General features: G+C 42.2%; 4 protein-coding genes across 6 annotated transcripts; 1 reads left to right on the plus strand and 3 right to left on the minus strand.

Annotated features, from left to right (window-relative positions):
* Positions 1-1,899: 1,899 nt before the first annotated feature.
* Positions 1,900-26,846, minus strand: kcp (kielin/chordin-like protein). Its single transcript, XM_022754401.1, has 46 exons — positions 26,377-26,846; positions 24,975-25,507; positions 24,609-24,681; positions 23,404-23,711; positions 23,135-23,303; positions 15,948-16,021; positions 15,760-15,853; positions 14,995-15,077; positions 14,816-14,909; positions 14,654-14,733; positions 14,475-14,560; positions 14,246-14,336; positions 13,875-13,974; positions 13,614-13,699; positions 13,254-13,347; positions 13,019-13,168; positions 12,832-12,938; positions 12,669-12,762; positions 12,374-12,547; positions 12,205-12,287; positions 12,016-12,109; positions 10,997-11,179; positions 10,689-10,859; positions 10,385-10,558; positions 10,188-10,270; positions 10,000-10,090; positions 9,839-9,921; positions 9,588-9,761; positions 8,844-9,023; positions 8,469-8,733; positions 7,711-7,793; positions 7,529-7,622; positions 7,279-7,452; positions 7,107-7,189; positions 6,727-6,847; positions 6,550-6,632; positions 6,230-6,329; positions 6,033-6,118; positions 5,530-5,632; positions 5,227-5,369; positions 4,727-4,899; positions 3,836-3,947; positions 3,645-3,746; positions 3,378-3,542; positions 2,984-3,284; positions 1,900-2,580 (listed from the first exon to the last, which is right to left on the minus strand). The coding sequence occupies exons 1-46, from the start codon at positions 26,477-26,479 to the stop codon at positions 2,360-2,362; spliced, it is 6,318 nt and encodes a 2,105-aa protein (XP_022610122.1). The 5' UTR covers positions 26,480-26,846; the 3' UTR covers positions 1,900-2,359.
* A 2,690-nt stretch (positions 26,847-29,536) lies between these two features.
* LOC111228505 (cadherin-related family member 5-like) lies at positions 29,537-39,244 on the plus strand. Its single transcript, XM_022754428.1, has 16 exons — positions 29,537-29,579; positions 30,321-30,447; positions 30,549-30,763; positions 32,949-33,005; positions 33,100-33,192; positions 33,320-33,406; positions 33,504-33,614; positions 33,810-33,980; positions 34,492-34,582; positions 34,671-34,777; positions 34,871-35,071; positions 35,178-35,309; positions 35,918-35,996; positions 36,093-36,283; positions 36,377-36,397; positions 37,449-39,244. Exons 2-16 carry the CDS (start codon positions 30,357-30,359, stop codon positions 38,469-38,471), a joined length of 2,670 nt encoding a protein of 889 aa, XP_022610149.1. The 5' UTR covers positions 29,537-29,579; positions 30,321-30,356; the 3' UTR covers positions 38,472-39,244.
* Positions 39,245-39,930: 686 nt separating this feature from the next.
* On the minus strand, positions 39,931-45,658 carry LOC111228511 (calumenin-B). 2 transcript variants are annotated; one of them, XM_022754435.1, is made up of 7 exons: positions 45,614-45,658; positions 43,966-44,208; positions 43,522-43,715; positions 43,207-43,373; positions 43,048-43,108; positions 42,572-42,771; positions 39,931-41,795 (listed from the first exon to the last, which is right to left on the minus strand). In XM_022754435.1, the coding sequence occupies exons 2-7, from the start codon at positions 44,184-44,186 to the stop codon at positions 41,691-41,693; spliced, it is 948 nt and encodes a 315-aa protein (XP_022610156.1). In that variant the 5' UTR covers positions 44,187-44,208; positions 45,614-45,658; the 3' UTR covers positions 39,931-41,690. The 2 variants fall into 2 exon arrangements, with proteins under 2 accessions (XP_022610156.1, XP_022610155.1); XM_022754434.1 differs by having other exon boundaries at positions 43,966-44,204; positions 45,614-45,651.
* A 275-nt stretch (positions 45,659-45,933) lies between these two features.
* Positions 45,934-48,523, minus strand: gtf3c6 (general transcription factor IIIC subunit 6). Of its 2 annotated transcripts, none has more exons than XM_022754441.1 (6): positions 48,371-48,523; positions 48,046-48,126; positions 47,882-47,945; positions 47,450-47,494; positions 47,246-47,353; positions 45,934-47,033 (listed from the first exon to the last, which is right to left on the minus strand). In XM_022754441.1, the coding sequence occupies exons 1-6, from the start codon at positions 48,392-48,394 to the stop codon at positions 46,906-46,908; spliced, it is 450 nt and encodes a 149-aa protein (XP_022610162.1). In that variant the 5' UTR covers positions 48,395-48,523; the 3' UTR covers positions 45,934-46,905. The 2 variants fall into 2 exon arrangements, with proteins under 2 accessions (XP_022610162.1, XP_022610161.1); XM_022754440.1 differs by having other exon boundaries at positions 45,934-47,036.
* Positions 48,524-71,234: the final 22,711 nt, after the last annotated feature.

The raw sequence follows: 71,234 nt of genomic DNA on the forward strand, positions 1-71,234 counted from the left end.
CTCAGATAAATTTAAAGTTTACTGCATCATTGCTCACGGCAGTACACTCAGGGGTTTTGGTGCTACAGCCTTACATGGTCTGGTATGACCTGTTGCTAAGTATCTGTGAGTCTAACAATTGTGTATATACTGTTTAACTCGAGTGATGCGTCATATTTTGAGCTTATCTTACTGTATGTTTTACTCACATATCCTTCGTAATAAACGTAATGTAGTGGAGTAAAAAATAAAATTGAGAGTTTCCCTATGGACTGTGGTACAGTTAAATCATTACCAAAGGGAAATATTGAAGTTTAGTCTGTGCAGCTAAGAATTTAGCAACTTTTCAGCTTAAACAAAACATGCTCACCTGATCCAGCACTGCCTGGCTGCTTTCTTAAGCCTCTTCACACCCCTCACACTCCCATGCAGCTCATTTTTCCCCGCTAGTCTTCCCGTCTGTGTGTGAAAAGTGAAAAAAAAGGGGAAATGATGATGAACAGAGCTTCTACCACCATGCAGGAGAAAATTTGCTACACTGCAAAACGCATACCTGTAAACTGTCTGCGTCAATTGTGCACGGGTGTAAGGATCCTGTATCTGAGTTGTAAGCCCTTTTGAAGGAATTTGGGTCTGTGCTTTGGTGCAGGCAATTCAGCACCTGAGGATCGATGATCACTGGCTTGTCCATCACATAGGGAGAGTTGAGATTTCCAACATTTAGCAGCTGGAGGTCCCAGTACATCTGAAGGTAACAATATATTAACTCCAAGTTGTGAAAACATAATATTCTGGTAATATTCATTCAGAAAATGAACATTTAATTGTACCTTTTCCTTCTTTTCCCTCTCCCTTTCCATTTCTAAGAGAACGTCAAAAACGTTTTCACCAACACAGGACCAGCTGTTGTCACCTCCTGCAATCTGAAACAGACACAGGTACATAAGACTGTTCCATTATGACAAATGATGATGATAGCTGCTGTAATAGTGATGTTTGTTGTCTGAGTTGTTACCTTCTTCATAGCACCGTGTGCTTCATCAGTGCTGGAGGGACTGTGAAACACTTTGCGGAAGAGGAGACTCACATCTTCAGAGGAAAACTCTGCTCCGACAGACATACCCAGAGACTGGTACAGACCAGCGACACAACCCTGAAAGGAAAACACAAGGACATTAGCTATATTTTACACGTACACATGGAAAACAAATATAGTTTTCACATGATATCAAAGCATCTTACCTGCTCCATGTTTTCACCACTGTGGGCTGATAAATTATACAGGTGATTACTATGGTTACAGCAGTCTTCTGGACAACAACTGGATCAGGTTACCAAGCAACAAAAAGTGACAGTGTATCTGTCAGAGGGAGAGTGAAATGCGATACGACCATGTGACACATTACACCTGTGTGAAATATTCTCTGTAACATTGAACTACCAGTGAAAGCTGGTGGATCCCAGCCCATCAAATTGCTTTCTGTAATCGTCTGTAATGAGTTCATAAGCAGTTATTTACTGAGATGAATTTCCCTGAAAGAACTTAACTACATTAAACCTAAAGTAAATATTCCATTCCAATATCCATTGTTTATTTATTCATGAAAACTTTACTCTCCATATAGATTCAATTATAGGCTTATTTCACTTATTGCACGTTCACCTGCTGTGCACTGCGCCCTCTTGGCGACACAAGCAGTTAATTACATATAATTAATTATAAACATACTAACTGAAGGCTGTGTCTACATTATTTAACCTATATTTAATTTGCACCAAAGCACATATTTATCACAAGGAAACTGAATTATTATAAGGAAATTGTCATGCGGTCATCTTCATGTATTGATGAATAATGACTTTGATCTCTGTCATTGAACAGAAAATGAAGCACAAGAAATATTAGTGAAAACTGTTTATTCTTAAAACGAAGAAAAAAAAAAGAATACCTGAGCTATACAGTCAATATTGCACAGTGCTGAAATAAACCTGTACAGTGAACAAAAGCTCTTTTGACTGTAAATAAGACTATAAAACTAAAACAATTTAATATTTGGTAAATGTGTAAAACTGTTAGGAAAAACACCAATTAACATGTGACATGTATAAATAACATGACAAACCCTTCTGTAGTATAAATATTCAGTGCTACATATTCATATATGAAAATGTTTATATAAACAAAGAAATGCAGTATTTCACTTTAGTCAATGTGCAGAATCCACAGGTTCACCAGCAGGTATATTTTTCCATTTCAGACTTCAGTATACAGTAACAAAAGGCTGATGCAGACCTTGTGTGGATTGCAGATCATCAGAGGTGGCAGTGCATGTGTGTGCATACAAATTAAGTGCACTTCTGAAAGCGAGCAGCTCAAGGATCATGTGTGGTTGCCATGAATGATCTTGGGGCACTTTTCGGGCTGTATGCAGTAGTTGTTGTGTAGAACCAGACCAGCAGGACACTGGCAGCCTGGGACACAGGGTTTGAAGCAGTGGCTTTCTATCACCCCCAGTGGTACGTCAACGTTAAAGCAGGTTACGGGACACGGGGGACCACACTCGTCAAACACAAAGCCCCTCTCCACTGGACAGCCCACAGCTGTGAAAGACAGCCACAGAAAAAAAAAACACAATGAGAGAGACATTGTGACCCACAATGGCTTAAAGGTTACTTCTGATGACCTTTACTGGTGAGTCAGGAGTCAGCAGGTGTTTGACAACCATAAGATGACTTTTTCAAAAGACAGAACCGTGTTTTTTATTTTCATTTGAGAATAAATTGTTGCAGATTGTGTGTAGCACAGTAAAACATCACTGAGCAGTTTACAATAGGAGCAGGTAGACCTTTGAGAAAAAGATCGCAATTACTATTATCACTGTTATTTCTTTGCAAGTACTTACAGGTATAATATGATAATTTTGCAGTGTAGTTCAGTTTGTGTTTGACAAAACTGTTCTAACTTTGGCTGATTATTTATGACCTACGAGCGTGTTTCACTCACCACACAGAGATGGGCTCCTCCACTGCAGGACGACTCCAGCCTCTCTGCACTGACTGGCGTAGGCCTCCAGTGCGTCACACAGACACTCATCACTGTTGGCCCCACAGGCACAAAGATCATATACGCATGCTCCATACCATGGGTCAGGAGGTACCACACGATGGCAGGGCTTAAAGACGGCAGACTTCAAGACCTTACAGCGAGCATTAGCCCCCTTCTTGGCCTGGTAGCCTGCGTCCTTACATGGGTCGACATCCTTACCAGGTTGACAGGATGAGAGGGAGTGGCTACTGTTTGCGACCTAAAATGACAAACAGTTGTTTGATGCACGTGCAATTAAGAATTGAACAGCCTTTATTTGAATCTCTCTGTTTCTTCAATGTGTTTGTTTTACCCTCCAGCTGTTGCCAAAGTCAGACTCTGACTGGCTGAGTCGTCCGCTGGGCATTCGGAGGTCATCCTGGTAGTAGTTGTTGAAGTTTCCACAGAGACCACAGGTGTGGCCCTTATAGGAGCCTGGCACGCTCACTTCCAGGTGTGAACGACCACTCCACAGCACCTAAAGGTAGATAAAAGGGTCTGTAAATGTGACAAATTGACAGTATATCCAATCACATATCATCCATAGAGAGAGGGAGAGATGAAAGAGAGAAGACTTTACCTTCAGGCCGATGTTAGTATTGAGTAAGATGGTGTTGCTTTGTCGTTCAATATAGATGTACGGTTCTCTGAGGAACGGCAAAGTCACAACTTCATCATTGACCTGAAGGTCAAAAAAAAAAAATTGGCTGAGTGGATGCCAAACACAAACATGACTGCACAACATCATGTGCGGTACTTGTACACACAAACCTTCACAATCCAATCCTGGAGTAGCTGCACTGTGACGTCTTCTATGAACACAGTCACCTCTTTAGTCCAGGACACTCCTTTACGTCCACGATCATCGTTAGTTGCATGAACACTATACAAACAAAGAGGAGACCTTGAGCTTCATGTTTAACATTCAATGAAAAAACTTAAATGTAAAACTTTATTGAAAGGCTTGTCATTTTCTTCACTGGATTGACATGTTTCAGTTTTTCTGCATGAAACAGGATGTTGTGGGCAGGACTTAATGTGAGGAGGGACTTGACTTAAAAAAATGTTACTCCCTGTTTGAAATTTATCTTTTTAATTTTTTTTTACAGCAGGTTACAGAAGCAGCATGAAAAGTGGATGTTCCTGCAAACTGAGACTAACGTGCAGTTTCATTCCATTTTTCTGCTGCTAAAGCTCATTAGTTTGAGGGCATAGATTGTCTAGGACAGTAGTTGTCAGTCTTTTTGGTGACCTTTTAGAGCCCCTGAAAACTTTAAAATCCAAAGTATTTCTCTCTTACTTTAAATTTGTATAACTATGTATTCAATAATCAAAGTTAAAGTTCAAAAACACAACCCTTAATTATTATTTATTCAGGTTTAAGGCTTGGAAACTTCCAATGATGATCCGATTTGATCAACATTGGCCGGGTAACATTTTGACTCAAATATTTCTAAATCTTGATTGGTGCATGTAAATATGTGAGATCACCTTTTTCCAGCAAAGTCCTGCCCACTTCAAACCAGTGAGAAGAGCTCAAACAAAAATCACAAATAAAGAAATTTCACATGTAAAATAATGAACTTCATTTTCATGTAAAACCCTTTAAAATGAAGCAACGTCTACTTCCAATTGCTCGGGTAACCATGGTGACTCTCTCACCTGAAGTCTCCCTGTTCACAGTCCTGTGCCAGGACATACGTGCATGCTCCCTGGAAGTGCAGCATGCGGCCATCGAAGGTGCGATAATGAGGGTCGCCGAAGGCAATGCAGGTGGCTGGACGAGGAAGGCAATGAGGACAACACAAGCCTGGGACAACGGCTGGCATCTCATCCTGATAACGCGTGCGCACGTGCGTGTACATGCACACGCACACACACACACACACACACACACACACACACACACACACACACACACACACACACAGGCTCAGCTACACTGTCTGAGTAACTATGATGGACCCAGGAGACTCAGTGGAAATCAAATAAATGTCTGCAGTGTCAGAATGAGCTCTGAGGAAACAGCCAGTGTAAACATTGATGATATTTAATGTCTCTCTACAGACTGAGGGGTTAGAACAGCAAGGCATCATGGGAACATTTTAAATTATGATGAAACACTGAGAAATAGTGTGTGTGTGTGTCTTTGTTACACTGACTGTTGCACAGGTGAGGGGAGGGCAGCGTTCACTACGGCAGTGTACATCTCCAGACACACACGTACAGCTGGTGCACTCATCCACCTCCCACTGTTCATTACAGTGATACACTGTCCCCTGGTGCAAACATGACACTCCTGAGTCTACAGCACACATGTACGCACACACACGCATAGACACACCCACACACACACAAGCGCGCACACACATAAGAAAGACACACACATACATGCAACGTGTTAGGCAGAAGTTTAAGCACACACAATAGTTGGGGATGGTCACTGTATTGACTGCCAATGATACCTTGGCATTCAGAGCAACATTTTCCTGGAATCTTCACTGGTTTCTGGCCAGCTGGACAAACCGCAGGTAAACACTCTTCAATGCTGCATTCAATGTGGCCCGACTACGGATGCATACAGAAAGAAGAGAGGGCTTTAGAGGTAGATGGTGTAAATAGTCATCAGACCTTTCAACAATCCCAGAATCAAGTCCTTCCTTTATGTCGGCCTTGAAAAGGTCAGATGTGCAACTATTTTACTTTTTACTCTGGTGTTGGAGGGGGGGAAAAAATCACAGCACATGATAAATTCAAACAGATACAGTAATGACAGACTTGGATAAATATGTTCTTGGTAATCACCATGCAAGTCTCTTTGTAAGGGCTTTTGCTTGTTGTTTTTCTTAGATTGATGTATTCTTTGATTCCCCAGTATTAATGTTCATTATACCATATTATCTGGTAAAGCAAATGCTGTTTCGAATGAGGAATGAATGAAGAATGTAAGTATATCTGTCCGACTCACATTACAGGCACATGTTACGCAGTCGTCATCGCTGTCTGTCCAGTTGCTGCCATTGGCAACTCGGGTCTGGCCCTCAATCACACACACTGCATAAAACACAGGAAAACCCGCACAGTAGTGGATGTTTTAATGACAATGACTTACAATTTAAAGGCCCAGGGAACAGACAAATAGGAAGAAATATAGTTTTATCTCACCTTTACACACAGGGCAGCATGAGTCTGGAGGCATGAACTGTTCATCAAGAGGACAAGAAAGTGGGAGGCACACACGGTGTAGGCAGGTCCACGTCAAGTCCTAATTCACAGACACAGACACAGTATCAACATACTGCACAGAATCCCATAATAGTATATTGATAGTAGTTTGACTGGTACCAACAACTCGACAATTAGATGTCAAAATGCTGAGATGTCAAACTAAAACTCTCTCACTCAATTCACTCTGTTTAAGAGACTTTCCTTCGCTTCTATGCAAAAGAAAGACTGTCTCAAAAGGAGGCTCGTCGCTGTGTTACCTGGCAGTGGCAGGTAAAACAGGGGTCATCTGTGGCCAACACCTCGTTGCCAATCAGTGCAGAGGTGCAGTTACTGAGAGGCTCTAAAGACACACGCACACAAAATATTGCAGAGCTCAGTAATAGTGCACAGCAAAATAATATGCAGTATATCATGAAATGCACTTTAATACCGACGTGCACAGACGGGACAGCAGGAGTCTGGTCCAGAGAACAAGATGTTGCTTTTAGGACAGTCGACCAGACTGGGACACTGCTTTCGGTAACACCTCAGGTGTTGTTCTCCATCCGGCATCACCTGAGATACAGACAGGTTTGATTATAACTACTACTATTACTTCTATTTCTATAACTGCAAAAAAAATTACCAGAAAACAATTTCAATAATCTATTTATTTTCTTAAGCATTTATTAAATAAAAAATTGTCTGGTTCACAAATGCGATGATGCAATCATATCATTGGAAACTGAATGCTTCAAACTTCCACTAAATCAACAAGTTAAACATAGAACTATTGCAATCAGGTTTCCAGGTTTCAGGTGTATATGCTTCATACCTCACAAGTGCAGATCTGACAGGGGTCATCGGCTGGATGGAAACTGTCCCCTGGGCCGTAAACTCTGCCCTCAAATACACAGTCTATTTAAAAACATCATGTAAGATTATATTTAAAAAAATCCTAATGATGAAACATGCAGCTAATATGCTTTAGATCTTTATTTTCTTACCAGCACACACAGGGCAGCACTCCCCAGGCACGCTGATGAAGCTGATACAGGGAGATAGACAGTGTACCTCAGAGCAGGTGGTCACCCCGTCCACACACATACAAGTCATACAGGGAGTGGAGTCTGCAAACCAGCTGCTGCCCTCTGTATGCTCCTCTCCTCCATACACACAACCTGAGAAGGAAAACGCAGTCACTGGCACAACTATTTCCTCCTGCGGGTAAAACTTTTAGTGATATACAGTATTTACCTCTACAGCGAGGACAGCAGGCTCCTGGATCAGTCACCACATGCATACATGGCAGCTTGGGACACTCGGGGGACGTACACCGCACCTCACCTGCCTGCAAGACTCGGACAGATCAGCACTTAAACACAAGGAAGGCTGCAAATATGGAGGGAAAACAAAGAGATTTACAGTAGAAGGCTGACCTGGCAGGTGCAGGACGAGCAGCGATTTGAACTCGGGGTCCATGTCTGCGCATCAGTGAACTCCTGTCCATCCAGCATGCACACTGAGACCAGAGACAGATGAGAGACAGAGAGACAGAGATGAGGAAAAAAGTGAAGTGATTTCCTACATTATTTTATAGCGGGAGAAAAATGGCATGCTCCAAATCAGTTTTGTCTTTGTAATTTTTGTGACCAGGTGCTTGAAATTAAAATAGCTTTTCTCATAAATGATTTGAAGGGGTTTTTTAAAGTTGAATGGCAGGATTAGAAAAAAAGAAAAAGGTACAAGACAAAGAAACACATGTATCAAGAATAAGAAAATCTTGCAGATAATCACTTCCTGTATTCTTTTGATATCTTGAATTATGGTACTTTCATTTTTTCTCTGAACAGAAGAGACGTGGACTAAAAGTTAAAACATAATATTTCTCTTCTTGAATTTAATTTCTCTTGAGGTCAGCACAATAATTAAATTCAGCAAATTTCTTTCATAATTATATAATTGTATAGTTTCATTTTAAGTACAATCTTTTGTTGTAAGTACACTTGGCATTTTTCTATTTGACAGTGTACAAATCAAAGACTGAAAGTACATGACTAATATTCTAATGCAGATCATGTGAATTTACATGAAATATTGAAACCAGGAATGTGCACATTTCTGTGTAAAATACATTAGAGGAATCAGTATAAACATGTAAGCCTTCACATAGCATTTACACAAACAGTTCAAATACCTGTGCACTCAGGACAGCACTGTCCTGGCTTGGTAATAGGTTGAGCACAGGGTGTTGGCGGGCAGACAAGTGGCACGCAGGTGACAGTGCCTCTGACACATGTGCAGCGTTGGCAGGGGTTAGAGGAAGGCGTGAAGGTGTGACTGTGGGAGTGCACGACGCCCTCGTACAGACAGGAGTCACAGACTGGGCAGCAGGTTCCTGAAGGGACTGGATGGGAGCACTGGACTGGACAAGGTCTCTTCTGACAGTTAACCACCTCATTCTGATCAGAGGAGGGGATGAAGGGACAAGGTGGATAGAGAGAATAATCAATTTGTTTTCATCATTGAAACAATCAGATGGTTTATGTTTCACTCAGTAAGACAGACTAACCAGACAGGAACATGAGGAGCAGGGATCCGAGGGTGAAGAGAAAGTAGAGCCGGACTGATACTCTTTTCCCTGATGCAGACAGATGCCCGTGCACAAAGGGCAGCACTCCCCTGGAGGGGTCACTGGGCGCACACAGGCAACGCCTGGACAAGATGCATGTGCACACACCACACCACCGTTCTATACGCAAAGACACACATTTAGACCCTGTGAATGTCACTGAGTAATCCTGGTACAACTGAGGACGAATGGATGACAGAGTGGTAGCCAGGTTTATTCATGCACAAAGTACAAAAAGGAAATCACATTTGTTGTAGTGTCTTCACAGGGTCAGGGTTGTGGGATTAAAAGAATACTACACCAAAAATATCCCATTTGAGTATCTCTACAACTCACTATGTCGTGTTTTTGTGTGTCTGAAGCTCCACTGGAAGTATCATATTTAGCAATTGATTGGCAAAGCGAGGATCTTCTGGAACACGCTGACACATTTATGTTTGCTGCAGAGCTGTAGTTAAGACTTTTATTTTAATGTCTTTAAACAGTAAACAGTCACTGCTGCCATCTAAAGAGGCAAGCTACAAACTTTTTATAGCCACCTTGACACCTGACACTTGTAGGTAATTAGACCACTCTGTTTGTTTGGGTTTCCAAACAACTTGTAATTCTGATTGTCTTTCAGAGTAGGACAGAGTATTGTGAATTTAAAAATACATATATATATATATATATTTTGTGTTGTACCAGACAGGAGCAGAGCTGACAGTGGTCTGTCGGGTGTGGGAATCGCTCTCCGTTAAAACAGTCTCGTCCATTAAAGCTGCATCCATCACACACTCCACATGCACAGCCGTCCAGAGCTGGGTGTGGGCATGACACAGCAGGGCATCTTCTCTGCGCACACACCACCGCACCTCTCTGTGGAAATAAAAGGTAGGATGTACAGTAGCTTTGATGGTGCAGTGACCAAAAAGTTAAATGACTGTCTCACTCACTGAGCAGGTGCAGTCCTGGCACCCTCTCTCTCCTCCTGGAAGGACCTGTCCGTCAACATATGTCACACCTTGGAACTGACAACCTACACATACAGTAAAGCATTCATCATTTACTTTAGTCCACCTATGCTTGCTCTTTTACATTTGCAGTGATTACGCACCATCACAGACAGGGCAGCCACATGCATTGGGGACTGGGTGAGGACAGAGAGCAGCTGCACACGGTGTCTTCGCACAACGCACTGATCCGCTCTGCAAGAGAAAAGGCATGACATGTTGTCTAAAGAAATTAACCAGCAGGAATATGTGTGTGTGTGTGTGTGTGAGAATGTGTGTGTGTTGTTACTACCTGGCAGGTACATTCAGAGCAGGGGTTCCCTGGGTCAGGGATCGACTGTCCATTGGTGAGGACTTCACTGTTATAGGAACAGCCTATCCAGTTAAGAAAGGTTGATTGAGTCGTTTTGTAATCATGAAAATAATGAACAAATAAAGGTTGATCCTAAAGTAGGAATGCGAGCAGAGTCTTGTTCTGACTTTACATACGTTCACATTCTCCACAGCATTGTCGGGGTGGTTTATATGGATGGCTGCAATCTCCATAACAGGGTTGCTTGGTGCAGACAACCTCGCCTCCGTAACAGTAACACACACCACAGGGGTCTTTGTCATCAGCAAACTCAGTGCCATCAGGATATTCTTTACCTTGAAACATGCAACCTGACAAGTAGAAAATTAGAGACTGACATATTTTTGAGATAAATGAAGGGAAAACAGTGAGGTTGTCAGTAACTATTTTAAAAAATTTTTTTTGAATGACATGTTGCTGTCAAGTGTTTCAATCGCACACCATCACAGGACATGCAGCACTGTCTCTGGACGGGGTGGTTACAGTTGGTGGGTGGACAGCGCTTCCTCTCACACTGGACAGAGCCCTCACGACACACACACATGGCACATGGGTCTGACACGTCACCCCACGTCTCCCCATTAGCTCGCTCTCGACCGTCATATAAACAGCCTGCAAGAGGGAATAAAATATAGACACATGTTGAGACTAAATGTGCAGTCTCTTACGTGGATGGAGAACTGTATCAAAAAATCAAAACTGCTTTGTCTTTAAGTTGTCCTGGCAGGACTTGTGAACTTGTGAACTACCTTCGCAGGTCCGGCAGCACTCTTGTGTGATGGGGTGAGAACACGCAGCGAAGGTGCAGGGCTTGCGCTGACAGTTAACTGTCCCGTTGGAGCAGCCACACAATCGACAGTTGTCAGTCGGGTGGTAAAAACGCTCAGTGTGTCTGTAGGGTCGTTGTTCATACACACAGTCCGATGGAGGAGCTGAAGGAACATCAGTGAAAAGAATCAACAGTATGCCTTCACTCTACAACTTCATAATCCATTTTGTGTCTGATTATGAGCCAAGACACGAAGAAAACAGCAGATCATGTTAGCCACAGAAGGGGCACCCAGCCAATGAAATTAGGAAGTATAGTATAGTATCTTTCATGGCAGGGATTTTCATTATGTTCTGTTAAGATTTCTGTTTTAAAAATAAGAATAAGATGAAGGTCATGTGAAGCCATCCATAGTGATAAAATACCAATAAAAATATAACCTGAAATAAAAAAAGGCATCTCAAGAATGATAGTAATGATAAACCCTCACCATTGCTAAATAATTTTCCACTTCTCTAAAATTCCCCATACTTGTTTTCAAAATCTAATTCAAGGATTCACTGATTTATTATGGACCAATCAGTCCATAAAAAATCATCCAAATCATTTTGTTACTTTTGAAATAGTTCACTAAAAACGTGAAACAAAGTGTAAAAAACATAATTTGGTGGACTGATTCTGGAGTTACAAGGATTTTTTAGCTAGTTTTTTAGCTATTTTTGCTGTGGTTTCTAAAGACCTAAAGTGGATTATGGACGTAAGTCACACTCGATCTATAAATATGTGTGTCTAGTCCGTGTGTTTAACTGCCTCCATGAACTGTGTTCAACAGCAACCGCTACACCTCCAGCTGCTGACCATACTGATAAGCAGGCCAAGTCAACAGGCCACACTATTCACTAACCTCCTGTGGCTTTCAGAGCAGCAATACCTGCCCAGAAACTTGCACCTGTGTCATTCACTCCTCCAAATATCTTTGCCCCTTCACTTGGGCCTTACCAGGACACTGGGGGCAGCAGTCTCCTGGCAGCACATTTGGGTTGGAGCATGGCAGTGGTGGGCACCTCTTCATCAAACACTGGACATTCCCATTCTGTAACAAACATATCACAGACTGAAATGAAAACCTGCTTCAGGACGACCACGTGTGATCAACAGTCATGATGTGATGCTCATTATTCCTCTCACTATGCAGCTGCATGTCCTGCATGTGTCAGTGGGATGGGGAAACTCTAGTCCATTGGGATACTCTTTCCCAGCATAGCTGCAGCCTGATGTAGGGGAATATAGTGAAATTGTGAGATTTTAATTTGTGAAATGTATTTATGTTCCTGATAATAAAGTCATATCGCCTCACCATTGCAGTTGTTCTGACAGCATGTTCCAGGTCGAGGTGCATTACAGCGAGGATGAGGGCATTGTGCTTGGTGGCACTCAATCCTGCCGCTCACACACTTACACTCCTCACACGCACTGACAGGATTGGGAAAAGCCTCTCCATCCACAAACACACGGTTTTCAAAGGAGCAGTCTGGAAAAAGATTGAAATACACAAAGGTTTTACTGAGTTGTCTGAGAATAATTAACATAAATAGGGTAATTAGCAGATAAATGTACAACATGAACTGCAATCATGTCATGAGTTTGTGTACCTGGACATCTAGGGCAGCACTCTCCATGTGGTGTGTATGAGTTGGTGCAGTTGAGTGGAGGACAGGGTCTTCTCTCACACTCCACGGTGCCGTGCTGAGGAGAAGGGAAGACTTGTCAGCAGGTTCGAAGTTGAACAGTGTTTGTGAATAGAGACATGCTCACCTGACAGGTGCAGATGTGGCAGGGCTGGTCAGGGGTTGTAAACCTCTGGCTGTTGCCATAGATACGATGATTATAAGTGCAGCTTTCACACGCTGCACAACAGGATCCTGAGGAAAGGAAAGAGACGGTGTACTAAGATTGCACAGTCATCTGCATATAAACAAAGCTCAGACACACACAGTCTTACCAGTGGTCTTGGTGGGATGCAGGCACTCAATGGGGGGGCAGTATGTGTGTGTACACATGGTGTCTCCATTCACACATGTGCAGCTGGAGCAGGGGTTCTCAAGGTGCCAGCTGGAGCCTTCTTCATATTCCACCCCCTCCAACACACATGCTACAATGAGGAAAAGGGGAGTTGTCATATATTCATGGATGAGATGAACCTGTGTGTGTATGTGTGTGTGTGTGTGAATTATTACTTTTGCAGATTGGACAGCAGAGATGTGGGTCTATAATAGGGTTAGAGCACTGAGCAGCACGGCACTTCTCTTCACGGCAAATCACATTCCCACCCTGAAATGAAAACACAATATGCATGTAATATAAATAGGGTATGTTTAAAAGAGAAGACAGACATGACATGAAAGAAATTATGGCCATGCCCATTTGCTGCTGTGAAAAGAAACATACTATGCTTTCATGCAAAAGAGAAAGTAAAAAAAACCAAAAAAAAAACAGACACAAATAGACACAAATAAAAGACATGAAAACAAAGTATTACTTTGCTAATTTTTTTCTAAGTTTCAATGCTTTCTTTTGAGTGTACTGTATGGACTTACCTTGCACCTGCACTGTAGACAGGGTCCACTGCCAGCAGGGTTGAACACTTTTCCATCAGTATACACCCTCCTGTCATACTCACATGCTGCAGGAACACACAACCTGAATATGTTTGCTAGAGCTTGAGCAGTAAAAGTCAAATTGGAAAAGAGCATGCAGTAGGCAAAACAATTTTGACAAATAGGACATATTATCATTATTATTATTATTTAGTTTTAGTTATTTACTTATTTATTTAACAAATTTACAGATACACTGACCATCACATGTGGAACAACACTCCCCCTTGCGTTTAGCTGGATGACTACAGCGTAGTGTGGGACATGATGCATCCATACGCTCACAAGACACTTCACCTGCCTAACAGAGAGAGACAAGTAGGGGTTAAATGTGTCACACTGATAGAACAAACACCTATTGTCAGATAATAAGCCCAAGGATTTTTCAGGACTTTAAAAACAGACTAATTTTCCCACTTAATCCCATTTTCAATTTCAATTACATTTGTTTCTGAAAGTATAAAAACTTTCTGACAGGTTTTCTTTGTACACCTGTGTCCTGAAACCTCACCAAGTCCAGTCACATGAAGTTCACATAACCACAGAACACAGCTTTGCCAGACTGTACTCACAGAGCAGCGGCAGCGGAGGCAGGGGTCTGACCTGGAGGGGAACTTCTGTCCATCCACATACACCTTGGACTCATATTCACACTGCTCACACCTACAGGTAACACACACAACGTAAACATTTTGAGTGATAAAATGCTTTCATATGCACCACCACATTCAAAGTCAAAGCTGAGAAAAGGATTGATGCAGGCTTGAAAGTGATATGGATGAGGTTAGGCAGGTTTGTTACCGTGGGCAACAGTCTCCAGCACGATGCACAGGGTTTCGACAAAACAGAGCAGGACAGGGAAGGGGTGAACACACCACATTTCCATTCTGGTAGAACAAGAGCACAGATATACTTCAAAGTAAAATGATTCATAACTGAAGTATGATAAAATGTAATTTAATCACTTTCGTCAGACGTACCACGCATGCGCAATCTTCACAACGGTCTCCAGTAGGAATCACAGCTCCATTAGGGAAGTCATGACCATTCATACCACAGCCTACAAGACACACATGAGCACACACTGTTTATCTGCAGTCCATTGAACACTCACACTGCTTCAGTAAACGAAAGACACCCACCTTGACAAACTGGACAGCAGGAATCGGGTGGTGGAGAAGCTGGGTTTTTACAAGGGGTGTGGCACTGCTCCCTCTCACAGTGAACATGACCCTCCTGGAGAGAAGACAGATAAGTATCAGTAGAAATGAAGGTGATAGAAAAGATGAAAACCTAAGCAGATAATTCGTATCAGCCCCACCAAACAGTGGCAGACATCACAGGGACTCTCCTCCGGTCTCCACATGGCTCCGTGGTTATATGGGACACCAGAATGGATGCAACCTGCAAGCACACGTTACATCAGATAAGTTTACTGTTATGGTGCAATTGACAGTTGAAACCTTAAAAGTTAATTAAACACCAGAACACATTGGAAAAAAATGCCTGTCTTTGTAGGGATCAAAGGGATCAATCAATCAGCTTAGACAAAGGTACCATTTCCTGATACAGGTATTTTAAAATGTTCAACCAATCTAATGCTGTATGATAAGATCTTATAATTTTTGACTTTTTCTTAAAACCTTTGTGAGACAGTGAGGCAAATATAACTTTGGAACAACCCTGATAAACCTTGACCTCAGTGCGGTGTTTGGATGTATTCCAAAGAAGAATTTTCAGTTTTGGTAGGTACCATATTTAGTGAAAGGGGTTTCAATTGAAGCAAATAAATTTGTTTGAAAAAAAAAACAAAAAACTTTTGTGTAATTGATAAAGACCTACTGGGGAGAGACTATCAAAGACGAGACTACATGATGAAGAAGAGAGTATACATGCACAATAGTAACATTCTGAATATCTAAGAATGTGCAGCCAGTGCAAGCATGTTTTGCTATTTTTCATGTCACTGCATCAATTAATTGAACCTAATTATATCTAAGTGATGTAGTAAGAGACATTTAATGTTTGCTTTAGAGTTATTTCTCTCATAATTATTGTTGTGAGCATATTTTTTCTGTGTCCATACTTTTGCATTGCTGGCAGCAGTCTCCAGGTACAGTCTCCTTCTGTGTGCAGTCCAGTGATGGGCAGGGCAGGGGAGAGCACTCCCTGTTACCACCCTGAGGCCGAGTCGAAGGAGAGAAACAGAGGTGAGAGAAAAGGACAAACAGAAAAAAAACAGTGTGTGTGTGTGTGTTGGTGTCAAATACTTACCTTACACGTACATGTCTGACAGCCATCTAGAGGGCTGTAGGACACATTATGAACTGTGCCATCCAGATCACACCCTGAAGATGAGACAAAATATTTAGTACATACACATTTTAAAGCTTCTGTGTGTGCATCTGCATATCCCAAGTAATAACATAGGAGTATATACTTATAGTTTAATCAATAAAAGAGTGTGGAAATAAGTTTGGATCATTACAGTTGCTCTCCACCTTCTCCGTCTGCCAATACAGATTTTCTTCACCTTTTTCTCTAGGTCACTGTGGAACATCTGGCTCTGCTGTCTCTCCAGTCATGACAGAACAGAATTGTTCTGATGCAACATACACATGCTCGCTCTTACACACTGTTTTATGGTCTGTAACCATAACCAGAAGTGCATGTAGCCTTACAGTTAGTCTATTAAAGCTGAAAAAGATATACTGTAGGAGAAACAGGGAGAAGAAAACTGGAAGAGGTAGCAGTTTTCTTGAGGCTTCCCTCTTGGGGGATGGCCCTAACAACTTCCCCCTATTATGTGGCTGTTCATGTTATTTTACTGGGAAAAAAGTTGTTTACATTACAGCATATAAGGAACACTGAAGAGCAATGTCACATCAAAGACTTTGAGGGCGCTCATCAAATAGTATTTTTGCTTAGCTTGGACATTTCGGCAGATAATTATTTTAATGATGACTCTCCAAAGGACAGAGACAATGTGTTTGTGTGTGAGAGAGGGCAATAATCACAGAGTGAGAGGGAGGCCAGTGAGGCTGCCTACTGTGCCAGCAGCCAACAGGCATTTCCTCTAGCACGCCAAGCATGCATGAGATCAAAGTGTGTGTTGAGAGTGTGAGTCTGCGACTGTATATCGACTTGGTGCCACTGGAGTTTTCTGGCCTACATGCAGGAACAATTACGGGAGAGATGGATGAAAAGACAGAGACAGTGACAGAGAGAGTAGTCTTGGGGGGGTGGAGAGAGGAGACAGTGTACTCCTGGGGCACATGTGTATTACACTGATGGTGAAAATTTGCACAATAAAAAGGAGAGAACAAAGTTGCCATGACTTTGTGGGAGTGGGGAGTGGACTTAGAAAGTTAAAGAAAGACAAATAGATCCTTAATGAGGCCAGTTCAACATCAATATTATTCCCACGTTTGTTTCAATTTACTATGACCGAAGGATGTAGAAATTCCTCAAATGCAACAACTAGAAAACTTTGGCAAATGGTGGTAATACAGTACATATAATAAAACTACCAGTAGGGTCCATTAAACAAGCATTAACTGGCTTTTGGACACTTGGGGGAAGGACAACAAACTGTGAAGACAACATTGACAAACTGTCATCTCATACAGTCGATATGGTGAACATATTTTCAAAGAGTCTCCTATTTACACATTCAGCATTTTTGAGCAGCATGGGCAATCATTTGGAGTCTTGTGTCTGACCACCAAACATTAAATCCAATAGTCATTCTTTTTAACACTGTTTTGAGCTACTCCTGCAGCTAAATGCTCCACTATGTCCACAAATAGCTGCTAACTTTGTTTGTAGTTTGGTCCCAGGCAGGTAGCGTACACAGTTTCTTTAGAAGGTTTTCTCTGAACACATCTATCTGCTGCAGATAAAAATGGAGGGTGCTAGGAAACCTTAAACAGTAAAACCAAAACAGTGAGCTGAAAGACACTAAAATCCCTCCACAGAGCTCCTAGCCTACACCCTCTACATTACATGTAGGCTATTCATTTGATCCATCATTAATACAAAACACTGATTAGTGCAGCTTTATAGTTGTATTACTTACGTCTATTGGTATCTAGTTCAGCAGAAAAGTTTGGTTTTGAGATTTATGCCTCCTCTCTATAACACATTCGCTGTTATTGGAACTTTGTGAGAGCTGGTCAGTGTCGAAAAATTGCATTTAAAATGTCAACAGCAATATCTCTTTCAAAAAAACAATACTCATTAATCTAGAACAGTTTTCATCGCTCTACTATGAGCTGAAGAAAATCTTATGACACTGTAGTGTGTGACTCAACCAGGCTAAGGTAGACATTTGTAACTGAAAATGCATGTTGCTAGATACCACTAGAGGTATGAGAGAGAGAAGATGTTTTTTTTATGTTGGGTGAACACTTTAACACCATACATATAGGAGATAAAGTAACCCATACAGAGTTAATGTCACATTGTGGTGGTATAAATGCATATTCCTGGAATGAGGTTAAGCATATCATACTACAGTATTTTCATATTGCTAATGAAGTCTTTGTCATATTTTATTCCAGTATCAGTCCCTTTCAACGGCTTTCCTTCTCATGAAGAGCCTTCTGTTTCTCCGAGCTCACAGAGACAATGTTGGTCCATCCTCATCTTAAATGCTGTGAAAAGTACTTTAATCCTTCATTTGTTTTTCTGGCTGACAGTTTAGTATTCACCAGCCATGGCATATTACATGGTTTCCAGTTGCTGGATCCCGCCACTCTGTGAAACAAGAACCACAACTGCGCATATGGCAGACAGCCTCGGGGTAACCATGGCAGCGGGCCTGATGGCAGAGGTCAGGGCAGGTGATAGGAGCAGAGCCAAGGGGACAGCCGCTGAACCAGTGGAGCTTGAAACAAAACCTACAGACAGTGTTTCGAGGGAAAGGGGATCACAACATTGGTTGAAATACCAAAAAAAAGATTTTGAAAAGATTTGCTATTTCAAATATGGTTATTTTAATATTAGCCTTGTAAAGCCAGCTGGAATATCTCACCATAATTTAGTAGTTTCAAAAACTTCAAATATGATTTGCTTGAGCACAGTAGTTGTGACTCACTGAATCTGGAAACGTTGCATCTTGAAAACAACTGTTTAACTCAGGTGTAAAGTCAGGTATTGATCTGCAACTACATGGCCTTGTTTTCATCTCAAACTGAAACTGATATAAGTGCATAGAAATTTAAAATTGATGATAACAGACCAGCAAATGCTGTGTTTGTCCAATTGGGTGTAGGGAGGGGTCATGTTGAGGACCTGCCATTAATCAATACCTACTGGGCCATGTCAAACCATAATGAGCATCAATCAACAAATTTTGGTCTGGCTTTGCATGGCTACTGTCGCTTTTTGTTTTTGTGATGCTGATACCTGTGATCAGGTGTGATTGGAAGCCATATGTTGTTCTCAATTTGTTTAGCTGCCATAACAGTGTCATCTGTTTCTGGCTTATTTTGTCCCACCCAGTCCTGCTCAGGTTGACCGTTCACAGCACTGCTGTTGTTTGGCTCAAAAATCATCCAGTCCTGTGCGGCCCAGTGTGTGGGAAGGGAGGTGATGGGAGGGCAGGTGCGAGTGATGCGGTTTAGAGCTTGGTCACTGGATGACATCAATTGTTGCTGCGTGTGGAAGTAGAAGCGCAGGTAGTGCGGTCCATTGAAGAACCAGTTGCAACTGTCCTTGTCATAACCATCTGTTCGAAAACCAAATGCATCAAACCCGCCACGATCCAAGCCGAATTGGTCAAACCCATAGATACTGTAGCCTTTGTCACTGAAGAGCTCAGACATTATCTTTTCTTTATCTTGTGTCTTTTCATCATTGTCCTCCTCTCCATAACGCTCCTTCTTCTTTTTTTTCTCAAACACCCCATCCCTGTGCATGCCAAACCAGGTGACATTGTAACGGTTGAACCCATAGCGGTTGAAACCAGATATGTCATATCCATCCCTATCAATGAAGTCTCGGTTAAAGCCATCTTTGCCATAGCCGCACCTGTCCCAACCATTTCGGTCATAGCCGTCACGGTCATATCCGTGCTGGTTGTAACCACTGTTGTCGAAAGCTCCACTAACAAAACCACTATAGCGTGACTTGCGCTTCGCGAATTTAATCTTCTGAGATTTTCGACTTCCTTGTGGGTGTTTTTGCAATATCGTCATATTACAAGGTGCGCCAATGGTTATGGGCACATATACAACACACATCTGCTGCTGAGAAGAAATCACATCATTAGGGGTGACATCTAAAGGCTCCATCTTCACATGCCTCTGTCTGGCAGGGTAGAGGATGAAGCTCTGACCATGTTCATCTCCATTATTTTGTCTTTTTGATGCATGCTGATGTTTCTCTTGCCACTGTGCCCACAGCTTGTCCATGAATGCCATGTGTGACAGGTATAAAGGGTCATAAGCAGCCAGAGGTGAAGCCATGTCACCCCCTACCCAAAGTCTAAAGAGGCCAGAAAAGGTTTGCAGAGATTGGGAGAACAACTGGAAATCTCCCTGGTTTACAGTCCTCTGCAGGCTCACTGCATTTGGCAGCAACACCTAAAGAGAGCAGCAAAAATCAATTACATACAAACCTTCTACCAGTAATAAATCTCAAAACACTGCAAAGTACAGAAAGTACAATGAGGTAGGCTGTTAAATGAATCAAAACTGTATGACAAACCGAGGAGTTGAATCTTCGTCTAAGACAAGGAGACCAGTGGAAATGTGATGTTACACCCTGGAAAGGGTGATGTGGAACGCAGCCTGAGCCAGGCTCACCATCTCCTCCAAAGAAACCAGCCTGCCAGGCAGCTGAAGACTTCATTGACCCAGAGTCCACAGTCCATTCGAAATATGGAATTGCCAATTTGCATGATGACATTGACTGCAACTCGTGCTCCACTAATCGCAGGAAATAGCGGTGCCAGGGGAGGAAGAAGGCTTGATTACCGGCCTGAGGGGAGAACTCGGCTCTCAGTAGCGCAAAACCCTTCCATGCATCTAAATCCACAAAAAGACAAATATAAACACACAAGTAAACCCATAGTAAGGTAGACATTGAATTTTAAAAAGGTAAGGAAGAATAACATTTAGATTCACAGTCTTACCTGACCTGGTGTAGAGTTTCCTGATAGCTCGCTGGTACAACCTCCTCTCTCTCAGTGTGAGGTCTCTAATCTCTTTTCGCTGGGTCAGGTGTCTGCACACACAGTCAGCCCTGTCACTCCCTGTGCATATGCACTCTTCACAGCCTTGCCTGAACCTTTCCTCGTATTTCCAGAGTGCGTGTTCAGTGAAGCACCCACAACCTCCACTACATCTCATGTCAGAGCAGTTCATTCCGGGAGAAAAGCTCACTGCTTGTGTCTCTCCAGCTTGGTCCTTCACCAGAGCTTGGCACTGTGTTAAAGTGAGGTAATCACACGTATAAGTGAAATCCAGATCTTTGCAGCAGTCAATGCCTCTACGGTTTCCTTTCAGATCTTCCAGTTCAGTATGGTTGAAGTCTTTATTGCTATACGACATTTCATCCTCCAGATTATACAGCTTGTATCCCCAGAGAGTCCTATTCACAGAGATGTTGTATCCACGTTGAGCATAATGCTGCTGGCTTGCAGGAAGACCCTGCCTTGATTTGCGGAGGCAGCAAGCTCCCAACATGCACTGGTCCCTACAGGCATTAAAGGAAGGGAAGTTGTTGCTGCTGTTTCCAGTGCAGTAGAGGAAGTCCTCACAGAGGCCAGAGGTAGGGTTAAAGGCCCAGCGGTGTTGAAATGGCCATGCTCCTTCACAGTTGTTCTCTGGCTTTGGGACCAAACATGCCTAGAAGTGGGGAGGGGGGACACAGGGCCTCTTACCCAGCCTTAAACCCCACTGCAATGCCCATAGCCAGAACTGACAAAGGACAAAAGTAAAACAAAGCACTGCTATTGGGCTCACCCAATGCAGCAGGCCAAAGCTAAACCATGAAAACAGACAATCACAAGAGTGATCTACGAACTATTTCAGTTATATTGAAGGTGTAGTTTGACATTTTGAGAAATACATGCATTCACTTTTTTGCTGAGAGGTACATGAGAAGAGTGATAATAATCTGTACGTTAAATATGGAGCTACAGCCAGGAGACATGAAATTAGTTTAGCACAAAGATCAGAATCAATTGGAAACAGCTAGCCTTGCTCAGTTCCCAAATCTAAAAATATCAGCTTACCATCATATCGATCTTTTTTATCTAACTTGCAAATAAGTGCATTTCCCAAAATGTCTGACTGTTCCTTTGTACCATGGTAGCCCGACAGAGGCTTGTAAATATAGAACAGTAATGTACAGAAGCAAAATGCAAACAAATGACTAAAAAGAAAACACTAAAACTATAAGAAACTACAAGAAAACTACAGTAACACAACACTTAACAGAAGGGGGTGTCAAACCTCAGTTTTCATTTGTGATTGTGACCCACCTCAAGCATTTGAAAAGTTCTGGAGACCTGCCGGGTAACCAAACATACAATAAGTAGATCTTCAAAACCAAAACAAATGAAACACCTAGAGTCGATGCAACTGGGAAAGTACATAAATACACACATTCAACAAGACACTACAGCCAGGCTAGCAGCTCTGTGAGGCTGTACTTGGGCACAGTGGTGCTTGTGCCAACATGCTAATGTCAGCATGCTAGCATGCTCACAATAACAATGCTAACATACTGATACATACTATTAAGCATTCTAGCATGCTAACATTTGTTGATTAGCACTAAACACAAAATACATCTAAGGCTGATGGGAGTGTCATTGGTTTACCAAGTATATAGTCATAAACCAAAATACTGGATGAATTGAAATTTTGATCTGATGATGGTGCTAGATAAAAAGTTAAATGAATGATAAAAGGTTTCATGGCAATCCATCCAATAGTTGCTGAAATATTTCAGTTTGGACCAACACCACCAGTCTGGACATCCCTTGAGCTGCTGCTAGCCTGACTGAAAAAGCCTTTCACAACACTGACCACAAAGTTTTGACGCCAACATGGACATTTTGTCATTTTGTAACACATTTTAAATCTACTCTAATCTGGCTCAAAAATACCTGTCTCAGCTGTCTGTGACACACTGGTCCCTTGGTGTCGGGGGGACAGGAGCAGTGAAACCCCTCAGGGTCAGAGGTCAAGACGAAACATACGCCTCCATTTTGACAGGGACTAGACAAACAGGGATCTGGGGGAGGGACGGCCATCTGCAAACTAGCTACTTAAGACCAGTTGAATGTCTGTTAGTGTTAGGTTGCTGAGAGAGTGCCAAAATCATGGACAGATTTCATGTGTTTTTGTATGTGTGTGTGACAAAGAAAGGGATAGAGTGAAAATAGATGAAAATGGCAACACTGAGAGAGAGACTTGACAAACAGATAGAAGCTGAGTCATCTTTACCTCTGATGTTGGGTTGGCATGAGACCTTTCCAGATGTGCAAGTACAAACAGTGCTGAGGTCAATTTGCCAGTGCTGGCCATTGTCCACTTCACGTCCCTCCCATTCACATTGTTGCCTCACGCACTCACATCCCTCCAGGTACTTTACACGTGATTGTAGGTCTACATTCTGTTAGAAAACCATAAAATCTATAAAATCCGAATATGTCATGTTGTGTTACATCATATCATTTTTCATGAAAAGTTGCATATTCTATGTGAAATACTACCTGAGCTTTGACCATGTCCAGCATATGAGCAAGCTCCTCCATCCTTTTCTCAAGCTTCTTCAGCCTGTCATCTCTCTGGGCCTGAGAAACAGACTTTACCCCTTGAGGAGATCCTGGAGGCCCCAGGACAACACCTCTCTGCAGCTGGTCACTCTGGATGTCTAGGGGATAACGGCTGTTTTTTTTCTCCACTGGCCTGTGGCTTGTTTGAAGTTTACTATGGGAAGCACCCTGCAGCGATGTTCGACTGCTGTCAGTCCAAGAATCTGAGCTCTGGGTGTCTGTGTGCTGAGATGGAGGCAGAGCATCTGTGAAGGAGATGAAGGAGCAAGAGATTCCTGAAGAATTCTTCAATGAAGAAAAGAACAAATCCTAAGCCTAAACAAACATCCTGGAAAACAAAGTCAAAATTAAGACCCACAAGGAGGAATAATAAACAAACTGTTTGGGAGACTTTCTGCCAAAAGATATAATCTAATGAACGTCAACCACGGTGGTCCTAGTGCTGAGTTGCGAGAATGAGAGGAGTGTCTCACTGTTCAGGATTCCAGACAAAATAAGTTGCAAAATAAAGTTTTATCAGTGTTTTACTAGTTCATATAACTGACAAGAGAGCTCATCTCTGACAAAAATTCTTGTCATCTCTCCCAGCAGAAGGAAATTCAGAACATAATAAATTATCAGGGTCAGTAGAGAGAACGAATGAAGCAAAAGGAAATGAGAAGGGGATGACACTAAAACCTCTGGGGCACTGTAAATTCTCGCCACATGGCAAAACCACACAACATGCTGTCAGAAATGGATACAGAGATGTACTTGTATGGACATGCTCACCAGAAAAACAGAAAACCGAGAGGGGCATTCAGAGAGTGCAAACCTCCGCCAAGGCCAATGTCAGACAACAAACAACTACACCAGACTTCAGAGACAAGTATTCAAATTCAAAGTAAATAATCCAGATCTGCCCCAGAATTTAATGGGCTCTTCTCTGGCCCATAGCCCACCTATCCCCCACGTTTGACGCAAATTTTTGAATCCTGCTGACAATGGAATAGACTTGGGTGAAAACATAACTTCCTTGTAATTACAACTCCCCAGTTAACTTTGCAATATTAACATTAAAAGTGAGATGGTGGGGAATATTCCCAAACATAGAAACTGATTTAAACCCAGGTTTGATATGATAGATAGAAATGTTTCTTTACCTGTAACATTGTCACAGTGCCATGGTCGCCTTAGATATGCTTTCATTGAAATCTCAGCCGTCTTCAAATGTCCCTGCATTCATAAAGAAACAGACATGCTCACAAGCTGTATTGTACTGTACATGCTGTGCAGAATGCACATTAAAAAGAGGAAGAAAATAAACTGTACAGATTCACTAAATGCAAATTTGACATCCTATACATTAGTGTATACAGTATATGTCATATACATTATATATTTATTTCCTAAAAGAGTGTTTCATGGACAGAGCAGTGACTGTAAATAAAAAATAAATCAGTAAAGAGAGGTCTCATGTTGTTCAAATGTCAGTATGCATAGTTAAGCAGTATGTATAAGAAACTCACATTAAATTTGCTGGCTTTCCTTCGTGGAGTGCTGGCAAGAGTGATGACAACATTTTGAGGCAATTCCAGGTAGATCCTCTCTTCACTTTTCATGGGCACAACAACAGCTTCTTGACAGTCTACAAAAAATACCAGTCTGTCAGGCTCCAGGCTAACAGCCAGTTGGACCCATTCATCCCTGGAGAAGGGGTTCCTCCAAGGGAAGTGAAAGCTGGCAAGGCCCTGAGCTCCTCCTCCAGCCTGGTAGTCCAAATGCAGAGTGTTATTGAGGGTGGAGGAGATGATTTGGAGAATGGGTGAGGACAGAGAGGAGAGAGAAAAAAGAGTGGCACTGGAGCCCGATGACTGATGACCCACGAAATACACCCCCATGCTACCCTGAAAGTTGGAGGACAGGAACTGGGAATATTCTGGAGGAAGGGTCAGGTAAGGTGCTCTGGGGCGTATTCTGTATATCACGCTGCCGGGACTTTGCATTCTGGCCACGCCACTACTGTGGTTGGACATGTTTAGAGCTGCCAGAAGGTCAATCACTGGGGAGGAGATAAAACAAGAGAGTCAGACTTGTGACAGACACATCCATACTGCATGAGGTCATGCTCTGTCTAATAGAGGATGACACTGCGGTTTCTGGGTTGTGATGTGTGGATCTGTGTGAGAGGGAATCAGAATGAAGCCATTCATCAGGCGGTCACACATGGCTGCTTCACTGACCTCGAACACAGCGCCAACAGGCCACTGTGATATAGTTAGTCTGATCTGTCTGCCTCTCAGTGGACGCAATACAGCATGTGATACAGCTCTTTAAACCTAAACATTGTTCATCACAGTTGAACCTAAACTTAAGATTAAAGTTTGATTTGGTTTGGGCCATACATTTATAGCAACCCACAGTGACAGAAAGTATAGTGACTAAGCACATTTACCCCTGAAGTACTTGAAGTTTCTTAAGTATGTTTTAGATTTATCTGGCAAGTACACTTTTTTTTGCAAATTTTACTGAAAACATATGATCACCATATAAAATGATGCACTGTGACTAATTAAAATATGGCAGTATAAGGCAGTTAAAAAATTATTTGGTTTCTAACCAATTACATTAAAATACTGCTTACAAGTGAATCTTCCAGTTATAATAATCCAATGATATGGAATAAATTACACTATAAAGCTACACAATGAGTTTTTATGCTCCTGATGTACATTTTGCTGATAATACTTCTGCACTTTCACTTAAGTATAACTTTGAATGCATGACTGACACGGCTTATTGAGTGCTTAACATTGTTGTGCTACTGCTTTTAACAAGCAACATAAACATGCTTTCCACATTACATAAAAATAAGTAGCTACATAAATAAAATTTTAATGCACAAAAAGTTGGACACTTTTGGAAACTCACCATTCTCGTGATTTGAAGCAGCGTGCCCGCGCACAGACAGCGCAAAAACCCAGAGCAAATGTATCCCCAGCAGCATGAGCGTCTTCAGTTTGTCGCTGTCCATTGTCCAGACAAAAAAAACTATACAAAAATCCAAACACCTTACACAAAAAGCATGATATTCATTGTCCTTTTAAAGCAGCCTGGTGCCATGGACGATGGAGCGTGCGTTCAAAGATTTCCCTGTTCTGAGCAGATCTCTCCACAGAGCGCGCAAAGGGAAACATGGAACATCTGGATGCGGGCAGGGCGTCACTTCTCTGCAGTCACACACTTACATTCCCCCCCTGGGGCCATATCTCCACCACACTATCACTCCATGATTAAAAAGGTGGATAGTCTTGAAAGTTTGATGATTCATTCGAAAACATTTTCGGTTTCTGATGAGTGAGAAAAAAAAAGAAGAAGAAAAAGGCTGTTCAGGTGTGCAGTGCGCGTGCGGTCACCGGCTCTTATCTCCAGTCCCAGAAGGATAGCTGTAAGTAGAGTTTTTTCTTCCCCTATTTTCCCTCTTTTTGTCAGGAAAAAAAAAAAAAACTCACCACCCAGCACTGCTCAGCGGTGTTGAGTCCCAAAGCTAAAACCTGGTCTGGACACTGGAGAGGAGCCATGCTGAAGCAGCCAAAAGTGTATGTGTTGTGTGTGTATGTATGTGCACAGGAAGAGAGAGAGCGAGAGAGAGCGGGCGGGGGTAAACACAAGTAGTCATGTTTCACAGCTTTGGACACAGTCCCAGTGTGAAACCCACTGTTCTGCCTCCCCACAACACTAGATTTTTCCCTCATGTTGTTGTCCTGCTCATCTCTGCTGTGTTTCCATAGTCCACCCTCATAAGCAATACTTCTGAGATTTGCTACACAGAAAGACAGACGTGTCTCTCTGTCTTGTTGGATTGCTTTTGGTGTGATGACACCCAGGTGTTCCTGATGGATAAAGCAGACTTGAGAGTCTTGGTTTTCTAACTGTTGAAGTAGGCTCCTGCAACACACTTAAAGTAGAATGAGACACACATTCAAATACCAGATTTCATTTTAAAGTCTTCCCACCGTCTGTCCAACCACACCACAGTGTCCAAACAAAAAAAAACCTCATCCTGTTTGGTGTGCGGCTGTAATTGTGATTATTATGTTTACATTTGAAACGTTTCTCCACAGGACTTGCTCTCTTTGCCTTGGTGGTTTTTTCAACATACACCCAGTCCCTCTGGGCGGCATCGCACTTCCAGGCTGAGACGACAGATTTATGACTTTGATAAAGTCGCAGAAACTAGATACGTGAAGCAATTCAGTTTTTGATGCAGAATTGAACTTAATGATAGCAGTCATTTACTCAAAAATCTTCAAAATCAGAAATGCCTACGGGAGGAAGACTGATGGGAACAAGCAGCTGCTTTCATTCCCACGTTGTGTGCAGTCTTTTCTCTTGTGTAGAAGCAGATTAATGGTATGCCAGGCCTGTGTTTGGTAGATGTGCAAAAGTAGTCAGCAGACTACATTTACAAAGTATCTTAATACTTCATATAACATTTCATTATTTATTGCACCATGCAAACTGCGCTCTGCCCATGAAATGTTTACATATACACACATTATTGCACTAAGGAAACAAAACACACTTCCATTTCATCTGCTTAAATATGTATGTCTAAATGTTTCATGTGTGAGTATAAAGTTTGAGTTATACTCCAAACAGCTTCTACATATATATTTGAATCAACAGTCTTAAAGAAATGTTCGCCCCAGTTTTTATTGATAGTCATGTCAAGTAACATCATTACAAGAAAAAAAAGAAATACACACATTCTGGAAAAAGTAACAGATGTTCAGATGATGTAGTTGTCAAAGCCAGCTGTTATCTATCAAACTCATCTTTTTTTAACAACCTCTCTGCTGACATCCAGTGGTCATGTCCAATCACAGCAGAAAGATACAAACAACCATGTCTGTGAGCCTGGTGGTGAGATTAATCTTGTCCAACATTGTTAACTGTAGTGTATTATGGCAAAGTAATAACAACAACAAAAAAATAAACCGAAGTACAGGACAGTGTCTGTGTCTCAGCTCAATATTGTTGGTGCATCTTGAAATACCATCTTTAAACATCTCTATACTCTGAGGAATGCTTGTCCTCTGCACTCTCTCTCTCTCTCTCTCTCTGGGACACAGACTGAACAGTGTTCTACCTTTATTTTCCTGAGGCACACTTTAGTGTTTAAAGTCTTCTGAGCCCCCCCGGCTTTTCTTTGACAATGGAACCCACTCACGTCTGCACTAACCAAAACATTTCTCATGGAGCCAGACAATTTCTTTCATCACAGGAGCCCTAAAGATATGTGGAGACACACTCCTCTAAGTGTGTCCTTGTGTGTTTGTGTGTATGTGTGTGTGTATGTGCCTGTGCATGCTGGGACAAGTGTGTAAAAGGATGTGGGTTAATCTTCAGAAGGTGAACAGCCGATGTTTGATAGCTAATCCCTTGTCAGGCCCCATTAGTTGTCACACATTGCTAATTGAGCAAATCCAACAGGCGCAAGCTGTGTAGCTAAAGTACATGCTCAGACTCTTTATGATAACCCGAAATATACATGTGCATTTAAAGTATGATACAAGCTGCCAAGACGTAATTCACTAAACAAAATGACATTTCTGTTTATGCTCTGTAACACAGAAACTGCAGCTTGAACAAGACCTGACTGGACACTCTGACTGTTGAGCTTCGCTTGCATGACAAAATGTTTATGAAGGTCAAGTGTCTTTGTACCAGACAAATCTCTTAAATTCACTTGTGACCCCAGTCTCTCACCTCACCGCCAGGTTCTTGCCATCTCTAATCTGATTGGCTCAGTCTTTGTTCCTGACCAGGTAAGCCCCACCCCCGGGCTTTAGCCTCTGAGCTGACGTTTATCCCAGGATACACACCATAAGCTGCTGTCTGCTTTTTAATGTGTATGGGGAGGGGGGTCAATGTGTGCGTTATTGTGTGTGGGTGTGTGAGGCCGGTGTTATCTGTTGTTGTTGTCACTTTGTTTATTCCTAAAAGCTTCAGCGTGGCTTTTTTTTTTTTTTCGGTGGTTTTTTGTTTGAGAATCAGAGATGCTGCTTCCATCACAAGTCAGGAGGATATGGAGACTGACAGACGTGCTGCAGAGGATTTGACAACAACAGGTCAGTCAGCTGAACAACCGGATAGATGGTCTATGCGTTCACATTGATGATAACACAGATTCAGTTGAGTCAGTAACAGAAAGAATATATGTGTTCGTTTACCTTGCATTAGCATCACAGTTATCGTTTTAGTAAGAAGTGACCCCAGATCCTGCTGTGTCTGACCACGCCACCCCCTCTACACTCAAATACACATTCCCACAAACACACACATACACACCAGTGCACCCAGAGACTCGGAAAAGCATGATAGACACGTACTCAATTTTGTGGTCAAGAAATAGTCACGTTTCTCAACAGATTCAACCTTTAGAAAGCCACGGCAACAGGAAGTGTATAAGTCGGAGGGTCTATACTAAGTATTGTCAGTCTTAACAGATTAACAAGCGAGTCTACAGTCGGGATAGCACTTGTCTGCAGAACTTGACAGGTAGAGGTAAAAAGAGCAACCAAGTCAGAGAAACATGAAGAGAGGAATGACAGTAGGCTACTAATCTACTGGTCGAGCTCTGTCAGACAGGGGAAAGCAAGGCAGAAACCCATGTAGAGGGGATTAAAAAAGAATTATGGGTGTATTTGTACATTAGGAGAGGGTCTTAACCGAATGATGATTCTTAAGACATGCTGCCATCAAGGCACAGAGTAAAGCCCACTCTAACCCACTAATTTTTTACTGTAGAAGATGAAAGGATAACCCTGTTTAGTTAATAGTATTTGCTCGTTTTCTCTCTCTTCACTCAGACAGAACTAGTTCCTGAGGCCTGACCGAGCCCAGGAATGGCCCTCACTGAACTGAAATGGACTCTGTGTCAGGCCAAGGCTCTAGTCTGCTCACTGCTGGTCCTCCTATGTCTGCACACAGCCACAGGTAGAACTATTTTACATTTGTTCCTATTAGAGTTTGTCTCTTTGCCAAAATGAATGGGTTTCCAACCCTTTGCATATGCATCTGTGTGTACTTTTACACAGGAATGTCAGGGTGGGGTGGATGTCTGGAAGGTCAGGATGTATTTGCGACAATAAGAGAAAACAGCCTTTCGGGAGAAATTGTTGCAGAGCTCATGGCTGACACCACAATGGAGGAGGTACAATGGATCCTGGATGGAAAGGATGCTGATTGGTTCTTCTTGGATGAAAGACACATCCGTCTGAACTCATCAGATGACAAGGTTCTTGACCGAGAGGTAATTTCTCAGGATATATCCCCTGAAACATGCTGATCTTTATGTTGGAGCTTTCTTATAATCAGGAAGCCAGGAACATAATTCAAGGGTTATGGATTTTGTGTGCAAAATCCCATTTCTTTGAGTCTGTAGGAACTCTTGTTATAGTGTGGGGCAGCAATGAGGAAGTTGGAGGCCTATCTAAGTTTAGAACAAACAATCAGAGATTGAACCTCATAACCTCGTCCTTGGACCGAACACAATCTCTCTTACCGTCATCCTCTTGCCAGCCAGCTGTCTTACATCATGGCAGCTGTTAAAGGGTCAACCAGATTAGCAGTCTCTCTCTCTGTCTCCCAGTCTATCTAATTCTGTCACTCCATCTTTGAAAATTTTTTAGACTAACAACATTCAGACTTGCTACAAAGTTTCAACCTTTCATCTTTATCAAGTATACTTATCAAGTGTCCAAGAAGCTCCATGCTTTGTTCAACACAATGAGAGCATCTGTTTAGTGTGTGGCTGCCTCCCTCTCAAAATCTTACTTTCTTCTCAATGCACTTGATAAAATATTGGGATGTGCATTTTCTATGTTGTAACCAAAGAGTGATAAATACATAAAGTGTGTTTTGTGCTCTAATGCCTTTTATATTGTTTGGTTTACATATAATAGTAGAGAACACTAGAAATAGTGATAGAAATTTAATATTGCATACAATTATACAGTACACTTATATGACATTAAGTTAGGTAAATGCGGGTAAACAAATTAAACAATTTGAGAGTAGGCCAATGTGAGAGTGCCCAACAAATATGAAACAAGTTCATGAAATTCATGAAACCTGAGTTTATTTTTTGAAATAGATTGAAACAATATTAATTTCATGTTCTTTTAGGATATAATTAAGCATTAGAAACGTAGCACCCCATTGCTCTTCAATATGTCTCGGATGCTGCAGGCTAACTGATGGGGTGGTTTTTGGGTCCGTTTTGTATTAAGGTAGCTACCCTGAAGGTTTACCTGTATTGAGTGCTCTAATAGTACTCTACGAAAACCAAAAAAACTGTGCAGCCCCTCTTGGGCTTATAAACTTCTGGTATTTAGATTAACTGACCCCAGACAACTTCATAAAAAGGCAAAAGGATATTTACTTAAAGTTTGGCAACATAACAAATATTTGCCCTTTAAACATTTAAATACAAAAAATAACACAAATTAAACCCCTTTAAAATAAATAAACAGTAGCCTAAATAAACAGTGCTCTAAAAATTAAACCAAAAGTATATTTACAATAATAAACAAGAAAATTACTTAGCCAAATATACCACTCTCAATTGACTTTAAAAAAAAAAAATAGTACAAAATATCTAAAAATCAAAAACCGTTGCAGGCCTGCGGTGCGGCAGATAGAATCAGGTAAAACTCACAGTTCAGCTGGAGAATCCTCTCCTCTGCGGACGGCCATGAAGAACACCAGGCAACAGCAGCGGTGAATCTCAGGTGCACCTGGTCCTTCTCGTCCGGCACGCGGTCCTCTGATATGCAGTTCACTTTTTGGCTAACGTTACCCCAAAACACACCTGCACAAACACTCGCCCCAATAAACTTTTTTAATGAGGAAACGTGCAGTCGAGTTTAGCAACGGTTTCTCCAGGTTTACAAAAACATTCACTTGACGTTGGTCTAACGACACTGGCACCCTTTTCTTTTCTTGGTTGCATGTCATGCCTTCCCCCTCTGACCTCTGCTTCCGCACCCCCTGCCAATCACCACAGGTGACATCTGTCTAACCCAATCAATCAACAGAAATCAGGAATTTGGTATCTGTACTCTCGCGACACTTTTTACCATCCATAACGGCCTTTACACTATGATATCCCATATATTACATTAAAGTCATAGTTTATAACTGAAATTACTCAATTTCTCACTCTGATTTGTCTCTTAATTAAAACATTTTTTTACTTTCACTTTCATTTCTTAGGTTTTCAGGATTCTCATCCCACCCTCAGAGAAAATAAAATATAATTTATACCTTTATTTTGTCACAGGTGCTACAGAAATTAAGAGTTTTTCTGTGTCAGTGTCTTGGCACTAGCCTGGTTTGGTTAAAGGGATTTTAATAAATCAGTATGTGAGTATGTGATTACAGTACTTGTGTTAAAATATTTTATCGTATCTTTTCATGTTTTCTGTGCCTCTCAGGCCCAGGGCCCTGTCCTAATGGCTGAGTTGTCATGTTATGAGGAGGACACACTCCAGGTACATTTCATCCCATCATTTTACTCATAATTCCTCAATGTGTAATCCCATATCCAAACCTTTATATGTTTTTTTTTTCTTGCTGTTGTTGTAGAGTGTCTACAGGATCATGGTGGAGATTATTAATGAGAATGATAACTCACCTGTGTTTGCAGAAAACACTGTCCACTCTCTTATTATCAGTGAGGTATGACACTTTCACAAACACATGTGCACAAACCTGCGCATGCATACAGAAAAAATACAAGATTGAAGTATTACTACTACTGTCTGAAGTGCTTCCTGTCTGCCTGTCTGTTTGTGTTGATTTCCAGCTGACTCCAGTGAATACTGTGGTCTTTACTGTCCAGGCTACAGATGCAGATAACGACAAGATCATTTACTCCATTGACCAGACATCAGTGAGTTTTTCTCCTATACTCTTTACACTCTTAACAGTGCACGTACTGTACACACAGTCACTGCATTACTGTTTATGTTGTTGTGTGTGTTCTGCAGCCTGATGCAGAGTACTTCAAGGTTGAGCTCCCAAACAGTGGAGAGGTGATCCTGGGCAAGCCTCTAGACTATGAGACCAAAACTCAGCTTACTGTCACTATCTATGCCTCGGTACGCTGCACACATTTCCTTTTTTGACATACATTTATCTAAGCAATTAAATTCCTCTTCTATCATCCATCCTTAAGTCATGATTTCATCATCATTTCAACTATATGTCAGTTCATGTATCCATCCATTTCTCCATCAAACATGCTTGACCAGTGTGATATCCTCTAAAGAAAACTTGACTTGTCATTATCTCAGGAAATGAGCACTGCTGAGCGCTTCAACACTAGCACCAACATCACCATCACCATCCTGGATGGAGATGACCAGTACCCACAGTTCCTGCCCTGCATGCTGCTTCTCCAAGATGAGACCAGTCGCATCTGCATCAGCCCCGTGTACACAGTCAATGTCACAGAGGGGGAAGAGGTCAGTGGTTAAACCCTCCCCCAGTCCCACCACATGCATATTACCAGTGTTATATATACTGTAGGATGTCCATATATTATCCTGAGTTCTGTTTTCCATATCAAATATGCATTTTTGTGATAATACAATTGGTTTGTAATAGGTTTTATGGGTATTTAACTTAACTGAAAATGTAAATATCCCATCAACACAGGTGTTACTTGCCAACAATACTGAACTGGAACGATTCTTAGGCACACCTGTGATGTGGCTATGTTATATCTAGACTTGTAAATTGCAGATTTACTGCCGTATTTGTGATTTGACATAATACAGCATTCATACTGACTTTGACATTGTGTAATTTCATTATAAGTTCTAACTCACATTCTGAAAACCCTCTGAGATCATCCGGAATTCAGTTTCTGTCAAAACTATAGTTCTGGCCACGGTCTTAACATTTACTGTTACAATAAGGTGCATTGCTTTGAGCATCTGATTGGTAAAGCACCAAATGTGTGTCACTTTGCAGGACATTGTGCTGGACTTCTCTCCTGGTCCCATTCATGCAGTGGATGGAGACAGAGGACTCAGCTCTCCACTCAGTTATTCCATTCTCTCAGGTACCACGCATAATGATGCAAGTTAATATTTAAAATGTGCTGTGCTTTGCCATGTATACATCTGTAACTGCATTTGTGTTCATGCTAGGAGACGACAATGGCCGTTTCCTGATGGATAAAGAGACAGGGGAGGTGAAACTGACTCGGGGGGTGAGAGACAGACTCACTACTCCAGCGCTGCATCTTCAGGTCATGGTAAGACATTTTAACAGCAGATTTAAAAGATATCAACTTTTCTTTCATACTCACAATACCATTCTCCCTGCTCTCTCTGCGTCTCTCACCCAGGCATACCAGGATGATGACCCCAGGAAGTACTCTGTTGCTACAGTGTTGGTCCGAGTCCTGGCAGTGAACCACTTTCGTCCACAGTTTGATAAGGCTCAATATCATGGCTTTGTAATTGCTGGAAAGAGCCCCGCCTCTCTGGTCAACACCTATGGCAGCAGAGCACTGATGTTACATGTACAAGACAAGGATTTTAACCATGTATGTGCTGCTACACATACAGTACAACCATGCTGCAAAATGATCAATGCAGTTTCATATCTGTTTAATTTTCTGTTACCACTTCCTTTTCTCCACAAACTGACAGGGTGTCAACCCCAAGCTCTACTTCACCTTCAGTCCTACATCCAATTACACAGACATCTACCAACTCACACATGAGGGACTTTTGATCGCCAGGACTGATCATCTCAAACCAAAACAGAAACACACTCTAGAGGTGAGCCTCATCCCTTGCATTAAAATGGGCCATATTGGTGATTTTTCATGTTTTCATGTAAACTTTACATTATGTTGGCATATATGTGGCATTCTCTTCATTCATTTAAATACTGTAAGTGTTGAGATTTATTTCCTACATTGCATGAAAGCTGACTGAGATAGTGAGTCCATCATTAGGCTGATCAGGTGATTAAGAGCAAACAATAGAACATCCTATAAGTAATAATACACAGTATTTTTGACATACAGAGCAACATAATTAACCATAGTATAATTATACAAAGGCAGTAAGAAAAACCATTAATAGCTGTTTCTGTACAACTGCAACTGGAAGGTTGAAAAGTAAATCCACATAAAAACTTGGTATCTGTTTTGGAAAATGATCAGCAGAAATGCAAAGCATGCCCAATTTAAGTTAGCAAAAAACATTTCAAGTGTCCTGTTGCAACAACAAAAATATTGTTTTACTGAATATTTATAGAGTGCTACACTTTTGGTGAAGCCACTTCACTGTATTGCACAACCTCATTGTTTTTTTCATCAAAATCTCATAATAAATAAAGACATAAAAAAGATGATGTGATAAACAGTCAAAATACTTTGCAGGTAACGGCTATAGACCAGGAGTCAGGTGATGCCACCTTTACTACTGTAGTGGTTGAGGTGTTATCTGAAGGACAATCAAGTAAGGACACACACTTAGACGCTGACATACACTATTGCTGCAGAGCCTGCAGACTCAGTATATAAAACTATGTATGTCTGTCTGTGCACACTGCAGTCCCTCATAGTCCACTGGGAGATGAACGTCTGATAAGCTGTACTGTAGGCAAAGCGTTGTTCCTGAGCGTGGTACTCATGACTATGCTTGGATGTACCTTGTCTGTGGTGATGTGGCTAAAGAAGAAACGCAAGGGAAAAAGGGACCCACTGCAGAGAGGCTGCGTGGCCCAGGGCAAACACCCCAATGTGGTGAGATCATTTATGACTAATTTCAGTTCATATTTAGCAGGATGTTAATATAAATAAGTTCAGAAATAATCTCTACTGTATATATTCCCACAGAGTTTACGGTGGTTCCAACTGGTGAGTTATTTATATTCTCTTGTAGCTCCTTTTTGCTTTTGTCTTGATTTCCTGTCCCATTCCTTTATAAACTACTATTTTATAAACCATTCATTGTATGATTACTTGGTGTAGAATAGTTATAGATTTGATCCAGTGAGCTAATAAATGTGAGCTTCCCTAATTTTTATTAAAAATAATTAATAGTCTATATTTGAAGATGCAAGGTACTTCATAAATCTGGAAAGTAACATCCAGTAATTCATTCATTCAGATACTGATTAATTTAGTAATTCAATAATGCATTGTCCCTCAAGGTTAGACAGTCTTCTTTGCAATAATGTTGTTACAGCCAGTCCACCACTTTGGTTCAAACTAAAATATCTCAACACCTATCAGATGAATTGCCATGAAATTTGGTGCCAAGAATCGATTAATCCTACTGAGTTTGACGATCCCCTGATTTTATCTCTAGCACCTCTAGCAGGTCAGAGCTTTCACTTCTTGACCTCCACTGAATGGATTGGCACAAAAAGATGATGATGTATTCTAATGACTTTGAAGATCCTTTGATGACTTTTCAGGTAGTGCCGCCATGACGTTGACATGTGGGGCTTTTGAGTAAAATGTATAGACAACTAATGGATAGATAGAGTGCCATTGCACACACATCCATGTTTCCCTCAAGATGAATTATAACTTTGGTGATCCCCTAACTTTTCCTTTAGCACGTCATAGGGGTCAAAATTGTAATCTGTCCAATACTTTGGTTTATGATGAAATGCCTGCAAGACTAATGACGTTAACTAACAATTCACAAATGTCAGCATGCTAATATGATAAAGTAAGATGGGGAACATGGTAAACATTATACCTGCTTAACATCACCATATTAGCATTGTCACAGTAAGCATATGCACATGTTGACATTAGCATTTAGCTGTGTTACATCATGCTGTAGCCACAACCCTCATTCCACTTACCCAACCATCCCCACTGATGGTTAAAAGAAAAACATGGCCTTACAGTCTGTTTTACAAATATTGACTCAATGACTGTGCTCTCTCCTCAGGTGAGTCACCGCAGTGCCATGTCACACATGGACGAAGTACCCTTTAACAATGAAGAGTATGGAACCTACAATCCGTCCTTCAGCTTCCCTGAGAAACCTGGCCTCTACACCCACCAAGACCCCCCTTCCTTCCAAGGACCCGTTCCACCTAAAACAACTGCTGCACCCGACATAAGCTTCATCCCCGCTGAAAGTGTGTGCATCCCTGTGGTCTTCAGTAACAATGTTTCTGCACCACCCAAAATCTCCTCTAGTTCACCCACCTTTCAGCCAGCCACCGTGGATGTAAGCCCGACACACATGGCTCAAGATGCTGCATCTCCCAAAGAAAACCTTGACGCAGCACCTGCTACATCCCTGGACCCTACTGAGGCACTACGCAACACCAGTCCTAACCCTGAAACCCATGATGGCACTAGCACTCCACCTTTAACCTGTCCTGATTCACAAACTTCGCAAACAGGCACCAGTGATGACCCTGCTGACCCTGCCACCAGCCCCTCCTCTCAATCCAGTGCTCCATGCAGTGACACCCAAATTGCTTCAGCAGAAATAGACAAACCCTTCTGCAAACCTCGTGTGAAGACACCCCCACATTCACCTTCACTGTCCTCCCCCCTCCCCGAGCAGACGAGCAACCCCCCACCCACCCCAGAGCATGCACCTGTAAAAGCCAAGCTGGTACATATAGATACGTCCCCCCTTGATACACCTCCAGTCACACCAGAGCGAACATCTATGACTCTAAGCACAGAGGTAGACCAACCCTCCACGTCACTGGACCAAACAGACCAATCAGAACACCCAGGTGCAGATGCAGGTAGTCCATCTCAGGACAGAAGACCCTCAATGAACTCAGGAAACACCCAGGACGGCCACAAGGTGGGGGATGAGGATGACAAGGGTTTTCTGGGCGATGAAGATGCAGACAAGAACAGTGATGATGAGTTAGAGCCAGATGAAGAAGAGCTGCTCAGAGTGATGGCTCGTTGTAATCCCATTTTTATCACATTTAGTAAGTAAGGACGGATGACAGCGCATGGAGGAGGTAAGGTGAAGATGGATGACAGACAGCGGAGCAAGAAAGAAACGCTACTGTCTGGTTCTGCTGTGCTGTAGGTACTGCTGAGACTTGGGAGAGGACAGAATACTAAGATACACAGCACAGGGGCCACATAAGGAAAGACATGCATACGTTCACACACTGTATACTGTATGAAAACACTTAACAACACACATTAATATTGATTAATTATAATACACTATGCTGTTACATTCATAGAAAACAGGGATGAGTGACCTCGAATGCACAAGGCATGGTTAAAAAAAATCAATTACTATGTATAAAGTATGATACATTTTTCAACAATACAGCATATTCAGCCACGGTAACAATTGCACAAGTTTACCAACTTGTCATGAATCAAAATATATTCTCATTGATTTTACAAATGATGAGATTGTATTCTCTTAAAGGGCAAATCCACAAGAAATCCCAGAATACTGCTCCTCTCTGGAATTAAAATTCCATAAAGGCAGAATGTCTGACCACACATTCCAATCTGTGATGTCACAGTGGCTGTCAATAGTAAAACACCTTTTATGACATCACGAGAGTATGGAATGTTTGACCATTTGAATTCACTGAGAATCGTCCAGCAGCTGTGTGGTTCTGTGTAGAATTACCCTTTCAATAGCTGCAGGGTACTGTATGTTCAAAACTTTTACATAGCGTACTGCAGCGTTAAATGTTTTATTATGCCTGTTCTACAAGCTGCCTCAGTTTTTTCTTTGAACATGAGTAAAGTTATTGTTTGACTGAAACATTGAGCCATGAGAAGTTATTCAAGTGAAACTGTGCTGCGATTGACCTGCTGATTCAGATGATTAAGATGATGATTATTAGGAATAAAATTCTAAATGGTTATAGGGTGAAGATATTTCTGCCCAAAAACTATGGCAGGATCCTCAACTACACAGACTAAGCTTTCATTTCACAAAGATAAACAGCTGGTGATGTCTGAAAAAACCCAAGTTTTTTTGCCAAGCAGTGGGCAATTTTTTTTTTTTTTAAATCTCTTATTTTATCTTTTTGAGAAACAGATGCTTAACTCTGTTACTCAAATGTAACGCTAGTATGTGACCATGTTCACCATCTTTGTTTGAGAAAGATAAGAAAGTTGAGATGATCAAAAGTTTCAATTTGCAGATGGGTTTTGGTGATGAATAAGGGTGAGTAAGGCCCTAAACTGCTTGACTACATGTGCAATTACAAACAGAAAGCTGCTTGTACATTAAACTTTATCTGGGTATATTGAAACAAAAGGTAACATAAGTGCGACACGTAGTGAGATGTGAATTGGTTAAAGAAAAAGTCCCAAGCTTCAGTTCCTTGATGCTGTATGTATCGGTGACATGCCTTAAGAATAGACCACAAGCATTATATATGTACTCAACTGTGACACTTTTGAGTGTCTGTAGATTTAGATTGTTAATGTTTGATTTATTCAGGACAGATTCGAGAAACAAAGTACTCTCCTGAGAGCAATGGTGAGGGAAAAAAAGTGACACAACAATGCAGAGATCAGTGGGTCAATGGCCTGAAGGAAACCAGGAAACAGAGCATTTCCTAAAGAGGCAGAAGCCTGGGAAAAAAAACACATTCAAAATTTTTTTTAAAATATTTGTAAGAAATGTAAAAAAGTAATTTTAGGTGACAAAAACCCAATATGTTGGCATGTCTAGCTTTCCACAGAAACAACTTCTGAGAATAATAGCTTGGCTACAAGGTATGAAGAACACCATTATATTTGTAATAGCAACTGCCATGTAAAGAATGCCTCACAACCAGCACATCAAGTTAAAAGAATACAGCAGACTAATGGCTCCTATTTTGTTGTTTTTAATGAGACATTCCTCTCAATCACAAAAACTGGACCTGCTTGTTAGAGTGCTCAGTTTGCAGACCAACAACTTATTTACAGTAAAGTCACTAGTGAAAGGCTTGTTGCTGCAGTGAGCCTGTAAAAAAACATTGTCATATACATACAGTATAGCATAAAAAATATCAACAGTGGTTATAAATGGTGGTAGTGATAATACAAGCATAACAAACATATTTATGAAGGGAAAGGATTTTTTTCCAAACTGCTTACAAAAAAGGACAGAGATTTTTTGCTTGGCACAAAAATGAGTTAGTAGTTCAGCTGAATCAAACAAAACTCAAAACGTAGCCTCAAACAACAGGATGCACCAGTCATCAGAACTACTGTGTACACACATAGATTCTCTCTCTCTCTCACACACAGACACACACACAGACAGACAAACAGACACACACACACACACACACACACACACACACACACACACACACACACACACACACACACAGGTGAGGTGATGAGAAAGAAGGAGACAGCTTCGAGGACAAAGCATCCAACAGTTCCTAAATTCATCTTGATTCCTTCAACTAACACACAGCACAACCAGTCCTTATACAGGACCCACAGCTTGTGTCAACATGGATGCTTTGGGGACCAATTTAGCAAACACAGCATGGTCCCACTGATGATACTGTATTGCACTAGTTCAAATAGTCTTCATTGTCATTGGAATTTAATATGTACTCCTCGTTCCAAACATCCTATACTACGCAGTAAATGATCAATAATGACATGAAAACAAAGTTCAAGTGAATCAGCAACTAGCATTTTCAGTTTGGGGCCCGATTACATGGAGGAGTAGCACACATTCTAATGGCTAGAAAACAGCTTTACTCTTCACAGTCCAGTGCATTGCAAAAAGAAATGCTATGGCCAACCACTCTGTATACTGTAAGCCTAAACTTGTTGTTCTGTCAAGGTTTTCGTAACAAAAACATGGCTATTTCGTAAAAAACATCCTTTCAAACAAACAAAAAAAAAAAGTGTCATCTAACACCATTTGTCCTTCGCTTGCGGGGGACAAAGAGATGGATAGTGGGGGTGAAGCAGAGCAAAGGCTGGTGATATATCCCAATCTTACACACAGCTGAGCATAAGGACACACTGGCCAAGCGTGTACATGTTCCTTGAAATGTTAGTGTGTGTACAACTGGACACATTCAAGAAATCAAATAAATTATTGTCCGTGGCGTTGGATTAGGCGAGGAGCTCATCTTGTTTGAAATACTCCCATCTACTGTCAGAGGAGTAAGCTGGGGTACACAAGATGAACAAAGTCTTTGGAAGCAGGTGGATGTTAGAACTCGTCGTGTCGAGTCAGGGCCTCTCCGAAGTCGGTCGCCTGGCTGCCCACGAACAGGTCATACTTCTCCACGATTTCTGCCTTAGTCAGACGGCCATCCTGTTGGAAGGAGAGTAACAAACATGTTAAGCCTTGTATTTGCATCAATACGCAGATTTTTTTTTAACTTACCCATATATAGATGTACTTAATGTTATGCTACTGTAGGTATTTGGTATGTCTTGTTTGATTTGCACTAGTGTCACTGAACAATAACAGTCGTTTCTCATCTTAATTTCACAATAAACATGTCCTAAAGGGCTGAAATACCAGCAAAGCTGAGATGAAAGCCTGTCTTGCAATTATTATGCTTGGTTAGAGCTGTAATTAAGTCAGATCCTGTTTTGCAGTTTCTTAAACTGACTAACAAAAGTATCAGAAAAGAGCCCAAAACTAAAGTGACTTCTGGTATTTGCTGGCTAATTTCCTGCTGCATACTCAAATTCTTCCAGCACAGGAAGACAAGAGGTGCCACTGGCTGGCCTTTACTGTGAAGCAACTGCAGATGATACGCAAACATATTGAGTGAGGTGATAAAAGCAAAATGGTTGTCTTGATCTAGATATACATAATTTTCTGTGTTTCCCTAATTCATTGCGCTTTACATTGCCATTGCAGTATCTAACAAATCTACCATTTAGTGAGTATTTTGTGGCCCTGCAGTGCACACATTCGCTCGTGTGTATGTATAAGCATGCTTCTAAATTCATGTGTGCTTTCAGAAGCGCAGTTCCACCTCCTTTAAATATTTCGTGAATTAAACAGGAAGTAAAATTCATGATAAGTGTGCATTTCTTTTGAAACTTGAAATCATTTGAAACTTTTACTGTACATACTTTGTCTGCATCTGACTCATAGACCAGATGTTTGGCCTCAGCCTCAGCATGATCGTAGTCATTGGGCAGGATCCAGTCTCTGGTCTCCTCCTTGTCCATCTTGCCATCTTTGTTTTTGTCTCTAAATTCAGTGAACTGCTCCCTCTCTGTCTTCACCCACTCTGGTTCTGTAGAGTCTCCCTCCTGGTTGTACATGTCACCTAGAGTACAAAAAAAAGATAGGGGCAGACTGAGTAAGAGAGGGTGTTGATGTTGCAATGATTCTTTGTACAAGTATTTTTAATGTTTGTAGTGGCCTAACACATTACACAACAGGCATGTTGCATCAGGGTTCCTCAAACTTTTACATATGCTCATTTGTTCTTGTATTTTCAACTTTGTATTCTCCATCTGTCTTGGTTTGCCACCAATAATAACCCAAAATCCTGTGGCACAAACTAATAATGCTCATAAGACACTAGACTATGACAACTCACCTATGTACTCATCCAGATCAATTAAACCATCTCCATTCTTGTCAATGTCTTCCATTGTTTCCTATAGAAAAGAAAGAACACTGGGCAGTGAGAAGGGACGTAAAAGATAGTGCTAGTGTCATCATTTAACACCTGTGAGTGTGTGTGTTTGTGACTCACCAGCACTACAATGTCCTTCATGTGGTCATACTCCTCGGGGTGAAGGAAAGCTGTGAACTCCTCCTTGTTGGCTTTCATGTCATTGTCTTGATCGGCCATTTTGAATCTTCTCTCATCACGAGCCATCATCTGTCTGTAGCTGAAGCCATCATCTGGGTCAGGGTCATCTGCAAGTCAGAGGCCACAGCTTTGTATAGTGTGTGTGTGTGTGCTCAAGTGTGGAAAAGCTCATTTGTGTCTTTGTCCATCGAGTATGCAGGCAATGCTATTGGGATACATTGAAATGAATAAAATAAAAATTGTCTGCACTCATACCAAGAATGTATCCATAAGTGGCGTTCTTGTACTCCTCCCAGGACACCATTTCATCCCCGTTGAGGTCATGACTCTTCCACTGTCGATCAACATCATCGTAGATCCATCTCTTCTGGGCGTGTTTGATCCACTTCTTCATCTCCTCAACTGTCACATAGCCATCCTTATCCTCATCTATACGTTCAACCAACATGCTGCAGAGAAATGACAGAAATCTCAAACATTCAGGATGTTTCCTCACAATATCTAGTGTTGTTTCACCTCAGGGAGCAGTACAGTTCCTCTGAAGTGACACAAGGTCATTACCACAGTAATGCAAAAACTATAATACATGTATTCCACTAGAAAAGTTATTACCATTATGGCTGTAAAAGAATTTGCAGACTTCAGATATCCCTAATAATTCAACAGATTCACACAGTCTGTCCTGGCATGTAAAATTACCCGAGCCTCTCCTTGCTCTCCTCTGGTGTGAGCTGGTCGAAGGTCTTGGCCTCCTCCTGTCCCAGAAATGCTTCATGGTCATAGTCAAAGTTCTCCGCATCATCGTGCTCTCGGTTACTGAGGGTTTCATCGTGGTGAACACGGTCCTTCTTCTCTGTGGGTTTGCTGGTGGCGTAAACCACACAGAGAGCAAAGCACATAACAAGTGGCCTCAACTCCATCCTTCGTATGTGCAAGCACTGTCTGGACAAGAAGTACTGTGGTTATTACTTGTACAAATACATTGCATTCTCGTATAAACCTTTGTATTGCATGCATATCGAAGTTTATCTTGCACTTCAATACTGGCATACGGACAGATTGTGTCAGCACTAATCACAGCTTTTGACTTTGGCCTACTCAACTCTGCACATGCCTGTTTAGGAGTGTATGACTCACAGTGCAAGCAAATACTCCGGCTATGAGAGGTGAATTGTTAGGCTAATCTGTTCCAGCTGATGCAATCCCTTCATTTGTTTCACTTCTGTTACTTTCTAGCAGTTGGCATCCCATATATTTTATTACAACCAGCTCAGCAATTCAAAGAACGGTAATATAATCATTCACACACAACTATTTAGAAATTTTCTGAATTCATCATACTAGATTTTAAACTACAATCAGCTGTTAGTTTATTAGGGACACAGATAAAACAAATGTAGTCTGATACAACAGCCCTGCAATAAATCCTTCCTTCATGAAGATTGCAATGTTCAGGTTAAGTTTGGGCTATTTAAGAGAGGTGATTCAGGTTTTTGGTCATTGTGGACACTGGTACTGTTGAACTATTGTATTGTGTTTTACTCAAATGTGTTTCTAATATGTAGTCTACCCTCAATAATACAAACTCCCAGCACAATACAATTCAAAGCACCACAAAGCCTCCAAAACGACCAAAGTGGAAACAAAACCTTTCTACACAAACTCAACATTGAAACATTCATGAAGACATGATTTATTGCAGGACTGTTGTATCAGACTGAATAAGTTTGCCTTTGGTCAACCTAATGAACTAGCAAATGCAAAATAAAAAAGGAAAATATTCAACTAATTATTTCAAACAAATCAGGGCTGAAACAATGACAAACTATTTACATTTACTCAAAGACAAAATACTTAGAAATCACCTGCCAGCAACCAAAGTTCTTTTAAAAAAAAGACATTGTATGTATGTGTCTATGCTTCTGTAATTGCAACAGCAATGCAGTATTCAGAGGAAAAAAATTATTATTTTGTACCATTTTACTATCTTTCTCTTGTTAAAACACGTTAACCGCTATCTTGTCTACTTTGCTGTGACATCACCCTGTCTGTGCTCTCACTTTTGCACGTCTCAACACCTTAAATCTTGCCAGTGCCTTTACATTACGAGTCAGTAGCAACGCTTTGAGAAAGTTATTCCCAAATATCAGCTTTTCCATCCAAGCCCAAGGTTAGCGACTAACAGACTGGCTAACCTTAGTTTTAACTGCTGTTTCACTCGTCCAGTAAAGATAGACAGGCAACTACCTAATTACTCATGTTGCGTCTTTCTAAAGATTAGCTATAAGACAGACATATTTGAGTCACTTTTTGTATTTTTAAACCAAAATTTTGCAGGACAACTCACCGGCGTCTTCAGGGAAGTTCGTCGTTGTAGCTTTAGACCCTCCCCTCGGAAACACACCCATACACTTCCTGTGCTAAAACATCAACAGACCAATCAAGCCCCGAGAAAGCGAGTGCGATGTCGCTCGTTGATTGGTCCACTTCAAGGGAACATCGGTGATTGGATTGGCCGAGAACCGCCACGTCCTCAAAGTCAACAAAACCCCGTTCATTCATAAAACTGACACTACATTGACTCTGAGTCAAACAAGCTGCTCTCTAACCAGTACTTTTACCACTCATTAAAATGAAAAGGGACAAACAACATGAACTACAGTTGCAATGTTATTTATTTAATCAATTTATACTTCTGAAAAACATAGAAGGAATTTGTGCCTGAGTGAGAAAAACTTTTAACTTGTAAACAAATTGTCTATCCACAAGAGTGTAGCAGAAATGCAAATCCACAAAAAACTAAACAAAACAAACAATAAAAGGACAATAAAACCCACATTCAAGAAATAAAGTATTCCAAGTATTCAGTGAGCCCATTTAATATAACAAATAAAACACTGTAAATCTGTTGCTATAATAGTTCTGATGAAATCAACTTATTACAAATCAGAAAAATAAGAAGCCCTCTTTATGTCATTAAATGTATGGCTCATTCAATGGCTCTTTGTCTATTGAGCACACTCAATTATAACCTTGCAGCTCAAGCATATTTCTGTCTAGGGCTGCAACTAAAGATGATCTATTAATCTGCACTGAACAGCCAATACAGTAAAAACTGCCCAATATAATTTCACACGGCTCAAGATGATGTCGGAAGTTTACAGATTATCAATTAACCAACTAATCGTTGCAGTTATGTTTATCTCCCTCTGCTGGTTTATTTGTTGTCAGAGTGGCACAATGACAGCATTTCCTGCCACTAAGCTGAGGATGCCCACCACAGGTCTGTAACTGCTGGTCCCAAGACCCCTACTACATGGCTCTGAAGGGAATGGATTTACATCTTGAATTGTAAAAGCATGTTTTCCATTTAGGTGTCATTTCACCATGTTTAAGTTGTATGTTAAATATTAAATGATCTTGATTCTGAGGCTCATTGAAGATGAGGCATAACATGTGTTCCTGGAAAAAGAATGTGACACAATGTGCAAGACATATAGTTATAGTAACACCTCTCCTTTATACTGATTAACTGTAAATCCAACTGTCTTTGAATAGTCTGAGTCCCCCACAACCTCACAAATGCTGGTGTCTTAGCATGTGCACAGCAAGGTCATGATGTAGCAAAGCCTCCACCTGTCAACCCACTGCTGAGTCTTCCAAATCCATGTTTTCCATCTCTTCTTCTGTCTCTCCCTGTTGGTTGTCATTTTCCTCCTGACTGGACTGACAGGTTGTGTCCTTCTGTTCATCACCATCACCACTTCCTGCTGGGACATCACAAATAACCCATATTCAAGTTTTTAACAGTGTTAAGAAAAGTTAATTCTTTGTCAAGCTGCAGATAACAAAGGGCAAGTTCTAAAAAGCAGCAATATATTAAAGTGTGTGTCACAGAACATAAGCAATATTAACTATATTAGAAGAAAGTGATCACAACAGACTTTGCATCATGTTGATTTTAGCTGTTCTGGCTGACCTGTGCTAGTTTCACCCTCTTTTTTCTCAGTGAGGAAGATTCTTTGCATCATCAGCTTCTTCATGGTGTGGCACATGTACTTGAGCTCTTGGTCGCTGTCTGCTTTTCCTGAAGACATATGTCAAAAGGAAACATTTTAAAGAGACAAACAAACTCACTGCAACCCAACAATAAACACTGAAAATGTGTGGAGCAGAGCCTCACCTTTCTGTGGTCCCTCCTCGAACAGTACACAAGTTCCCAAAGCATCTTTCAAGAGGGAAGGAGAGGAAGTACAATTTTGTTTAGGAGTTCATGGAGGCTCTTTTAGTGCTGGTGAAAAATAGTTTGTACTTTTTATTTGGAAATAACACTTCTAAAAAAACAACATGCTACTATTTCTGTACCATCTCCTGCAAAACAAGATGTTAGTAATGTTATTGGTTAAATGAATATCAGATTTCTGAAGGTGCAGTTTGCACACATTCATCTTTATTGAAACCACATTAGTTGATCACTGGCAACACTGATCAGCATTTCAGGTTAAAAAATAACTCTTTTGAGGTGGTGTAAAGTGACGTGATTCCAAATGACAACCTGCTTTAAGATGAGGAGAAGGAGAGCACACAGGTAGACTGAATGTTTTTCCATTCTTACCTTCATATTCTCCTGCAAAAACGTATTGTCCAACCTGCATCATTGGCTTTTCACTGTCAATATCCTTGAACACAAATGGAAAAACCAGGTTAATGCACAGCAGAGTCACGCAGTGGCCAGGCTTTCTCTTCCTTCCCTCAAACACGACAAAACCTGCAACTCACCAGTATCTTGCAAGTGCCCCGACATTTGGAGAGAAAGTCGTTGTTGATTATACCAGAGAGCTCCACCACAACAAGCTGCTCCTAAACACACACAAGTACAGCATTAGTTTTTATTATAGAATTATACACAACGACTGCACTCTCTACAATAAAAACTTTTAATTTTGATATTTCAACAGGCAAAATAGCAAAGAAGAGAAATTAGTGTTAACACAATATCAAATGCCGAAATTATACTAGCTGTCAATTAGTCTTTGTAAGCTAACGTGTTAGCAACATGAAGCTAATGTTGATACCGTTGTCCAGTAGTTTTATCATTTCATACCTCCTCTTCCCATTCATCTTCCATATTCAAAGTCCTGGAGTGATAAGGGAATAATAGAAAATAAAAAGTCAATTTCAGCAAATATTATCCAGAGAAAACTGCCAAAATGTGTTCCTACATAATGTTTTAGACAACTTCCGCGAATGTACGGTGCCCGAGAGGACGCCTGCAGGTTTCTCGCTGCCCGGCTGCTTTCAGTTACAGGTCCCGACCACCGAGGGGCGCTGTTGGTCAGTTTTACAGACGTGTTTAGTTGCCGAGCCATTTCATGTCTGTCTGTCTGTCTGTCTGTCTGTCTATCTATCTATCTATCTATCTATCCGTTGTACTTATGGTTGAGTATGACTGGATCTAGATATTGACTACCTGTAGGCACACTCATCTACATCTAACATTAATGTTATTAATGTTCTCCTGCAGGAGGCCATAGCTGGAATGATGAGATGAGATGAGATGAAATGAGACGATACACTTTATTGATCCCCAAGGGGAAATTCATCTGTCAAAGGCAGAGGAAACAAAAATGAAAAGAAGCACACGCACATCAAACATATCCCTAAAAAAACAAAACAAAAAAAACAAAAACACATGGGCAGAAAGATATGCCACTCAATCATAATCACAATAAGGAGAAATATTATGAACAAAAACCAAACTGTGTAGCTCAGTCATATGAACATTCATGGTACCATCCAAGTTAAAAGATGAGTTTTTCAGTTTTGCTTTCTTTGGACTGCAGTTATACTGAGGTGAATCTGTGGTCCATGCTCACTGTGGTCTGTCACATGTCATTGAGGTATAGGCCAGTGTCTCAACAAACCTATTCCTGATAGACACACATCGATTGTAAAAATCCACCTCAACGTCTGTCATTACAAAATTATTTCTATCAATGAGCACAAGTAAAATATTTAAAAACTGAATCTAGTGGGCAACTAATTTACGAGCTAAAGATGTTTTGTGATTCATAGAGGTTTCATCAGTTTTATTAAGGGCTGGGGAATATTGTTTATGCCATTGGATTTTGGCAAACCTTATATTTATTTTAAATCAAACATATTCAAATGCAGTTTCAGGTGAGCAAGGTTTAAAACTGGGGAATTCTTCACTAATACAACCATCAAGCCTCAGGAATGACGAGTGAAATGTTTTAAACTCATTTATCATTCAGTTGTCATGATTTTGTTTTTATATTTTTTGGCATTAAAATGCTTGACTGAACTTACACACCTATTTACATAATGTATTGCATACATAATATATATATATATTTGAAATATAATATGTATTTAACATTAATTTAATAATCATGCTTATTGATCCTTATAAGAAATATCTCTTTTTGTGTGCTCCCCTCCACACAGGGGTCAGAGATCAGGGTCAGCTGAGGGGCAGCACCCCCGGAGCTGGTTGGAATTCATCATTCTGAAGGGCCGCATCCTACCGGCCCATTTTGAAAAACAGGACAGTTGTAATATATAGAAGATGTAATAAATAAGTGAAATTCATGCAAATCTACTTGGTCAACTATCATCTACTATCAACTATCTCTAGTGCCTTTAACACATGTACGTCAGTTAGTAAATGTTATGGCAAATTTACATTTTTGCTTTCTGTTTGTGAAGCTGCAATGAGTCCTCTTGCACAGAAAGCTAGTTTAACAGCCTGCATTGCCGTTTAACTCGTGGTCAATTGACAAAGTTAATAAATTGGTACTGGGACAGTACAGTGTTGTTGTCATATTTAGAAAATGGAGTCTTGGGAAGGCCGGGGGTTTAATACGTAAATATCTTTTTGCTCCTGGGCATTCCTCTTAATGGATTTTGTGGCAACAGTAAATAGAAGAATCTGGATTTAGTGTCCAAAAAGGGCAACGTGTGATAACACTCAGGTTCTCTGGACTAACCATTTATATTTGCATTAGAAGAAAATAATCACTACTTTTATGGTCTGTTGTAGAAATATATGGATATAGGAAAATATAACAATATTTTATTTTCTAGTATTACAAAAAATATTCTAATTATGGAACAAGATTGAGAATATTGAGATGTCCATCCAGGTGCCATAGAGCAAGGCAGGTTACAATTTAGTGGAGTTGCTCGGACGGCGACGGGGTTTGCAGGCTGTAAATACCTGTGTAAATGTAAAGCAGGTTGATGCTGGCCGCACCTCACCCTCAGAGAGGGGGAAAAAACATAGTATTTTGAATCAGAATCAGGCAAACCAAATTAAAGGGCGTGCAAATCCCCCATGTGCCTTCTCCCTCCCCATTTCTGGCCTATCATCTATCTCTGGACCATGGTGGGGTTGTCATGTCGACCAGCCCACAAGTTACTATGACAACGGCTCAAGGGGAAGCACTTGCTAGGGAGGTTATTGCCTCCTTTGGGACGTAAGAAGGACAGGGGGAATGTGAGCGGAAACAAAGATAGAGGGACTTACAGACACCAGAAAGGCTTAAATGAAGGGAGAGGTCAAGTTGGAGTGTGTTAGCTTGAAGTGTGTTTGTGTGTGTATGTGTGTGTTTGTGTGTGTGTGTGTGTGTGTGTGTGTGTGTGTGTGTGTGTGTAAGGCCATTTCACAGTCATAACCATGCAGAATTGGACCCAGTGTGTAAAGTCAGAGTGCCCCATTGAATCTTTGGATGCACTACAAAGTTTTCTCTCCTGGGCGAGGTCTGAGACGCTCCAGTTCATGATGTATTACACTTCCTCCTCAGTGCCATACCCTGGGGCAGAAAGGGGCGGGGGCAAGGGAGGGAGTGACATTAAGGACCCTCCAAGGTGTCAGATGGGTCCCCAGCTTCCCCCACATTTTGTCATATAAATGTCATAAAGACAAGTTTGGAGTTGGGGAGCTTTTGGCTCCCCTTCTGCCTGGGGGGTATCACAGTGGTTAATTGCCCCATTAGCACTGACAGGGTAAATTGGTGGAAGGGCTAACTATATATTACAACGAAAACAACAACCCCTGGCATACACCTGAGGGCATGGATGGCATGGTGTATATTACAGTATGGCCTGTGCACGTTCAAGTGTGTATGCGAGAGAGAGAGAGAGAGTTTAAATTGTAAATGTAAATTTTCATTCACATGAGATCTTTAATATTAGTAAAATATTAAAATTTTATCACTACGGAAATGAACTCACAGTGCCAGTCTAGGAGAGCAGCTCCTCTCATGTCTGTGCTGAACTTTCTTGAGGTGAGCATTTACACTAAACAGGAAAATTATTCTATTCTACTCTGGAAAAATGTGACCTATGTGAGGATTGTCTTTCACAAGAAAGTGCATTTATATGTGTATTAACTGTGAGCCAAAAACATACAGTATATGACACATTCCCCACACACAAACGTAGACATTAAATGTGTGTGTATTCACTTGCCTTTTTTTTTTATTGTTTTAAATGGGGCCAATAAAATGTAGTTGCAAATTAAAATGCAAATGGTAATTTACATCAACAACCAGTGATGCAAATAACAGGAATGGTCATTGGAAAACATTTTATTACTGCGTCACAGCACTGTAGTGTAAACTTTAAGGCAATTTGGTTATGATGAAATTCAAATAGGCCACATACATTTGTTTAAATCAAAGCAAAATGATCAGAACCTAATCTTTTTCTTTTTTCACGTTTCCCCCCCCCTAACATCACATCTGTTTACAGGTGATTATTTTACATACATAAAAGAAACAAAAATGTGAAATGCTATAAATATATTAAGAGTTTCAAAACACGTATACATGTAGGATAAAAAAGGTAAACATCAGGTAGCAATATTGCTTAAGCTCCAATTTTTAATTTTATTTAATCCTAAAAGCACGGATGCTCCTAATATAGGCTATATTGTTATTTCTGTCACACACACACACACACACACACACACACACACACACACACACACACACACACACACACACACAAACACAATACAGTGGACTTGACGTTAAAGTATCACCCGTCACTGTCATTGTATTTTGCTCATAAAATGACATAAAATTGTCACCGTTCTTAACTGCAGCCATAACAACAACAGAAAATGTCCATGTAGACATAAAGACAACTGAGCAGTCCCTGATTTATGTTTGTGATAACCTGCAGTCTTTGCTTTGGTGGCATGTGCCAGACAGACGATCACTTAAAACGTTTTCAAATCGTAAAATAATTATTAGATGTCCTACAAACGTAGGTCACATCATTTGCACTTCATTAATTCATCAATGCATGCATTCTTAAATATTTATAGTTGCACAAATGAAAGAAAATGGTCAAACCAAAGCAGGACGAACCAAAATCAAAATGTTGGTGCACTCAGAACCAACATAACGAAATATCATTAATATTCATATTCTGATATGGCCTTGTTGTGCGGTTGTTTCACGCCATAGTGAATCTTATTGCAGTTAATGCTATAGCCTTTTTTTGCCTCCTGTGGTTATACTATAATATTCCTATATTTTTTAAAGGGAGCTTTTCATGCAACCCTGTAGCCTTTATTCCATCAATGAAATTGTATTGATACAATTTTGAAATGAGTTGGAGGTCAGCTTGGACAGTCACGGACATATTATATTTGATCTTACAAATAAAAGCAGTTTTCACCTTCTAAAACATGGACGATCGACAGATTGCACATCTAGCGTGAAATTCACAATAGTATTATCATAACAATAGGCCTAGAGCCGAGTGGCGAGGATGGGACTTTGTCGTGACAAACCCAGGAGTGGACTCGGCTTAAATATTATTTAGATTTTTCCAATCTGAAAAAATCAAAAGGCAAAACAACATCCCCAACCCTGAACATGCAGCCTTTACCTGCTCAGTTCCAAAACAAAGGTGGAATGTCTCATTTCATATACAGGCATATTTAGACGAGACTTTCTTTCTTATTGATTTAAGCATTCATTTTTATATATATATCTCTTTGTCTGACGTGAATATTTGTCTGCCCAAATCTGGGGAATACAGGTTACAACTTTTCCAAAGCAAGTTATCACAGAAATTTCAAATTTCCATGAAACATATTGCGATTCCAGTCTAAGACATAATGCATAACCCTACATTTAAGCGTCTGACCCGTGCCTAATCTCAAATAAAATATCAATATGATATTTCTAAAACAATTCTCCGGGGCCTATCAGTGTGTCTGTAGTCGTCAGTAGTGAATCACCGTAGTGTCGCATTTTGTGTCAGATTTTTTCTAGCATTGCAATATTCCTCTAAAAAAGACTGTTGGGATTAAATGTTTTTGTCAAGATGAACTTTATTTAGACGCTGTGGTGCTTCGTATTCTTCGTGGTCTTTTTGTGTAAGTACAGATTTTTCTGCGATATTGTTCCCTCTCTATATTTTATAGATTTAGCGGAGATTTGTCTTAATATCTACCTAAAATAAATTATTGTATTTTTTCCAGCCATATGATCAATTTCTGTAAATAAAATCCAACGCTTCTGCTGTAATTTATCGTACTTTTTTTATTTTTATATATTTTGCTATTCTCCTTGTTTTCTCTATGCGTCCCCGGTAGGCTCTCCCCCTCCCTCTCCCCCTCCCTCCCCCTGTACCTCTCTCTCTCCCTCTCTCTCTCTCTTTCTCTCGCGGAATCCTATTGATCCAAACGGGCTAATTAGCGGTGTCTGCGCAATTACGCACATGCGCACTGGACGTAATCTCAGCCATTTTTTGAAGGAAACTAATTAGCAGGAATAAAGAGCCAAGTGTTTTTCCCCCCACAGTGATCAGAACTCATTCTACCTCTGGAGCTCGCACAAACCCCTCCGTCCCCCATCGCCTGTTTACTACAGCCTATATGTAGCTTTAATTACACTGTTGTTTGGTAACAACTTGGACCCCGCTGCTCTCTCTCCCTCTCCCCGTTTTTTTTCTTCCTCCTGGCTCCGTTAAAACGCAGAGGATCATTCATAAGGAATGAGTGGGCTCTCTATACGATTGTTTTCTGGACTACTACACATTCAGCGTACGGAGCTTTGTACCAGAGCCGCTGCAGAAATGTAAGTGTGCCATTTGTTTACGATATTAAAAAGAGCTGGGAGGAAGCAGCCCGGCGGTGGGGAGGAGGGGGTGTTTGGTCAGTGCAGCCTGTAATTCGTACGAATCGAGCTTTTGTTGATGTGTTTTAGGGCATTGAGTCACCTGTTACTGGATTGTGAACGCGATCACTCTCGGTTTCGCTGAATCGGAGTGTGGTAGCCTACGGTGCGGTCCACTGTAAACAAAGGCCGAAGTAGTCTGGAGGCTGAATGTTGGTCAGTGGCTTGACACAACACAAGACAGAGACGGGGAGTGAACTATTCAAGTCGCTGTATTGTCAAACAGCCCCGCTACTGTGGCCCCGGAATAGTGCAAAAATACAGCTTAGTGCTATTACCTTGACACTGGAGTAGCTGCTGTATGCGGTCCACTGGGTCTTCACGCAAAGAGGTTACGTTTAAAAAATAGTATTTGTCCATGTCCAACTGTATTTGTCCAAGTCCTACAATTACAAACAAAATGCATTTTCCTAAAGTAACCTATAGCCACACAACTCTTCTCTCTGTCTCTTTCTCTCTCCCCTTCACACCCCTGTCTCTGATTTCTCTCTTCTTAACACACACACACACACACACACACACACACACACACACACACACACACACACACCAGCTTCAGATAGGGATTCAGGGAACACACTTTTTGTTGGACATTTGGACATGATTTCAGGTTGGAAAATCAATAGTATTCACACCTGACAAATAATGTCTTGTACATTCATATTTTCAAACACTTTATTTTCTAATATGCCTATTAAATCTCAGGTGCTCTGTGTGTGTGTGTGTGTGTGTGTGTGTGTGTGTGTGTGTGTGTGTGTGTGTGTGTGTGTGTGTGTGTTTTTTTAATTGACATGATGAGAATCAGTTTGTGGGTACACAACAGGATGTACACACACATTATGATGATACACATGGATGTACACACACACACAAACACACGCGTTGTTAAATGATGGTTTCCCGCACTTGTGATCAATAGAGAGCCAGGAATGCTTGTATAAATAGTTACATTGCCGATAGACCCAGGTTATTGATTGCAGTGTAAATGAAAATCTTTATCAGATTAGAGACTGTTCTCAGCTGCTGGCAGGCAGGCCCAGCCCCTCAGCGCTCTCCGGCAGGACAGTGGACAGCTGCAGTGGGCAAGGGTCTGTGGCCTGTGACATAAACACAGTACATTAAAGCACTATCAGAGTGCCGATATGAGCCATATATCTTTAAGCTGCAGAGAGGGGAGAGAGGGGGGTGGCTACAGGAGAGAGGGAGAGGAGAGAGGGTGTTGAAGGAGGCGGAGGAGGAGGGGGTTGGTTGAAGGAGAAGGTGAAAGGGTACATTAAGGTCTCTCCTTGATTAAAAAAGGTCAGTAATGAGATTGTGGGACACACACGGGGTAAGAGAGATGTATCTTTCTCATCTGGCATCCATCTGTCAGTCAGAAACAGAGGAGGAGGAGAAGCCAGTTTTTTTTTTCTTTTAGAAAGCCTCTGTAGTGTTGATTGTGTTGATCAAGAATCTCTGTCTGTGACACCTTTTTGCTCAATTTTTGGAAATTTTATTATTCACTGTAATGTTTATAATCATTTTTGTATGATAGTTTCATTAAAACTGAATGATTTCAAAAGCCAAGAAAGTGCAGACTTAACATGATGCAGATTTTTAAACTTTGCTTAAAACTGTTTTTTTTAAACGTATTTAATATACATTATTGCATTAGTGTTTATGTGTATGAGTGTGTTTATACCGTGCAAGCAATGGGCCTTGGAGCACTGACATTTTATTACACACTTACAATGAGGACAGGTCAAAATACAATACACTGCTCTGCAACATCGCCTCAAAAATGACCACAAATCTTTATCAATGCATGTCTGAAATCCAAACAAAAACTTTCACAAGTATTTGTTGTATTTTGGACTAAATGAGGTTATACAGGTGTTTATTATACTGGGTCCACCCCTTGTGTTTGCACTGTGTGTTGTAAAATGGCTTGTGCCTCACATATCTCTGTACTAATGTGCAGCAAAAGATGTAGAGGCTGATACACTGGCTTTAAAAACTGTTCTTTTATCCGCTTTTATCTAAGTGTGGCAATTTAGTGGAAGCCTTTTAGCTCACAAGCATTCAGTTCTTTATTTAATCCTATCCCCTGAGGAATATTATAGACCTCCTGCATAGCCTTTACCCGCATTCCTCTACCTAGTTTAGTGCTCATGCTATTGATTTTCCCATTAAGGGCTAACGCTAACCCCTGAGTAACCAGCCTCTGTATTGCGCGCTGTGAAGGCTGTATTGAACAGATGCTATCCAGGGACTCTAATCAATGGCCTCCACTGTTATGCAATATTATTTACATGACTCATGTATTTCATTTTCTTCTCATTTTTCCTTCCCTTTTCTTCTGTCTCTGTGTGTCCTGCTCTCTTCTTCTCTGTATCTGAAACACACAGGTGGGGTAGTAATGCCTGGCAGCTGTAGCCTCTGGTATGGACAGCGGTGAGGGAGGAGGAGGGGATGGAGGGGGAGGAGAGGAGAGAGATGCTGACCTCAGTCCCCAGGCTTTATCTCTTCCTCTCCTGACCCTGGCGGTCATTCCTGAGCAGGGGTCATCCTCTCATACCTCAGCCATGGCCCCTGCCAAAGAGCCCCTGACCCTGCCTCAGCAGCAGGAGGAGGAGGGCGCAGAGGGGTCCCAGGCTAGAGAAGAGACCCAGGGAGGTGAGCGGAAAGAAGGAGGCCGACGTTCACAGGAGAATGAAGCATGTCAAAAGCAGGGGAAGAAGGAAGACTTCGGGGAGGGATATTTGTCAGGGCAAAGGAAGGAAGAAGGGGAGGTGCATGTAGGTGTGGGAGAGGCGTCAGTTACAGGGGGCCTCCCAGCAGCCCTTAGCAGCAGAGGCGGAGAGGAGGAGAAGGAAGAGGAGGAGGCCATCTCAAACCAAAGCCAAACCAAATCCAAATGTTCTTTATTACCTCAACAGAGCCAGCACAGCTCTTCTTCCAGCACTGCAAAGGCCAGTGGCACACATGACAGCAAAATAGCCGCCTCTCCAAAGCCCTCCCCCACTCCTTCCACCTCTCCAAAGCCCTCCCCTTTTCTTTCCACCTCTCCAAAGCACTTCACTAGCCCGTCCTCCTCTTCTGCCCTGCTGAGCGAGACAGAGGTAAAAGACATTAAGGGAGATCAGGGCTGGATTTCTGGGTTTCCTCAGAGCTTTAAATCCCAGCAGTCTACTCTGGCTTTTCCACTGGCAGGGACGGAGCCTGCCAGAACACCTGCTGAGGATGATGGGCCGGCAGGGGTTTCTCGCTCTTCCATTTCCAATGGAGATGGTGCCAAAGCTCCAGAACCAAATGACAGCCAGCTAGACGCAGAGGTGGATGACGAGAGAGACAAAGAAGGGGAACAGAAAGAAGCTGTCCTTAAAAACCTCAACCAAGACCTCTCTCCAAATTCACTGACTAGTCACATGACCATAATGCACTCACGCAATTCCTGCAAGACCCTGAAATGCCCCAAGTGTAACTGGCACTATAAGTCTCAGCATACACTGCAAGTCCACATGAAAGAGAAACATCCGGAGACGGGAGGCCAGTGTGTGTGTGGCTCCTCCGGGGGAAAGTGTGTGTGTGGCGGTGCAACACGAGGTGTGTGTGGATACTGCAGTTCGGGGAAACCCCATCCTCGCTTGGCCCGTGGTGAAACCTATGCCTGTGGCTACAAGCCGTACCGCTGTGAGGTGTGTGACTATGCTACCTCATCGAAAGGCAACCTCAGCATACACATGCAGTCGGATAAACACCTTAATAATGTTCAAAATGGGGGACACTCGAATGGTCACATGCACACCTCTCAGATTAGCAACAGCAGCAGCTCCTCCAACGGTCACTCAGTGGATGAGCCAGTATACAAACTCCCGCTCTCTATTCCCACGCCTGCTACCCAGCCCGCCAAGCTCACACCACCTGCACACTCTCACTCTCACTCTCACGGTAAGCGGTGGCGGTGTGATGTGTGCGACTATGAGACCAGCATTGCCCGCAACCTGCGCATACACACCACCAGCGAGAAACACACACATAACATGCTGCGGCTCCAGAGAGGTTACTATCTGTCTCACTGCAGGAGCCTTGCGCCACAGTTTAAACACCTACAGAACGCAGGTGAGTGATGCATCACACCTTCTGCTGTCGTCCAATGTGACATTTGAAAATGCTTAAATTCTTACAGGGTTTCTCTCTTTTGTTTTAGGTGCTGAGCTCACTTTGAACATGCGACTAACCAGTCAGCAAGTTGCAGAACAGCCAGTCACCCTTGGGTCTACGCTGACTCCCTCTCCCTCCCCATCCCCCTCCCCCCCTCCAGCCCCATCTCTGTCCCCCACTGGACCGCTCTCTCAGGGCGTGTTCCAATGCCTTGTCTGCTCCTGTTTTTCGTCCGACAGCTTGGAGTCTGTTGAGCAGCACCTGAACGCCCCTCGCTCCTTACCCCAGTCTGAGTGGTGCTCCCTTGTTGCTGGTGGCTGCCACTGCAGACTGTGCGGCTACACCACCCCGCTGAGGGCTAACTTCTCCTTGCACTGCCAGACTGACCGACACCGCACCCGGTACCAGCTTACTGCTCACCTCCAGGAGGGCGGAGACAGGGGTCAGGAGGGGGCTGCCCTTATTGCTAAGGGCAACCCCGTCCAGCTGAGGTGCAACCTGTGTGACTACGTGACCAGCAGTTTGGAGAAGCTACGAGGACATTCCCTGAGTTCACATCACGAGGCCAGCGTCCGGGTTTACAGAGTCAGTACATTTTCAAAATTAACCTTTAGGACCTTTTCTTGAAATAAAAATGCATTTAGCAATTTGTGATAATCCTAGCAGATGTGAGCCACGTTATCCAATGACCATCATTTTCATGCATTTCCTCCCTTCTACCTCATGTCTCTAGTTCCTGCAGCAGTATGATGGTGAGGTTGATGGAGGTTCGTGGCTGTTCCATTGTCTCCTATGCAACCACTCCTCCTCTTCTAAACTCCAAGTACTGAAACACAGTCAAACCCCAACCCATCAGCAGAGGGAAGGGCTACTGCAGCTGCAGCCAATGGGCGGAGAGGAGCTGGCAGCCATTTTTACCATCAGGAAAAGCCCTGATGGTGTCACAGGTGAGAACACGAACTGTGTAGGCGTATCTGTTTTCATGCTGAATGTGCTTGCAGAAGTCAGAGCAGCAGCAGACAGGGGGGTTAAGATGAAAAGAGTGAGAAAATAAGTAATGACTGTTGCTGAGATATTGATTGAGTAAATTGATCAGTCAATACACATCCTTGTTATATCTCCAATCACCCCTGACAACAGCTAACTAGCACCCGCTAATCAATGAACCAATACAAATCCCCTGGACAAGAATGGGGGGAGGGGGAGGCCAGTCACCAGTCTGTGCAAAATAAAACACCGAATTTACATGTGAGTGTGTAAACAGTCGACTCCCAACATCTAAAATGAGTAGTTCAACACTTCAGCTGTAAATTAAGTCTATCCTGTGATTTGTCTCTGTGTGGATTAAGACTTATTGAGAGGAACTGATGTGTTGTAAGTCCATATTACCTCTACTCCACCTCTGAGGAGAATCTAATGGAGAATCAATACTTGATCAATAGTGTATGCAGGCAAGGAAGAGTGAGGTGTGGTCCAAAGACATTGGTCTTTTTGAAGGATGCTATCTGGAGGATAATATAAACTACAATTAGCCGTATGAAGCACTGTGTTTGCATAACGTAAGTGTTTGTGCTGCCCCCTCCCAGGAGAACTCAGTGAGGATATGGAAACTTCCAGTGAGACCACCACTGGTCCTTTGGAAACAACCAAAGACACATGCGACTTGGGAGGGAAGCAGATATCTGAGGAGACAGGTACCTCTGCTTTTACATGTCAAATAAGTCAACACATTCTACAACATATGACTGAAATGATATTGATAATACAATGTATTACATACATAGTAAATATCCATTTACATATTCATGTAAATTTTTACTTGAAGAAGAAACTAGGGGGGAGGAAAGAGAAAAGAGGGAGTCACTGCCCTCAGCCAAGCGTCCATCCTCTGGATGCGAGGAAATGGAAAACTCCATCTCAACCAAACGCCCCAGAATACACCAGCAAAATGAGAACCAGCAGGTGAGCAGCTGACACAAATTTTAACACTGTGAATATAAAATGTAACAATGGACACAATAAATGCAGTTCTGGGTTAAAAGACAAGGCAGTTCCTTGTGTAATTCCACCAACCGAAGCACACCTATGCTTGCTTGCTGCTTTCTAATTGAAACACTGATTGTTTCTCTGTCTTCTCTCTTCTCCTCTTTTCTCTTAGACTGTCCAGTGCCCTTTGTGCCAGGTTAAACTCCCATACCCACACCTTCGACAGCATCTCACACATGTGCACAGCGTAGCGCAAGACTGTGTGGACAAGCTCATCAGCACAGTAAGTGTATGCAAGTGTGTATTTGTTGTATTTGCGTTCATCAGGAAGAAAAAAAAAAAAAAAAAAAAAAAAAAAATTGAGGAGGCAAAGCGATGGGGGGATGGGGGAGAGTGAAATGTAGGGAGACAATTCCATTAAGAAGGCACCAGAGAGAAAGGCAGCGCTTTTTTTAATGCATGTTTAAGTAGCTCCTCGCTATCATCTTTGATGCAGCCGTACATTCTGTGTGTATGTGTATGCGCGTCTTTTAGAGTGGAAGAGAGAGGGTTTGACTGAGTGAGTGAGGGAAAAGCCAGTCTTTCTATAATGCATGTTTAAGTAGCCCTCTATTACCAGAAGTGCAGTCAAGCTAAAAAGGGGCCCCCATGCTTTTTACTGTGTCTCTCCAACTAACAAAGACTGGTCATCTATCCACATCACCATCCTCCATCTCCCTGGCCCGTATGCTAAGTGGCCTTTGTCTCTTGCTCTCTTCGCCTCCACTTCACTGACTGCTTTTCACCCTTTCTCCCCTCTGCTGTCCCTCCCTCCCCCTCCAGCTACTCCTATCATTCCTATTCTGCAATCTCTGTCCCTGCCCCTCCCTTTCTGCCTCTGCCAAGCTCTCTCTCAATTTCTTATGCGTTACCCCTCCCTTACTCACAGTCTCTCTCCAAAGCAGTTTTTTTTGTTCATTGCCCCATACTTCCTCCCTCCCTCTTCCTGCTCTCTCTCTTTTTCATATTCGACACCCCTTAGCCCCCCACACCACCACCACCACCATCCTCCCTCCCTCCCCTCCTACCCCTCCCTCACTCTCTCTGATAGTAATTGAGGTTCATTAATTCAGACTGAGGTGATGATGGCCATTATGTACCTTGCTTTCCAATTACGCTCTCTAGATTAAGCCTGACCTTCAGTTTTCTCTGCAGTGTGTATGTGTGTGGTGTGTGTGTGGTGTGTGTGTAGTGTGTGTGTGTGTGTGTGTGTGTGTGGTTGTTCTTCTCTTTCTCTCTTATTAAGCTGTTATGCAGAGAAAACTCTTGTCATGTAAATCTCATCTTTGGCTGTCCATCCTTTCCTTAGGGTAGCTCACTGTTCACATAGATATAGTACTTGCTCTCAGTGCTTGAAGCTGTGGAGATGGAGGTTTTCTATATGAAGAATGATTTTAAATAAATTCATTATTCACCTCAGTAAAGTTTTATTAAACCCTTGGGGCATGTTGGAGGGTATCGTAGGAGCTGAAGGGCAAACCCACATATCTCAACCATATACACTTATTGCCAAATTGATGTGCCTAGCTGCCTGTACTGCTGTGCAGGCAAGTGCAAGATGTAACGATACACTTACAGATTCACGCTTTAATGTTTTATGATATTAGGACAGGGAGTGCAGGCACTGCATGTTTATACATCTTGATATTTGCTTGCTATTATGCTGTACAATTAAACATGTTTTATTCATAATGTTAGATTAAGAAAATATGGTAATACCCCATATTTCTTTTATTCTGAATTGGTAAAACAACACTGGATGTAACTACAATAAAATTAAAATAAGAGATGAGGAAAGAAACCAAGAAAAGACCAGAATTGACAGACCGTTACATTTTCTTTCTTCCAGGTCACACCATCCATGGAACAACCGCAGCCTCAGCTGGAGACAGAACTACAGACAGAGTCGCGCACAGATGATACTCAGAAAAATAAAACCGCCAAGAATAACAATGCAAATTGTTCCCATACTGCTGATTCAATTTCCTCTGTTGATTCTCAGAAAAGCAAAGGTTAGTGTAACATGCATAATAAAACTGACCACAATTAAGGTATAAACGATGCCATATTCATTTGTTTAATACATATAGTCTTGTTGGCCTTGTGTTATTGAAGAATAATTTTAAATTCATAATCACTATTCCTGTGCATTTTGCAGGAAATTCAGTGGCAAACACTGAGGGAGATGTAGCCGCACCCAAAGATGTCACAGCTCTACTTACCCCACCCCTAGAAGACAACACCACTCACCCTTCCAATGGGAGACTGGCTCCTCAGTCCCCGACTCAGATCCCCCCCTCCTCACCACCCACCTCCCCACCTAGCGATCCCCCTTCCCTTTCTGATCGCCATGGTTACCGGTTCCGTTGCAGCAGGTGCAGCCTGGCGTTCCCCACTCAGGAGAAGCTCCAGCTGCACTGGCAGTACCATGCCATGAGGGCGGCGACAGAGTGTCCCCTCTGTTCTAGACAATGCCGCAGTCAGGAGGCCCTGCAGAGACACATGCAGAACACGCACTCACAGCTGGACAACACACAGGGGCAGAATACACTGTTACCGCCTCATACTGTTCAATACATGGAGCATCATAAGAGTTCAGTTCAACAAGAGCTTAGTTTATCACCTCAAGCGGGTCAAGAGGCAGGAGAGGGCGAGGATGACGAGATAGAGGAAGAAGCACTAGGCATGGACGCAAAGGAGGAACAAGAAGAAGAAGTTAAAAATAAAGAGAAGGATGTGGTTGCTGAAGTTGATGGAAGTGAGGAGGATTTAACTGACCCAGAGAAAGGGCCACATGAGGACATGGTGTCAGAGCCTAGTTCGAGCTCTCTCATCAAAAAGAGTTCTAACCCAACAATGGACCGCTATCTGGACCCATCCAGGCCGTATAAATGCACCATATGTTCAGAATCTTTTACTCAGAAAACCATTCTTCTGGTCCATTTTAACTCTGTGTCCCATCTTCACCGGGCCAGACGAGCCCTGCAGGACTCTGGCACAGGTGTTGCTCCCCCCGAGGCTCCCCGTGGCCCAGATCCAAGACCCTATCGCTGCAGACTTTGTGGAGTGGGCTATAGCCAGAGCTCCACACTAGACATACATCTTCGCTCTGTTCTTCATCAGACTAGAGCTCGTGCTGCCCAGAACCCAGCTCCACAGACACCATCGTCTAGTGTAACTGTTCCAGTGTCAGTCTCCACTAGTGCCACTCAGCCTGCGGCCACCAGAGAGGAGATATCCAAGAATTTGCCTTTCACCAAGAGGCCAGATGTAGTAAGCTCTTCAGCGTCTGCACTATTAGGCTCTGGCTTAGTAGTTGAGACCCAGCCAAAACTCTCTAACCAAACTGACAGCCAGCAGGCTAAAAAGAGAGTGGCAGAGCTTCTAGCGTCAAGAAACCAACTAATGCTAATACAGCAGCAGCAGTTAGCCCAGGCTCAGGCACAGGCCCAAGCGCAGTTACAGCAACACACAGCTCTGCTCCACTCCCAAGTGATGCAGCACCTTCCCTTAGGGCCAGAGAATCTCCTTAAACAACACTTCGCCCTGGCTCCAGACAGCCTGCTCTCTCTGCAACAACAACTTCTTCTGCCTTTTTACTTGTCAGGAGACATGAAACTTGACATGAGTCCAGAACTTGGTCAGTTACTCTCTGCCAACTTTATCTCAAAAGAACAGGTTAAGGTAGAGGCTAAAAGTGAGTCCCCACCTCAAAGTGATGAGAAACAAACCCAGAGACAAAATTCAAACTCAGCTGCTCAACCTAAGGATCATGTGCAGTGTGAAGCCAAGGTTGAAGCCTGCAGTGGATCCTCCATGAACCAGACAGAAAGAGAACACAGCAATTTTTGTCTTGAGGACAAAAAAGAAGAAATACATGTCAATACGGTTAAAAATGAGAGTCAAAAGGAGGGAACTGATCCCTCCTCATTTAATCTTCTTGGATTGCAGTGTCCGCCTCCCAGAGTGCCCTATGCAGCTGCAAATGGGGAGCCTCTTAGAGCCCTACTCCAGAGTTATGGCTATGAGTTGGCACTGCAATATATACAAAATAGACAAAGACACCAGCAGCAGATAGGAACTCGAGCAATGCCTGATAAACAAGAACGTTGTAATCTCAACAAGATGGAGGCGAGTTTAGAGGAGGAAAGAAATGAGTTTAGTGAACCAGAGGATGGAAAGATGGAAGGCCATAACAAGGATAACAAAGGAGTAGAAGGCAATCGAGAAAGAGATTGCTTGCCACCAGAGAAAAAGCAGAACAAAGATGAGGAATCAGCAAACAGAGAAAAAAGATGCTGTGAAGGAGGAGAAAAGTGTAAAGACTGTGGCAAGTTTTTTTCAGATGCCTTGATTTTAAAAAGCCACCAGGAGTACATTCACCGGATGCTGTTTCCCACTGCTGCACTGGAGAGGTTTTCCAGAAATTACAGGCTGCAGTATGACCAGATGTACCCCCTCACACAGCCTAAATCTGGGGAGAATTCAACTACCTGCCCCCAGGCTGCAGCCTCAGCCCCAGCCCCAGCCACATCCTCCGAGTCAGAAGCAGCACTGGAGCCAGTTAAACCTCAAGTTAAAACCCTTGCACCCTCACCTGTACCCTTAGTGACAGATCCTGTAGCCAAACCATGTGCTACAGCTACAGACCTGACACCATCTGGCCCTGCAGTTTCTTCTCCTCCATCCCCTTTGCAACCTCAAGAGTTTCCACAACAGGAGGCACCCATCCCAGGCACATCTGCTTCAGCTACTTCTCAAAACACATCCCCAGCTAAGTCCATATCTCTTTCCTTACCTAAAATACCTATGCTCTCTCTGCCCTTGCCCCAGCTTCCTATACCCCCACTGCCTCTACCTAAGCTTCCCCTACCCCCCATTCCTTTTCCCATGGAGCTACCTCTCCTCCCTCCAGTTGTGATGCAGTCTGTGGCTCTCCAGCCCCAATCTTGGTTAGACTCAAGCGTGAACCCAGAGCTGGCAAAACTCTACCAATCTCAACTTAAGCCAGCACTGCTAGGGCAGCCGCCTCAGCTTAGTCCAGCCTTGCTAGCCCAGCAACCCCAGCTCAGCCCATCTTTGTTAAGCCAGCCTCCACAGCTCAATGCTGCGATGCTGGGGCAACCATCCCAACCCAGCCCCATCCAAACAGGACAGCAATCACAAGTCAGCCCAACAATACTTGAACAGCAGCAGGGTAAGAGAACCCGAACACGAATCTCTGAGGAGCAACTGACTGTTCTAAGGAGACACTTTGATATTAACAGCCTCCCCAGTGATGAAGAGATCAACAAGATGTCTGCTCTGTCTGGTCTGCCTCACAAAGTCATCAAACACTGGTTCCGCAACACCTTATTTAAAGAGCGCCAGCGAGACAAGGATTCCCCTTACAATTTTAATAACCCCCCAACCACAGCCCTGGAGGAGTGCAGGGAGGAAGTAGCACAAAACCAAGCTCTGACACTTTCCCCATGTTCACTGTCCCCAGGCCTCCCAGCCAACATCTCCCCACAGCCCCAGACAGCAGACCTTCAGAGAGGAGAGCCCCATAGGGGTCGGCGCTCTTCCCGAACCCGCTTCACGGAGCAACAGCTGGAGACCCTGCAGGGGGTGTTTGAGGCCACTCCCTACCCCAGAGAGGAAGAATATGACAGACTGTCTGCTATGTTGACTCTCCCCAATAGAGTCATTGTGGTATGGTTCCAAAATGCTAGACAGAGAGCCCGCAAAAATCAAGACCGGGGTACAGAAGATGGAATAGAGGGGAAGAACCAGCTTGACAGCATTCACAGACAGATAAATGGCTGCTTCAAGAATGATGATGATAATGAGGATAACAGTTGTGGGGATGAAGGACAAGGTGACTCTCAAAATGAGAACTCCATGGATCTGACTTACGAGTATTACACCCAACCTGACTCACCCTTCCTTGATTCTTCCACTCACTTCACAGAAAATGAGCATCTAACAGCCAAGGGTGAACCAACACCTGTAACCAGGAAACAGGAGGATAAAACAAGCTCTCCTCAGGCTGACAAGAGCCCAGCTCTTGTTCAGAATCGAGATGGAATTTTAGATGCAGACATCCAGCGTAAAGAAATTATACCTACTATGAAAACAGGGTCCTCTTCACAACCTAACCCCAAGCTGCAGCCTGAAAGTACTCCAGAGAGATCCCAGCCTTGCTCTTCCTCCTCTTCACAAAAAACAGTGCCCACGATCCCGTCTACTTCTCATTCCAGCCAGGGGCATATGCCCAGTCCTCCCTTTGATCAAGCTCTTGAAAAGCCTGCTGAGCCATCACCCAGCCTCCCTTCTGCTCCAGAGTCTGAAATGAGCCACATTCGACTGCCTGATGCCACCTCTGGTCTATCCACTGAAACCCAGCCACAAAACCAGCTCCAACTGCAAACCCAGGCTCAGTTCCAGTGCAGCCTCTGTCCAATGTCCTTGCCATCATTCCAGCTGTGGCAGGAGCATCAGACTATGCACCTCCTGGCAGCTCAGTCCCAGGTCCAACTCCTCCACTCTGGCTTCACAGACCGGACCATGCCTTACATGATGCTCCACCCAAACCACACCCTGATGGCCAGCCAAATGCTTTCAGGTGCTATGTCCCAGATGCACCCTAATCCCACACATCCCATGATTTCACACTTAAACAGCATACAAATTAAGAACACACTCTCTGATCACTCAAGTAACACCCTTACCAGCCTCTCTCAAAGTTCCCTGACACCTATGAAGCAGAGTGCAAAGCTTATATCAGAAACCAGTTTTGAAGGTCAGAGGGGTAGTAGAGAGATTGAGGAGGAGCACAGAAGGGATAAGCGTCAGAGAACCACCATCACCCCAGAGCAGCTTGAAGTGTTGTATCAGCGCTACAGTTTGGACTCAAACCCCACAAGAGGAGTCCTGGAAAGCATTGCACGAGATGTGGGCCTAACAAGACGTGTGGTTCAGGTACTTTATGGATGTTTGGTTTGTTGAATAAATGTGAATGTTTTTGAGAGGGATGAACAGAGATTAAGATGGAGAAAATTACATAATTCTGTTGTGTATCTCAAATTCTAAAACACACTGGGTTTTCCTTCACAGGTGTGGTTTCAGAATACACGAGCCAGAGAGAGAAAAGGACAGTTCCGGTCAATGGGGCCAGGATCCAGCTTCAGTTTGGGTTTGAACCACCTGCGCTGCCCATTCTGCAGGGCTCTGTTCAAGGTAAAGAGTGCTCTGGATGCCCATATAAAGTCACGCCACTGGGCAGAGGCAGAAAGAGCAGGCTACAATTTATCACAGATTAATGGATCCAGTGGGCAGATTGGGTTTGCTATATCTTCTGGCATGGACAGACCAGGCCCATCTATCTCCTCCAACCCTATCCCAAACCCTGTCTATGTCATCAACAACAAAGAATTAACTATGAAGCCACCTGTGACCTCTTTGTCCTCAACCACTGATCTGAACAACCCTGAGGAGGATGATGACTATGAGGAAGATGATGATGAGTACCAATGTGAGGAGGGTTCCAGTATGGCTGACCAAGAGTCTCCTAGTCCTGAGGGATCTGGGGGTCCAAGCTCAGATTGGGGTGAGACACAAACTCTGCAGCAGCAGCACCACCATCAGCAGCAGCGCCAAAGGACACAGATGAGCCACTTCCAGGTACTCCAGCTCAGAGACTTCTACAGAAGCCATCGTACACCCAACCGACATGAGTGTGAGGCACTAGGCCAGGAGTTGGGACTGCCTCACCGCGTGGTGCAGGTAAATGTTACAAATACTGAAGACACAATAAAATGTGGTTTGATCTGTATTTTTCAAAGATTAAAAATGATCAAATCAGAGCAATTACATTTTTATGGGTAATAGCTCATATTTTTTCACGTTTTTACAGGTGTGGTTCCAGAATGCCAGAGCCAAGGAGAAGAGGGCCAGGAGCCTGAGCTCTGACTCTGCTGAGAGGGAACAGGCTGAGCTGTCCGCAGGGGCAGGGGAGAGAGACAGAGCTTAAAGAAGCAGACCAAGGTCCCTTTGCTTCCCTCTACAATGCTTTCCCCAAAACCCCTCCTGCACCTGCTGTCGACCTCTAAACAGATACCCTGTCCACTTTGCTGCCAAACCTGTAACCTGAACACCCCAAAGATGCAGAGCCACAGTGGCCCAAAGAGAGACTCTCTCAACTGAAAGTAGGAGAGAGCCCAAACCAAGTCCTCTCTACCACAGCTTTCCTCTTTTCATATCTTAAAACTCTTCCCTGGTCTGTCCTTTCTTGTTGAAAAGAGCTCCTCTCCCTATTCCGTCAGACACCTTACTACAACCAAACACCACCTTGATAAAAACCAACCAGATGCCACAGAGGCCAAAGAGCATTCTCCAAGTATGTGACCTCACTGCCCAGCTAGACCTGCAGTCTACCTCTCAGTCTGCATGACAGACTCACAGTGGGCCCTCCACCAGACAGTGCTAGATGACTAGCTGTGTAGCATGTAGTGCCAGTCTGCACAAGACTGGAAAAGAAATTGTCAAAGAGATTTTAGTGTAAATAGAGAGCTCCAAAAGATAAACTTGAAGAAAAACAAAGCAGTTAACAGTGGAAGAAGAAGAAGAAGAAGAAGAAGAAGAAGAAGAAGAAGAAAATGGAATAATATCCTTGAAATAGATGGAGGTATTCGCATAGAGCTTTTGTAAAGACTGACTCAGATTCCAAAGCTCGTAACCAAAATTTTACATGTCTGTGGATTTAGTTTCAACATGTTTGTTTTCAATAACAAACTGCAGAGCTGACGTCTGTATGGTGAAGGGGTGAGATCTGCAGCTGGCATAGGTAAGCCGAGTACCAAGAGACTGATAAGGTGCTAGGATGCAGCTTCACCCTCCACAAGCCAATGATGAGTCTTCTGTTGTACATGTACACCTTCTATGTTCCTTTAGTGGATAACAGCCCAAATAGCACAGAACGTAAAGGCCAGTTTGTCCTGAGAGGGGCAAACTATTTTTTATAGCACTCAACCATTATGCTGTACATGAAAACTTTAACCAAACTCAAATTTACATTGTGTGTGTTTAGTAATAGTTTCTTAATATAAATCTTATGGATTGAGATAAACTGTCTTGCTTCGATATAATAGTGTCATGATTATGAAAAGATTATGACAGCTTTGATATGTTCAGGCAAGGTGACTTACTGCCTTTCCGTTCTATTTGAATATACCAATGGCTTACCAATGTTATGTGATTAATGTAAAGCTTTCTATGCTCAGGTCAACAGCTCAACATGGCTCCGCTTCAAATGTGATCTTAATACTGTATTTTTCTGTTTTTAAAACAGAAGAAGCATGGTTTAACCTTGGACTAAGTATTAGAAGATATCTACGAAAACATCTCTGTATTTCAAAGATCTGAGCTTTTCACCTTTGAGTAATAGATTGTTACAAAAACCTTATTGAAACTAAAGTGTTTAATAGTGTGAGGGGTAAATGTACAGTATTTAGCTTTTGTATGGTTGACTCAAGACTTCATTGGATGTTTGAGACATTAGCTCCCTTTTCCACTTACAGATGGGGAGCTACTGCGCAAAGCTGAGAAAAAACTTTGGATGTTATTGATGTTATTTTTGTACACTTAATTTATTTTCCCTCTTTCTCCCTCCCTACCTGTTCTCCTCTTTTTCTCTCTACCTTTCTTCCTCTGTTCATTTGCAACCAGTCATTATTCTAACTGTAATAATGATAATATAACAATAATAGCTAAACAATAATTAATGCTTTAAGACAAAAATCCAAAGACGTGATAATACTTTAACCATATGACCTACAAAAATAAGCGCTACTGTTTACTTGACGATGTACTGCTGTTTTTAAAGAAGGAAGGAGTCCCTATATCTAAGCTACTGTTTTCTGCCTCTCATAAGCACACTGGAGACTGTAACCAAAACCCCAAACTAGAGCCATGGCAGTCTGTAATATAGCGGTTAAAGAGTTTTACTTCTCTTGAGAAACATTGCAGTTTATTTTTCTTTCTTTTTTTACCATAGTGTTGAACTTCAGCCCTTAAGGATGTCCAGTTTGCTGCTAATGTACTGTAGTTTCTAACGATACTGTAGAAAGATGCATGCTCTGATCGCTTTACCACTAGGCTTTAATGACTACAAACTGTAATGATACCTGTGATGCTGTTGATAAACTGCTCCTCTGTTATTCTGTTGAAAACAAATGGATATGTGGGGCTCAATTCCATCAAGTTTGTTTTCAGTATCCTGTTAATTACCCCAACACAGAAGATAAAAATGGCTTTCGTAATACCAGAAATATTTTTTCAACCTTCCACTTATAAGATAGATAAACCTGCTTGGGGCATTCATTTCTCAATACTTATGGAGATACTGCATAGCTATTTGAAGGAGTTCTGCCCCAAACCTTCCACTGGTATGGTGTCAGTCTTTCTGTGTTGCAATGTCTCTAGTCCATTTGTCCAGCTAAAACAGCTCTGCTGAACTCAGACTGACATCACAGCCAATCTTCCAAAGGATGTGGACTGACTGATAACTCTGTCATGTTTTGTTCTTAAACTAACCAATGT

The sequence above is a fragment of the Seriola dumerili genome, unplaced genomic scaffold, assembly GCF_002260705.1.
Source record: "Seriola dumerili isolate Sdu_G_001 unplaced genomic scaffold, Sdu_1.0 BDQW01000219.1, whole genome shotgun sequence".
Lineage (NCBI taxonomy): Eukaryota > Metazoa > Chordata > Actinopteri > Carangiformes > Carangidae > Seriola > Seriola dumerili.

Coding starts and splice junctions, on each gene's coding strand:
- kcp (XM_022754401.1), bottom strand. CDS start 26,479: ATGGACAGCGACAAACTGAAGACGCTCATGCTGCTGGGGATACATTTG. Junction 12,763..12,831: donor GCCACATCTGCACCTGTCAG/GTGAGCATGTCT, acceptor CCTTCTCCTCAG/CACGGCACCGTGGAGTGTGA. Junction 11,180..12,015: donor CTGCTGCCCCCAGTGTCCTG/GTAAGGCCCAAG, acceptor ATGTTCCTTCAG/CTCCTCCATCGGACTGTGTG.
- LOC111228505 (XM_022754428.1), top strand. CDS start 30,357: ATGGCCCTCACTGAACTGAAATGGACTCTGTGTCAGGCCAAGGCTCTA. Junction 35,997..36,092: donor GTTATCTGAAGGACAATCAA/GTAAGGACACAC, acceptor TGCACACTGCAG/TCCCTCATAGTCCACTGGGA. Junction 36,284..36,376: donor AGGGCAAACACCCCAATGTG/GTGAGATCATTT, acceptor ATATTCCCACAG/AGTTTACGGTGGTTCCAACT.
- LOC111228511 (XM_022754435.1), bottom strand. CDS start 44,186: ATGGAGTTGAGGCCACTTGTTATGTGCTTTGCTCTCTGTGTGGTTTAC. Junction 43,109..43,206: donor TGAAGGACATTGTAGTGCTG/GTGAGTCACAAA, acceptor TCTTTTCTATAG/GAAACAATGGAAGACATTGA. Junction 42,772..43,047: donor TGATCTGGATGAGTACATAG/GTGAGTTGTCAT, acceptor TTTGTACTCTAG/GTGACATGTACAACCAGGAG.
- gtf3c6 (XM_022754440.1), bottom strand. CDS start 48,394: ATGGAAGATGAATGGGAAGAGGAG. Junction 48,127..48,370: donor AAGATGAATGGGAAGAGGAG/GTATGAAATGAT, acceptor GTGTGTGTTTAG/GAGCAGCTTGTTGTGGTGGA. Junction 47,354..47,449: donor CGAGGAGGGACCACAGAAAG/GTGAGGCTCTGC, acceptor ATATGTCTTCAG/GAAAAGCAGACAGCGACCAA.